Genomic DNA, 72,089 nt, shown 5'->3' with positions numbered 1-72,089 from the left:
TAAACCACCCCAAATCCATCTTGTGTGCCACCTCTGAGCACCCTAGAAGGTGGGAAGAGTGCAGGCTTTGGAGTTAGTTCTTATCCATCTCTATTAACCTACTAAGCCCAGCCTCCACTTCTCAGGAGGATCCAGTCAGAACACTTGTAAATGCTTGACAGATGAGTCACCCAGTGGCTCTGAAAATGATCCTGTTAGGTATTTTTAATTTTTTTCTTTAAATTTTGGCTTTATTTACATCCCACAATTTAACACATTTTCTGTTGTCCATGGAGAATTTCCATTTGGTTAATGGGTTATTTGGAGAAACATTAATGCATTTCCAAACTTTAAGCAATTTTCTAGTTATCTTTTTGTTCTTCACTTGTTTAGTTCAGTATTTTTTAATTCTTGAAAGGCTCTAATACAGTAATTTATCTCTCTAGAAATTCCAAAAATAATGAAACTTTGAGAAAAATATATGCTATTTGACAGTTATTTTCTGTATGATATGCTAGGATTTCACTCAGTAAGGAAACATGGAGCATAGTTTACAATAAAGCCAACACAGCAAAAGTGTAAAATGCTAAAATCACTTTTGTTCATTTAGCCTCATGCTTACAACTTGTTTACTTTTCTGTACGTATACTGTATACCAAAAAGAGTCTAAATACAAAGGGAGAAAACCCATGAAATTTCATTCAAAAAAACTTGGCCATACATGAGTTAAGCTATAGACAAGACATTTTTTTACAGAAAGAATGAGCAATGAGGGCAGAGTAGATATCTAGGTAGAATAAAGAGAGCAAGAAAAACATTTATATCATTTTTCAAATCCAAGGGTCTTTTATTTCTTACCACGATACAAACAAAAGAGAACAAATTGTTGAAAATTACCCTTCATTCAAGGTTCTTAGTTGGCAATTTTAGTTGGCAAGTTTATAGCTTTTTTTATTATAGATTTCCCCTTTGTAATGTAATTTTTTTCCGTTCCTTTGGCTTTAAGTAAATACTTGTTTCTCTAACAGTATATCATCATAGTCACAGACATTTTGAATGTAGACATTCTTCTTTCAAATACTTGGAAAATATAAGTACTTTTCATCTTGGAAATATGTAACGATGATGTAGAGGGGGTATTAAAGTAAACGTTAACTTGGGGAACAAAATAGACAAATAATAGCAGTTATGAAGAGGAATATAATTGAAAGTCTTTAAAAATATATAAAAGCTAAAAAAAAATGAAAAGCACATTTGCAAAGATACCACTTGGAGACAGATATTTTCATCTAAAAATAAAATTACTTTTAAAGTTTGTTTACATTTCTAAGTGACTCAGTTGTGGTGACTAAAATAAATTATTGGGAGCTCCCCTTCTGGGCTCAGTGTGTTAAGAACCCGACATAGTGTCCATGAGGATGTGGGTTTGATCCCTGGCATCGCTCAGTGGGTAGAGGATCCTACTTTGCCACAAGCTGAGGTGTAGGTCACAGATGCAGCTCGGATCTGGTGTTTCCGTGGCTATGGCATAGGCCGGCAGCTGCAGTTCTGATTCTACCTCTATCCTGGGAGTTTCCATATGCCCCAGGTTCAGCCTTACAATAAAAAAATTTTAAAAATTAAAAATAAATTATAATAAAAACAGTAAAACAAGCAAAACTTCAGTGTGTCCCAGTAGTATCACCTTGAGAATGAATGAAGGTGGGATGGGCAAAAACCTGGATTCTACTGGTAAATATAGTCACGAAGGCATTTGGCATTTCTGTGATAGCTGCCGTATGGGTCCCAGGGCTGAGTTCCTCATTCTCCAGTGTTAAATGGAACTTGGGACACCTGATTTCATGGAATGGATCATGGTGGAAGTGGTGTGGTCCTATAGCCAGCTTGGGGTGTTGGCCTCCCAATTCCCTACCTATCAATGTTGGGTGCTAAATATCTGGCTTAAAACTAACAAAAAACAGAACAGACCTGTTTTGCTTAAACACACTAGGCTTGACTTTAACATGTTCTGTAGCTGGTAACTGAATCCAATTTACAAAGGATGACAGATCAATAAATCAGATTAGCAGGAGAAAATGTGAATAATTATAAAGAATTTTTGAGGAAGAATTGTGGTTTATTTTCAGAAAATTTAGGATAAAATCAACAACCAGTTGCTTTTATGTTTTAGTGGACTTCTGCCTAATGCTGGGAAAATGAAGAAAATATTACTGTGTTTAGTTATTTAGGTCTATGCACTAGAGTGGAAGGTGGGATATTACTATGAATTTACAGAAATAAAAAGAATCATAAGAAAATAGCATAAAAAAGTGTATGCTGAAAAATTAGCTACCTTAGAATTAACAAATTCCTAGAAAGAACAAAATTCTGAAACTGATTAAAGAAGAGAAAATCTGAGTAGATCTATAGTAAATGAACAGATTGAATTCATAATCAAAAAAAGAGTCCAGGCCTAGATGGCTTCATTGGTGAGTTCTGCTAAATGTTTAATTCTTTTTTTTTAACATGTTTGCAAATGCTTCCAAAAAACAAAGCAAAACAAAAACATAAGAGGAGGAACATCTTCCCAATATATTCCATGAGGCCAGTGTTACCCTGACACTAAAATCAAAGACATCACAAGAAAAGAAAATTACAGACCAATATCCCTTATGAATACATTTGCAAAAATCTTCAAGAAAACACTAGCAAACTAAGTACAGCAGCATGTAAGGATTATTTACCTTTGCCTAAGTGAGATTTATTCCAGAAATACAAGATTGATTCAACATATGAAAATCAACCAATATAAAACTTCATATTAATTGAATAAAGGACCAGCCCACATGAACATCTCAATAGATGGTGTAGGAATAGAAGGGAACTTATCCAACAGGATAAAGACCATTATTGAAAAACCGACAATGAATACCATACTTTCTGGTGAAGTACTGAAAGCGTTTCCCCTAAATCAGGAACAAGACAAAATGTCCATTCTTAGTATTCTATTCAGCACTGTTCTATAGGTTCTAGCCAGGGCACTTAGGTAAGAAAAATAAATAAAAGGCATCTAGATTGGAAATGAAAGAGTAAAACTATTTATATTCACAGAAGACATGATTTTTTAGGTTAAAAAAATCTAGGAATCCACAAAAATCATTTCAAGCTAATAATTCAACAAGATGGCAGGATGCAAGATCAAAATACAAAAATCAGTTGAATTTCTATACAGCAGCGATGACCAATCAGAAAAAAATGAAAAAAATACCATTTATAATTACATAAAATAGGATAAAATACTCAGGAATAAATTTAGTAAAATGAGTATAAGACTAGTACACTGAAAACATTGTTGAAATAAAAAAAAAGCAGTAAATAAATGTAAAACCATCTTATTCTCACTAACCTGGAAGACTTAATACTGTTAAGACGGCAATAGTATCCAAATTGGTGTACATATTCAATGGAATCTTCATCAAAATTTCAACTACATTATTTGCAGATATGACAAATATACTAAAATTTATATAGAAATGCAAGAGATTCAGAATTACCACAACAATCTTGAAAAGAAAGGACAAAGTAGAAGTACTCATGCTTTTGGATATCAAAACTTATTACGAGGCTATATTGCTCAAGACAAAAAACAGGAGTTCATGTTGTGGCTCAGTGGTAATGAACCCAACTAGTATCCATGAGGACGCATGTTCAATCCCTTGCCTCTATCAGTGGGTTAATTATCCTGCCGTGCCCTAAGCTGTGGTGTAGGTTTCAGATGCGGCTCAGATTTGGCTTGGTTGTGGCTGTGACTGTGGCATAAGCCGGCAACTACAGCTCCCATTTGACCCCTAGCCTGGGAACTTCCATATGCTGCAGGTGAGGCCATAAAAAAAGACACACACACACAAAAGACAGTGTGGTATGGGCATAAAATTTAACATACATATATTGGAATAAAATTTAGGGTGTAGAAATAAATCTAAATATCCTGGTCAGTTGATTACTAGTAAATGTGCTTAATCAACCCAAAGGAAGGGAAATTTATCTTTTCAATAAAAGGCACAGGGACAACTGAATATCCACATGCAAACGAAGGAACTGGACCCCCACCTCAAAATGTATTGAAGATCTGAATGTGGGAACTAAAATTCTAAAACTCTTAGAAGGATACTTAGATGTAATTCTCTGTTACTTTGTATTAAGTTATTTTAGAAAAAATTATATCACATAAAACACAAGTAACCAAAAAAGTTAAGTATTTCAAATTTTTCAGTTCCCAGAAATAATCCTTTGGAATAAGTGAGTTCCCAGAAAAATACAGAAGTAGAATTCTGAAGGGAAGAAACTACTATCAGTGAATAAGTACTTTTATATGGACTATGGCTTTGTTGTATTTACATAAATGTTTTAATCCTCACAATAGCATGATATACTGTTTTATTATATTTATTTATTTACATATTATATTACTATAATTATATATTATAATTATTTGTATATTCAATTCACTATATTTACTTTATTCACAGTGAATATAAGAAAAAGGCCATATAGTAAGATGCAAGCAGGAGAATTTAACCAAAAAGTCCCAACTGGAAAAGTGTCAGTCTTAACTCGAAGATTGGATAATCATTCCTATGCATAAAACACAAAGGAAAAATATTTCAGAAAAATCATGAGACAGAATAATAGGAAAATAATAGAACTTGCTAGAAGACAAAAAAAAAAACCACATCAGGAGAAATTTTTAGGTCATAGAAACTCAATATCTTATAAATCAGCTTTTAGCTAAAAGTATTTAGTACTTTTAGAAAATACATTCAGTCATTTAAGGCATTTTTCCTTCCAGTTTATGTTCAGTTCTATCATTGGTTTATTCCTGATTGCTGTTCACCACCATCTCCAACATAGCCTCTTCCTCTGATTCCAAACCAGCTGATTTCTTTGTAGCACTGTATTACTCTCTCGCCCATTTTACCTGAAATTTTGTCTTCCTTCCTTACACCAATATAGACTATAAGTTCCCAGGGTGAGCATTTACATTGTGTTGCATGCCCAGTGTATTAACCACTGTAGGTACTTAATAAACACATATTAAATTAAATTAACGAGGACATAAAGGACACTGTTTTGCTAAAATAAGAAAAAAATCCCAACATTAAGCATGATCACAACATCAAGTACAATTGTAACTAAAATGTATTTGCATTCTAATACCAAATATAAATGGGTTTATCTATTTATTATCCTTTCCACTCTATCTTTCTAAACGTGAGGTAAAAAAGATTTATAATCTGAGAAAAAGTAGAACTTCAATTTCAGTGGAAAAATAAGAATATCCACTTTCCTGTTAGGTCTTAACTTTTATATTCTCAGTGATCTGTAAAAGTAAGGCAATCACCAGATTAAACAACTCAAAACTATTGGAGATTCCTCAAATCTTTCTTATTTTTTACTAAAAGAAAGGTTATAGTCTGCCTCTTTTATCTTTGGTTAATTAGGTGTCTGCTCTGTTCTTTTAAAAAATTATTTTCGTGGAAAAACTTAATTCTAAATGAATAAGCATTTAAATGAAACCTATAATAAAGTACAAATTTCCATAGCAGTGAAATATAAATAAATTAATATTTGCAGAAGGGGTTACCAGTGACTCAATGTTAAACTAAATTTCTTACCAACTTGGTAAAATGGAGACCATAGTGAGATTTAATTTTATTAATGTTTACATTTATTTAATTTTATTTAAAGCAAATAAATTAATATGGTATATTTTGCATTTCTGAGTTTTAGGTTTTAAACTTTTAACAACAATCTTATTGAATTGCTATATGCCCCAACCTCATTCTGTAAGTAAGAAAGCTGAGATTCAAAGGGATCAAATGACTGACCCATACCTAATCAGCAAATAAGTGGCAAAGTGCAATTTGAACCCAAGAATATGACCTTAGCTCATGTTATTTTACTATTTCACAGTTGACAAACTGGAAAAGGAGTGAGGATGGGGCACAGGGAAGTTATGGGTTGTCATGGACGTCCCTGCTCTCTGATTAAACTGCTTCTTCTTGAAAGTACCTGGGTGTTATCATCCCAGGATAAAGTCTTGGTGATGACGGGTGACTTAGCCAGGCTTCTCTCCACCCCTTTGTTCTGCCCACACGCCATGTTGGACAATAGCATCTACACTCTGACCCAGACTTTTTGTTCATCTTATATCCTAGCTTCCTACTCTGACTAGCATAAATGTTCCCTTAGCGGAAGATCTGAGACCTCTCACCAAAAATTTCAAGAATTTCATAATCAAGAGATACAAAATGTTAAAATTAAGAGAATTTATAAAGTTCTCAAAGCATTGACACAGTGTCAAGGTTTATGTACTTAATCTTTTTCTGCTACACAGACTTGCTGTGTTTAGTAGGGCTTTAATAAGTATCACATGCATTTTAGAACTGCTGCATTTCCTCTATGCCATGACTTAAATTGTTTATAAACATAGAATGAGAAAAAACTCATATGACCCTTGAGAGGAAAAAAGCGTACATATTGATTCAAATCAACAAATATTTTACCACTGTGAAGTACAAAGCACAGTGCTTTGTACATCATATGTACATGCGTGAGTGTGGGTATGTATGTATATACATATATATAGATATGTATATTATACATATTCCCTTGACAGAGCCTCAAAATAATATATAAATGCCACTTATACAATATTAAATATGAAATAAATAGCAATTTCCTAAGCCATTTGGCAAGGAAAATATTTAATACTTTTACTAGTATATGCAACTGGCTCTTGAGGATCTTTTGGATATTTCAAAAACAAGACAACTCAACATGTCTTAGAGAAGATTACCAGGGTCTTTTATCTCATCAAACAATACCTCCATCTACACTTACATTACATGGGAACCTGTAATTTACTTCCCATAGCTGATGTGTCAGCAAATGATGCCAAATGTTCAACCTGCTAAGCATCTCTTCAGTTTCTTTAATTCTTCCCATCTTGATTTTGATGTGTGTCTCTATTTAATAATGACTAGCTTCCCAGTAGATATTAAGCTCACTGATCAGGAACCATATCTCCTATGGCTCACCACTTTATTCTCAGCATATAACAAAACTTCTGATACAGAATATACCTTCAGTAAATGTGTTGAATAAATGAATAAGTGCATGGAAAATATCAAGGCATTAATAAGTCAGGGATCAGTTTTCATTCTGAACTCTAATCTGTCAGTAGCATAATCATTCAATGGTTTCTGAAAATTATGTCCTCCCAAAGACCTCCATAGAGAGGTTTAAGGCAGCTCTATCCATTCATTGGCTTATATTTTTTCAGTTGTAAGTGATAAATATAAGTGGTTTAAGTAAAATTGAATTTATTGATACATGTATTTAAGCATTCTAGCAGCTAATTTTCTTTAGTGGATCTTGATCCAAGTCTGATTTCTCTTTTTCTGTTTTCTGCCTCTCCTTCTTCAATGGAGGCCTTATTTACCTGTTTACTTACTTTATTTTCATTTTTAAAAGTTTTATTGAAGTATAGTTTATTTACAATGTCATGCCAATTTCTGCTAAACAGCAAAGGGACTCAGTCATATGTATATATACATTCAGTTTCTTATATTATCTTCCATCAAGGTCTATCCCGAGAGACTGGATCTACTTCCCTGTGCTATACAGTAGAATCTCATTTCTTTTTTTTTTAATTTATTTTTATTTTATTTTATTTTATTTTTTTAATTTTCCCACTGTACAGCAAGGGGGTCAGGTTATCCTTACATGTATACATTACAATTACATTTTTCCCCCACCCTTTCTTCTGTTGCAACATGAGTATCTAGACAAAGGTCTCAATGCTATTCAGCAGGATCTCCTTGTAAATCTATTCTAAGTTGTGTCTGATAAACCCAAGCTCCCAATCCCTCCCACTCCCTCCCTCTCCCATCAGGCAGCCACAAGTCTCTTCTCCAAGTCCATGATTTTCTTTTCTAAGGAGATGTTCATTTGTGCTGGATATTAGATTCCAGTTATGTGATATCATATGGTATTTGTCTTTGTATTTCTGGTTCATTTCACTCAGTATGAGATTCTCTAGTTCCATCCATGTTGCTGCAAATGGCATTATGTCATTCTTTTTTATGGCTGAGTAGTATTCCATTGTGTATATAGAATCTCATTTCTTATCCATCCAAAATGTAATAGTTTGGATCCACTAATCCCAAACTCCCTATTCATCCCACTATCTCCCCTCTCCCCCTGACAAGTCTGTTTTCTGACCGTGAGTCTGTTTCTGTTCTGTAGATAGGTTTATTTTTGCCTCATTTTAGATTCCACAGATAAGTGATGTCATATGGTATTTGTCTTTCTCTTTCTGACTAACATCACCTAGTATGAGAATCTCTAGTAGCATCCATGTTGCTGCAAATGAAATTCTTTTTTTATTGCTGAGTAATATTCCATTGTATATATGTACCACATCTTCTTAATCCCTTCATCTATCAGTGGACATTTAGGTTGTTTCCATGTCTTGGCTATTGTGAATTGGAGGCCTTACTCTTAAGTTCACCATATGGCTTATTCACAAGATGGCTGTAAGCACTTGTCTTGAGTCCAGCAAGAAAGTAAGGGCTTTTCTATTTCAAAGTTAGCAAAACTTACTGTCCTGTGGCAGACTCTCTTTGGCCAGAATTCTGGGCCATATACCCATTCCTAAACCTATCACTGTGTCTTACATTTCTGAAGTTGTGAGTAGAGACAGTTCTAGTCAAACACCATAGTCTAATGTGCGGAAAGGGTGATTTCCCAAAGGAAATTTTTACCATACAAGAGGACGAACGTTTTCAATATGGCAAGACCCACAAATAACAAATGCCCACTATATAGGGCTTTTATACCTTTCAATTATTACTCTCACCAGAAAAGAAATATACCGATTCTACAGAAATCTTATAGAAATAGTGTACTCAGATAAGAGAGAAAGAACAATAGCATACACCATACCTCTTTAGTGATAGAGGGGACAGGGATAGGGCAGAGTTATCAAAATGTGGAACATTTAGAACAGATCAAATAAACCAAAACCCCTAACCTACAGATGTGGACCTCAAAACAAGGTCGGGAAGACTCAGCATGAGACTAAGAGGGTAGAGCAATATGGCATAGCAGAGAATGTGTTTCTTGGATAGGGTTATTATTGACTGACTGAAAATTTAATGACTTGCTGAAAATTGTGCCATATTTATTTATATATTTATGGTTATTCAGATTCTGATATATAGAGTAGACAAAAACAGGTAAGCACCCCACCTACCCCTCACTTTGACAGAAATCTGTCTATATGTACATGTGCTATATGAGGATTCAAAAACTAACAAAATTGAAGTCAACAACAAAAGGCAGAGAATGACAAATTGCCAGAGACCTGTGTTACAGGCAAAAAGCCTTAGGAGCTGGGAGAGAAATGAATTCAGGCTGAGCTCTTCAGGGAGAAATGCCGAGAATAATAATTTGTCTTTATAGGAATATGACATAGGAAAAATAAAAATACATTTTTACTTACTTCCCTCACCTAGTAAATAGTTACATCTTGGAAGTGATTCAAACATGTATTTTTACTCTGTCTTTCTTTGTGACACAGGCATGTATTAATGAAATACCAGCGAAGAATAAGTACTTTATCTATAACCATGGAAACACAAAGCTTTAATCAATTCTTGGGCTATCTTCAGAGATATCATTTCTCCTACCCAATTTTGAAAGCCTCAGTGATATTCCATTCTCAGAGGACCTTGTTACCAGAAAAGTCAGAGCCCAAAGGAGAGAAACATCTTCCCTCTCTTCCCCAAAGTAGGGTGGTAAGGGAAAGAGAATTTCCAGAAGCTCAGCCACATCAAATTTTCAACTGAAAAAATGCTATCAGACAACCTCAATCTCATTTATTCACAAAAAATTTGTGCCACATCTAACACTTCCTAACTTCTGGCCTCCTCCTATATCCACTCCCATTATCTGTGCCTGATGACAAAGGGGCAACATTTCCTATCTAGTCATTCCCTTACAAATCCATATCAGTCCTCCTCCTCCTCACTATTTTATTCTGCTTTCTCATCATTTTTCCCATTATTAAAAACAGAGAAGCTGTTACATTTTTCATGAGAACACCTGTTAACTTACTGTTCTTTTTTGTGTTCACCTTTTCTGCTGATCTGAACTTCCCAGACCACCCATTTACTTTTTGGCATTGTTAGAAGATGTTATAAAACCATGCTGCCTCTGTTGACCCCTAACTTGTGAGACCTTACTTTAATTTGCCCACTTGCTCATTCAGTAACCCTGTCAATCATCTCTTACTGATGCATTCCCCATAGTTGACTGTTCTGCACTATTCTACACAAACTAACCCTCCAAGCACTATTTCCTACTTATAGTAGATGTCTTTCCCTTAAAACCGTCTTATTAGAATTTCTTCAGAATTCTCCCTCATCACTTCCAGGAACCTTTAATTGCACTATTTTCCCATCTAAAATATGCTTTCTTTCCCAGGTCATTAAAAACCTGGACTGGTCTAAATACATAAAATTTCAGCTATTGTTTCTTTACTGTCTCCTTGTCTACTTCAGGACCTTCTCAAAATTTCCATATTAATATTTATTTCTCTCCTTTCACACATCCCTTGCTGTCTAGTGTTGTCTTTTTGTATGCATATTCTGGCTTTTGAGAAATGATACACATCAAGATAGGATTCATGAGATAACACCTATTGCAGTGTCTTTTTCTTTTTTCTGGCCACACCCATGACATATGGAAGTTCCCAGGCCGGGGATCAAACCCACACCTCAGCAGTGACCTAGATCCTTAACCCACTGTGCCATAGCAGGAACTCCTATTTCAGCATCTTAAAGTTTGCACTTGATCATATTGCATTTTAAAACAGAAAGTATTTTTTATAGGTATAAATATTTTAGTTTTTGCACATTTTATAAACTCTTGCTTTATCACATTTGTTGAAAGTTTAGAAAATGGCTATTAGCAAAGTTATGAGTATGTACTTACAGTCAAGATGATCAGTTGCCTATTCCATGGACAGAATCAAAAATAACTAGAGCTAATTATCTTGAAAATGCAAATTTGGCTTGTAGAAGTCATTCAACAAATACATTTAAATGGATAGATAAAGGGATAGAGTAAACATGTGCATGGCTTCATCCTCACTAGGAAAAAGAATTCAACTGACATCATCGTAAGATGGCCAGGTTTGCCTGTGGGGGAAAGAACCAAACCAGGATGGTGTAGTCTAAATGAGGCACTGGTAGCTTGCCCCTTGAACACATCCTCCCTTTCTCTAAACTTACTAAGAGGACAGTATTCAGGACCGCTTTATTACTAGCCATGATCCTTCATGTTACTATCCTGCATATTACTAACCAAGATCTCTAATAATTTAAGAAGGAAATGAGCTCAAAGGGTAAATTAAAGAGACATCTAGTAAATAGATGGCATTGAAAGAAGCTAATAAACAATCTATATAGGAGCTCCTTGGTTGCTCATTGGGTTAAGGACCTGGCATTGTCACTGCTCTAGTGCAGGTTCAATCCTTGGCCCAGGAACTTCCACATGCCATGGGGAAGCCAAAGGAAAATCTATGTAGTCATGCAAAATACATGGAATGAGGAGATTAAGAATTTAAAATAACAAAGAGGAAATCAAAAGATACTTAGAGACAAATGACAATGAAGCTACAACAACCCAAAACCTATGGGACACAGGAAAAAGCAGTTCAAAGAGGGAAGTTTATAGCAATACAATCTTATCTCAGGAAAGAAGAAAAAGCTCAAATAAACAACATAACTTTTGCCTGAAAAAACTAGAGAAGGAAGAACAAAGTCCAAAATTAGCAGAAGGAAAGAAATCATAAAGATCAGAGCAGAAATAAATGAAATAGAGATAAAGGAAATAATAGAGAAGATCAATGAAACCAAAGCTGGTTCTTTGAAAAGATCAACAAAATTGATAAACCCTTAGCCAGACTCATCAAGAAAAAAAAGGGGGAAAAAAGAAAAAAAAAGGGAGAGGGCACAACATCAATAAAATTAGAAATGAAAAAGGAGAAATTACAACTGACTCCACAGAAATACAAAGGATCATAAGAGAATACTATAAGCAAATACATGCCAGTAAAATAGCCTAGAAGAAATGGACAGATTCTTACAAAGGTACAAGCTACCAAGACTGAACCAGGAAGAACTGAAAATATGAACATACCAATCACAAAAATTGAAAATGTGATTTAAAATCTCCCCCAAAAACCCAAAAGTCCAGGACGTGGTGGCTATACAGGCAAATTCTACCAAATATTTAGAGAAGAGTTAACATTTCTTTTGAAACTCTTTCAAAATCAGTGGGGGGAAGAACCTCCCAAACTCATTCTATGAGGCCACCATCACCCTGATACCAATACCAGACAAGGATACCACAAAAAAAGAAAATTACAAACTAGTATCACTAATGAACATAGATGCAAAAATCCTCAATACTAGCCAACGGAATCCAAATATACATTTAAAGGATTGTACACAAAGATCAAGTGGGATTTATCCCAGAGATACAAGGATATTTTCAATATCTGCAAATCAATCTGATGCACCACATTAACAAACTGAAAAATAAAAACCATATGATCATCTCAATAGATCCAGAAAAAGCTTTTGATAAAATTCAACACCTGTTTTTGATAAAAACTCTCCAGAGAGCGGGCATAGAGGGAACCTACCTCAGCGTAATAAAAACCATATATGAAAAACCCACCACTAATATCATTCTCAATGGTAAGAAATTGAAAACATTTCCACTAAAATCAAGAACAAGACAAGGATGTCCCCTTTCACCACTATTCAACATAGTTTTGGAAGTCCTAGCCATGGCAATCAGAGAAGAAAAAGAAAGAAACCGAATCCAAATTGGAAAAGAAGAAGTAAAACTATTACTGTTTGCAGATGGCATGATACTATACCTAGAAAACCCTAAAGACAGTACCAAAAAATCTTAGAACTTGTCAATGAATTTGGCAAAATTTCAGGACACACAATTAATACATAGAAATCAATTGCATTTCTATATAAAAACAATGAAAGAGCAAAAGGAGAAATTAGGGAAACTATTCCATTCACCATTACATCAAAAAAATATATAAAATATGTAGGAATAAATCTACCTAAAGAGACAAAAACCTATACTTTGAAAACTATAAGATGTTGATGAAAGGAATAAAAGATGACAAAAACATATAGAAAGATATACCATGCTCTTTGATTGGAAGACAATCTATGGAGTCAATGCAATCCCTATCAAATTACCAAGGACATTCTTCCTAGAACTAGAACAGAATATTTTAAAATTTGTATGGAAACACTAGACTATGAATAGTCAAAGCAATTTTGAAAAAGAAAAAAGGAAATGGAAGAATCAATTTTCCTGACTTCAGAAAATACTACAAACTACAGTTATCAAAACAAAATGCTAGTGGCATAAAACCAGAAATGTGTGTTAATGGAACAGTTTAGTAAATCTAGAAATAAACCCAAACACCTATGGTCAACTAGTCTATGACAAAGGAGGAAAGAACATACAGTAGAAGAAAGATAGTCTCTTCAATAAATGGTGCTGGGAAAACTGGAACGTACCCTGTAAAAGAATGAAATTAGAACACTGCCTAACACCATACAAAAAAAAAATAAACTCAAAATGGATTAAAGACCCAAATATAAGGCCAGATACTATAAAACTCCTGGAGAAAAACTTAGGCAGAACGCTCTTTGACATAAATCACGGCAACATTTTGTCCAATCCACCTCCTAGAATAATGACAATAAAGACACAAATAAACTGATGGGACCTAATTAAACCCAAAAGCTTTATGCATAGCAAACAAACAAACAAACAAAAAAAACACTAAAAAACTGAAAAGACAACCCACAGAATGGGAGAGAATCTTTGCCAATGATGCAACAGACAAGGGTCTAATCTCCAAAATATACAAACAACTCATACAACTCAACCGCAAAAAAAAACACAAACCACCCAATTGAAAAATGGGCAGAAGACCTAAGTAGACCTTTCTCCAAAGAAGACATATGAATGGCTAACAGGCATATGAAAAAAATGCTCAGCACAACTAATTATTAGAGAAATTCAAATAAAAAATATAATGATGTCACACCTCACACCAGTCAAAATGGCCATCATTAACAAGTCAACAAATAACAAATACTGGAGAGGGTATGGAGAACAGGGTACCCTCCTACACTGTTGGCATGAATGTAAATTTGTGCAACCACTATGGAAAACAGTATGGAGGTATCTCAGAAAACTAAATATAAAACTACCATATGACCCAGCAATCCCACTCCTGGGCATATGTCTGGACAAAACTTTCATTGAAAAGCATGTAGGCACCCTTGTGTTCATTGGAATGATATTCACAATAGCCAAGACCAGGAAATAACATAAATGTTCATTCACAGATGAATGGATTAAAAAGATGTGGTACATATACACAATGGAATACTACTCAGCCACAAAAAAGGCAAACTAATGCCATTTGTAGTTACATGAATGGATCTAGAAATTCTCATACTAAGTAAGCCATAAAGAGAAAGACAAATACCATATGATATCACTTATTTGTGGAATCTAAAATATGGCACAGATGATCCTATCAACAAAACAGAAACAGATCTTGGCCAAGGAGAGCAGACTTGTCATTCCCAGGGAGAGGGGAGAGGGAATGGGATGGATGGGCAGTTTGGGGTTTTTGATGCAAACTGTTATATTTGAAATGGATGGTCAATGGGGCCCTACTGTACAGTATGAGGAACTATGTGTGATTGGGTCACTTTGCTGTACAAGAGAGGCTGAAGAAACATTTTATTTATTTATTTATTTTTACCTTTCCTAGGGCCATTCCTGCAGCATATGGAGGTTCCCAGGCTAGGGGTCTAATTGGAGCTGTAGCTGCTGGTCTACACCACAGCCACAGCAATGTGGGATCTGAGCCATGTCTGCGACCTACACCACAGCTCACGGCAATGCCAGATTCTTAACTCACTGAGCAAGGCCAGGGATTGAACCCGAAACCTCATGGTTCCTACTCTGATTCGCTAACCACTGAGCCATGACGGGAACTCCTGCAGAAACGTTTTAAATCAACTATACTTTAATAAAAAATTGTATTTCATTAAAACTGGAAAAAAGAAAAATTCTAAACAACCACACTGATATCAGAGGGACAGAACATTATAGATTTAGATGTGTTGAGGGAAATGAACTTAAGTTTTATATCCAGCTAAACCATCATTTAAATATGATCACATGACTAACATATGTTCAGGAATACATGTACAAAATATTTTGTTTTCCCACCCCAAGCAATCTACCCTGAATGCCTCTGCTCCAGACGAAGCTCAAGGGCCTCCCTCAGTGTTTGAGTATGTTGGGGAATAAAGAACACTTGTTGATCAAAGAGAGGAAGGAATTAGTTCTGCGATTTGTATCCATGGCATCCTCCAAGAGGGGCAGCATGGGCTGGATTCGTACTTCTACTCGAGGTCCTAGTTCCTATTCAGAGCTCTTTCCACACAGCTCTCTCACTCTCAATATCTCAGTTTTTTTTTTCCCTTCTCCAGTTCCTCCTCCTCCTTCTCCTTCTCTTCCTTCTCCATCTTGTAGTCCCTTCAGACCTACGGATGGGAAGAGTAACTTGCTTTTAAGAGTTGGTACTGCACTAACCCCTCTGTTTTTCTGTACCTGTTCACTCCTTTGTAAATGACCCCATTTGCTAATCTTGACTAAAATTATTCAATTTGAATGTGCCATCTTTCTCCAAACAGCACTCTGAGTGATAAACATAGCCTTAAGAGGTTTGCCATACAAATGCACTTTAGAAAACATTTCTTAAGAAAGTTTTTCAGAGAGTCCTGTTAAATATATGGGGAATAAGGATGAGTAAATTATCTATTTTTAATTTCAGCAATCTATTTTTTAAATTTCCTAAGTTTTTATTAATACAATTGTTCTTCATAGCATGCTTTATTTTTGGTTTTATAAAAACAACATATTCTTAAATTTCTGCAATAATAGTAAGTAAATTTATTTCTAAGTTCTCTTTTGTTACCTTTAATTATATGATTATTCTAGTTTTCTATCTCTTTACCTTGATCTTTTTCCTTCATTTTCAGGCTTTTCTAAAAGGTCTATCAATCCTTTAAAAATGCAGACGTGAACTCCTCAAGAGCTCTGTGAATATGGGCTGATGGTGGCAAGTGGCTGGCTTTGATTTAAGGTGATTGGGTGTGGATGTGGTCATCACACTTGGACACTCTAGACTCCCAGAACACTTAAGTTTCTGTCAATATTCACACTAACTGCTGTCATTCTCTTTCAATTTATTGCAAGAGGAAATCTGTGCATGTGCCTGGAGAGAGGAAGTATTGTGGACTGAGGGGTAAATACTTTCTTGATAGGCCTTCTGCTGATGAGTGATGGAGAGGACTGGGGTGGTTAACTGTTCTGCAGACGCATCATCAATGAATTCTGCCATTTTTGCCCATTTCTTTCTCTCACTTTCTAATGTAGATAATATATAAAAAGACTCAGAATCCTGAGTCTCTCTAGGATTCTGCTGAAGAGAATAACAACTCTCTCCTGCTCTTTCGGTCTTCTCTTGGTGTATTCTAAACTCTGACTTCTAGTGGTTGTGTGTGTGTGTGTGTGTGTGTGTGTGTGTGTGTGTGTGTGTGATTATGATACTGAACCAGCCGTATTTTCCCAATGTGCAGTAAGCCAAACAATGAGGTGCTGAAGTTTGCTGCAGAGAAAGATTTTTTTTTTTTAAATGAGGCAGCCAAACAGGGAAACAAGAAAAAAAATCTCATATCTGCCTTCTGGAAGGTAAGGAGCTTGGGATATATATGGGATGAAGCTGAAGTGTGGAAAATGTGGGGAAAGGTGATTAGAAACAAGAGATAGGTGAGATAATGTTCTAGGCTGGTGCAACTAAGCTTCTTGCTTCTCCGTGGGGCATATGTTTGGAAATTGGCATAAAAGTGGAGTGTTTGTCCTCTGATGTCAAAAGATCGCTGAGGACACTTTTGCATGCCCAGCTGGAGGGTTGGTGATCCCAACTAGTCTTAACTGGCTGGAATTCAGACTAGACACAGCTGACTCCAAGTTCCTGGAAAACAACTCGGGCAAAATCCTGTGGTTTAGGGTACCTAACACTTGGAGGATGTGTATTTTTTTTTTAAAAAAGAAAACGATTAAAGTGAACTTGATCAGAGAAGGCAAGTTACAGTTTAGTATTTATTAAGCAAGTTGCAGTAATAGGTCTAACTGATGACTACCCTCGGTTTCAATATAATGTTCATAATCAACAGCCAGTTTTTTTTTCAAGAAATTTATTGAAAATTCACATCCACTGTGGCTACCCTGTCTTTTTCTTTATTATTGTGGGTTTATATACTTTGTTTTCTTTTATTATTATTCTGGTAAGCTCTTGGAAGAAAAAATATGTTTACATAGTCTAGTATATTAAACAAGAACTCATTCCTTTATTATTTTTTAAAGATTTTTTGCTATTTTAGGGCCAAGCACACAGCATATGGAGGTTCCCAATACAGGGGTGAAATTGGACCTATACCACAGCCACAGCAATGTGGGATCCAAGCTGTGTCTGCGACCTACATCACAGCTCACAGCAATGCTGGATCCTTAGCTAACTGAGCAAGGCCAGGGATTGAACCGACATCCTCTTGGATCCTAGTCAGATTTGTTAACTGCTGAGCCACAAAGGGAACTCCCTTAATTATTTTTAAACCACTCAGGTTGGTGAAGTTTAGAGAAAACTGTCACATTGAAATGCCAACTCACTATTGAGAAGAGATTGTAGGTTTCTTGGATGCTCTTTTTCCTTGAAATCTCCTCTTTTAAAAAATTTCCTTTGCCAATTCATTAAAAATTAATTAAAAATAGTTTCCTAATATCTATTGTCCTAGGTTTTCCTTAGTTAACACAGTTTTGTAACTAAAACAACAGCTAATGAATTTGGCATAGTGACCAGAAACCAAAGGAGTTGTCAGAACAGGAGTTATTTACTCATGTCATTTTATAATACTTATTGTTCAAAGAGGAGAATTTTAATGTTATTTTATCTCATTTCTTTCTGATTTTTTTCTTTTATATTTAAATCATAGTCTCAGCTCTGGAAAACAAAAATTTTGGTGAGCAAGAAGAAAATGAACTTGATATCTAAGCCAGTAAATCTGTGTATGTTTTTAAAACTTACATGTTCTTATGGTTTATTTTTAGCCTCATAGCATTGTAGTCAGAAAAATACTTGGTATAATTTAAGTTTTCTTCAATTTGCTAAAGCTTGATTTGAGGCCCAGGATGTGATCTATCGTGGAGAATGTTCCTTTGGCACTTGAGAAGAATTTGTACTCTGCTGATTTCAGATAGGATGTTCTATAAATATCAGTTGAGTCTATCTGGTCTAATGTGTCATTTAAGGCCTGTGTATATATGACAAGCCTACAGCTACCATCATTCTCAATGATGAGAAACTGAAAGCTTTCCTGCTAAAATTAGGAAAAATACAAGGTTGTCTACTCTCAGCCCTTTTATTCAACATAGTTTTGGAAGTCTTAGGACACAGAGAAGAAAAAGAAAGAAAAGGAATTCAAATTGGAAAAGAAAAGAAGTAAAACCATCACTGTTTGTGGATGATGATACTATGCATAGAAAATCCTAAATATGCTGCCAGAAAACTGCTATAGCTCATAAATGAATTAGGTAAAATTGCAGGGTAAAAAATTAAAACACAGAAATTTCTTGCGTTCCTGTACACTAACAACAAAAGATCAGAAAGAGAAATCAAGGACACAATCCTATTTACTATCAAGTCAAACATAATAAAATACCTAGGAATAAATCTACCTAAAGAGGCAAAAGACCTGTACTCTGAAAACTTTTAAGGCACTGATGAAGGAAATCAAAGATGATGCAACAGATGTAAAGATAGAGCATGCTCTTGAACTGGAAGAATCAACATTATCCAAATGACTACCTACCTAACGCAATCTACATATTCAGTGTAATCCTTACTAAATTTCCAATGGAATTTTTCACAGAACTAACTAGAACAAAAATTTTTTAATTAGCATGGAAACATGAAAGACCTTGAATAGCCAAAGAAATCTTGAGAAAGAAAAATGGAGCTGGAGAAATAAGGCTTCCTGACTACAGACTATACTGCAAAGTTACAATCACCATGGTACTGGCACAAGAACAGAAATATATATCAGTGGAAGAGGAATAAAAAAGTTATAGGATGAAATAATTTTTATGACTTTTTGCCTCTATTTTCTCATTTGCCAGCTAACTCTTTTCAGCTTCATCTGGTTCAGAATAGAAACAATTTTCCTGATCTTGAAATAGAAAGAGAGTGTCTAGGTCTGACACATAGTAGGCACTCCAAAAACATTCATTGAATCAGTTCACTGTCACTGAACAATACATTGCCAGTCTATACTTTTTAATAGATAGGTCTGTTTTTTTGTTCCAACATTTCAAGGACTCCTGTAGTCCCCATAAAATCTATAAATACCACATTTGCAAAATAGCTGAACTGCTTTTTACCCCTATGCATAGCAAAAACCTCTCAACATTGTATTTAAAGAGCCTGCTAGCCTTATAGATAATGAGATTAAATGGCTCCAGCTTGAATTTTAGAGCAATAAAGCAGAAAATATGTTAAGGCTACTTTGATGAGCTGAGAATGTAAAAATAACTTTTTATGGAGTGATAAAGAAAGGAATTTTATTTATTCATTCATTCATTCATTCATTCGTTTCAGGGCCACTCCTGTGGCATATGGAAGTTCCCAGGCTAGGGGTCTAATCAGAGCTACAGCTGCTGGCCTATACCACAGCTATAGCAATGTCAGATCTGATCTGAGCCAGGTCTGTGACCTACTACACAGCTCAGAGCAATGCCAGATCCTTAACCCACTGAGTAGGGGTGGGGATCAAACCCACATCCTCATGGATACTAGTTGGGTTCATTACCTCAGAGCCACAATGGGAACTCTGAAAGGAATTTTATTTTTACAGACTATATGGGGAGTAGAGAGAGTCCGGCTGACTATTAGGAGGAAATTCCTGGATGTGTAGTTTTCACATTTCATTAGCATTACTTCACCGGCCACACATGGCCATTGATATTCTTCAAAAATATAGATCATAAATATTTAGTAACTTATTTGGCCATTCTCCTATTGGTAGGCACTTAGGTTTTTTTCTATCTTTGACTTAGTGTTTCTATTAATAAATACAGGTACACATCATTTTTAAACATTTTATTAAATACATTTAAAGAAGGTCTTTTTGTAATGTTTTCTTTTGCTTTGAAAACTTCCTTTTTGCTATTGGAGATAAAGATGAACATTACATAATGATGAAATGGCCAATCAAAAAGACATAAGAATCCTCATGTACCTGCCTTAAAACAGATTAGCAAAAGCTGGCTGATATAAAAGAGGAAGTGGACAAATATAAAACCATAGAGGAAGACTTTAGCATACTTCTCACAGGAACTGATAGTCCAAACAGGAGGCCATAGATGTGAGCTAAGGAAGAGGTATTTGTGCAAGATTGATGATTGACAATGGAGGAATATGCCACCTGTTTGTACAGATGAACTGTATCCTCTAGACCTGCTCTAACTGATGATCTTGGATACACTGCTTCCATTATGAATTTGTTTACAGAACTGCCCCATCAGCGACTTGGTGGATGTGATGGTGCCCATCTCATTATAGACAATTTTGGTCACATAGTGGCTGAATGGTATGACCATCTGTCTCTCCCAGGGCCAGCAGTGTGCCTGGAGCTACATTTTGATGGTGAATAATTCTTTGCTGCAGATGACATGAACTTGCTCCAGAAATCCAGGGGTATGAGCAGAAACACTTTAATTTCAATTTGCAAAAGGTTCCACATGACATTTTTATTTAACACAGATACTTCTAATACTTCGTGGCTTTATGCGCATATGATTCAAGTGACAGAATTTCTTTTCTTTTTTTTCTTTCCTTTTTTTTTTTTTTAGGGCCACACCAGGGGCATTATGGAGGTTCCCAGGCTAGGGGTCTAATTGGAGCTGTAGCCACCGGCCTACGCCAAAGCCACAGCAACTCAGGATCTGAGCCGTGTCTGCGATCTACACCACAGCTCATGGCGACGCCAGCTCCTTAACCCACTGAGTGAGGCGAGGGACTGAACCTGCATCTTCATGGATACTAGTTAGGTTCGTTGACCACTGAGCCACAACCTAGGTCATATGGTCCAAAGGATGAGTCTGCTTTTATGTAATCTAGACCAGTTGCAGAGGCCTTCTCGCTATGGGATCCACTTGAAACTAGCTGTCTACCATTTTGCTAATAAATGGGTCAAAACAGTATTCTCTAGAAAATATAATGCTGTGAAACCCAGAGGTCTACCAACCATTGTACTTCTTTGTTAGTGGTAGGAGGTTCATAGTACAAAAAAACCCAGAAATTACTTTGAAAGTTACGTTCTGAAATTTCCCAGAAGATAACCCCTAAAAACTTCACCAATGTGGCAGCCTTTAAATCTTTTAAAGTTTTGTCTGTACTATTTCCCACCCTCTGGAGCACATATGATTATAAAATCATGGTCCTTGCCAATTTTTTTTCTGCTTATCAGCTCTAAGTAATATAATGTGATAAATACACTGTTGCATTTGGTATAACACCAAAATGATCTTCTGTAGAATATCCAGACTTTTCAATTCCCTTTGGACTATTGTGAAAAAGCAAATTAACATGATGTTGGTTAAAGCAGTGGAATGTATGTACACTATCATCTATCTCATGTGAATATAAACTGCTGCTGTTTCTCCTTTTAAGTGGGCATTGAAAACTGCTTTTGCCCAATCCACAGCTGCATAAAACGTACAGAGGCTGTGATAATCTGCATCGGTAAAGATAACATATCCAGCACAATAGCAGTGCTTGGAGTTATGATCTGAGTTTGTGTTAGTCTACTGCCACTCAATAAGATCCAACAAAATTTTGCAGGTCTGATTGGTGAATTAAATGAGGATGTGATGGGTACCTATGCTGCACCACTTAAATCTTTGAGAATGGCACTAATCTTTGATGTCCACTCTGGGGAAGCAATATTGTTTTTGATTTACTCTCTTGGCTGCTTGGGATGGTGAGGGGAGAGGCAGTTTCAAAAGCTTTCACTAAGCTTTTCCTACTATAGTAGATCTTATGCTACAAGTCAAGATACCAGTATATGGATTTGGCATTTTCGTGTTGCAAAATGAAATTCCCTTATGTGTTTTTTTTTAAATTGAGGTATAATTTTCATAATTAAACTCATCCCTTTAAAGTATACAAATTCAATAAATATTGACAAATTTATAAAGTCAAGTAACCATGACCAGAATCAAGGTATGGAACATTTCCATTATCCAGAAAAGTCCCTCATGCTCTTTGCACTCAAGTGCTTAAATTTAGCTAGCCCCTACAAACTACTTGCTTGTTTTCTACCCCTATAGTTTTGTCTTTTCTGGAATATCAGGTAACTGGAATCATAGAATATAGATTCTTTCCTGCCTTGTTTCTTTCACTTAGCATAACACTTTTGAAACTTATTCTTGTTGTTACATGCCCTCATAGTTAATTCCTTTTTATTGCTGGGTTATATTCATTGGATAGATTTACCAAAATTTGTTTTTTTCATTCACTGGTTGATAAATATCTGTGTTGTTTCTGGTTTAGGGTTATTTTGAAATAGTCTGCTATGAATATTCATGCACAGGTGTGTGTGTGTGTGTTTGATAGAATTCAGTTTATCAATTCTTTTTTTTAGGCTTCTATCTTTTAGTGCTTTATTAAAACTTTACCTCACCTAATCCAGGGTATAAGTATCTTCTTCTATATTTTATGTGAGAAATTTTATGGATTTAGCTCTTATATTTAAGTCTACAATGCATTATGAGTTAATTTTATGTAGTATAAAGATCAAAGTCCTATTTTTGGAATTTGGATATTTAATTGTTTTGGAACCACTTGTTTGGAAAATTTTCCTCTCTCTTTTTGAATTATATTGCCTCTGGTCTATATACAGGGCTTTTTTTGGCATAACTATCCATAATGAAACAAAATATCTAGAGGTCTGACCAGTGACACATATTTTTTCACTGATTTCAAAGACACTTTACCCAAATGCCAATCAAGGTTTTCTCTACTCCTCTTCAACCCTGTCTTGTGGATCCAAAGAGACTTTCTCAAATCTTACTCCAAGCACCAGATAAGGGGAAAGTAGGTTGAGTAAAATGAATGACAACTTAAGGCAGAGAAAATCCTTGGATGGAGGACAAAGAGGTTTGAGAGACTCAGGGGACTGTGAAGTCAGGGAAATTAGAAAGAAAAGCCATAATCAGGGCTCCTTTTGCAAATCCAAGGCAAATTCTCAATGGACTTCTAAATTATGTTACACTACTGTTTGAACTCATATTCAGACTGAGCTCAGACTTTCTTTGGCTAATAGTAGGCATTTCTCAGTAATGTACTGGATCAGATTTCTTGCCAAACTTTTATAATACAGCAAAAGAATTAAATGTTTAGAAGACAAAAAAAGCATGTTCTAACTATTTTTGTTTCTGAAACAACATTAATGCAGTGTGAGAAAAAGAAAAGAAAAGCTTTCACAGCCTTCCTGGAAATTTTATAGTAAATATTTAATTATAATCTAATATCTAAATATTTTAGATCAAGCTCTACAATATTAAAGAATTTTTAAAACTTCAATCTTAATAATTAAACAGTAATAGTGTTGATTTATCTGTTTTTCATTGTGGTTTGGAACATGTGTACATTAAATTTAAGAAGAGTCATATGGATATTTGCCAATTAAATAAGGTTAACCAAAGATCAGTAAATAAGATTCATTTTTAATGGCTTATTGATTTAAAGCAAACCATTGATTTGCTGCAGGGTAACTAGGGGAACAGGGAAACAGTATATATAAATAATCTATGATGAGTCTATTTCACCAAATAATATTTCCCTCCCTTGACTTTTTTAATTTTCCTGTCATATTAACATTTTCCCTAATAGCACACACTGCTTAATCTGTTTTTTTTTTCATCCATGCTTACATTAACACACACATAAAATTAAATGTCTGCATCTCGAAAGATCCCAATGGCCAGAGTTCTTTGGTTCCCAAACTCGAAAGCTGTCCAAATGAAATACCCTGAGAATTCTTGAGCGTCTCTTCCTTTCTAATACCTGACTGTAGGAATAAGGATTGGAAAACTATGCAGAAGAAACACTTTGTCTATAAGGCTGTGATGACTGGACTTTGAGAAGCTCAGATATTGAAGGGGAAGCAACAGGGCTCCGTGATGGGGCTACTGGATCTGTGACATTTGGGAGTAAGAAGAAAAGACTGCAAGGAGAGGGGTTGAGTTGAAGGAAGAATTAGGTAAGGAATATAAGTGAGGAACTCCACTGTTCTTCCAGACCCACCTCTCTTGGAGGTCAGTTTGGGGCACAGTAAAATTTCACAGGCTTGGAGTTGATTCTCTTTCTCATTAACTATACCCAAAGGACCTAAAAGTCCTTTTACATAACAAAACTTCTTTTATGCCAACTAGTGAAAATAAAAGGTTTAAAAATACAGATATTTGCTATAGTTAGACTGGTCTAAATAAATTAGAGTCAACTTAAGCTGAGGATCCCAGAAATATTCTTCTTCTGATCAGAGAAACCAGTTACAAAATAGGCAGGAGTGAACAGTTGAATAGGGTTGAGGAAAAGTTTCGGAAAGGAAAAGGAAACAATAAGGGGGGGCTGCTGAGACATGAGGAACTATAAGAATGCTAGAGAACTTGGGATGCTTTGGAGTATGAAGTGCTTCCCTGCTCCTATCTCATTTTGTTTTGGCAGGGAACTTCGTGAAGATAAGAAGTACCATTCAGTTTACCAAGGAAGGAATAGGGGCTTAAAGAGGTTATGTGACTTGCCAGTCATCACAACAGTAAAAGGTAAAGCTATGAGAAGCTGAAACCCAGCCATCTGACTCTAAATCTCAGCCATATGTCATTTTGTAGCCTCTCCATTGCCTTTGACTTTGCAATTATTGGATAGACCTCATTCGCAAAAGATTTTATCACCAAGCTTCAGTGGTACGATAAAAATTACATTATAGTGTTCAATTATTAAACTTATTCAAGAAAAAAGATACAATTGTTAAGCTACTTTCTTATCCAATTTAGCAATAAATAGAAAGCCACATTACACTGACTACATAAGGGGAAAACTGTTAAGCAAGAACATTTATTTCTGTACAAGATTTTTAAAAATCCACTTTCATAATCTACAAGGATGGTATACTCTTTTCAAAATTGAGTTTTCATGTGCAGTGTAAGATTTTTATGGAAACATGAGTTAAGATTCCTTCTTTTCATCATTCTAAAATAAAACATGAGTATTTGACCTTTGCTCAAAATAATTTTCTCTTCAGATTAAGCTATGAAGGGCAATGATTATGAATACATTGTTATAATTAAGGCCCACTGCCTAAAGCAGAATTCTCAGAAAATTCAGAATTAAAAAGGGCAAGATGTCTTTTGAGATACTTTTTCTCCTCGGGTTGTTCACAGAACTTGACTTCAATGCTGCCATCACTGAATGCGTCTCCTTTGGTCTCCTGTATTATGTCTTCTTTCCGGGAAAATTTCGCTTTCTTCTGCATCATGGTAATTCCTGAATTTCCATGCCTTCGTGCTGGGGATGAAGTTTCTTTTACTACGCAATAACAAACTGCAGATAAAAAATTCTTTTTGAAGTTTTCATTCATAAATGCATAAACAATTGGATTACAAATGGAATTGGAAAATCCAATTATTTGCACTATAGCAAAAATCATCTTGATTGTAACATCAGTATATTCCTTTTCAAAATTACCTGAAATAAAAAGTAATACTTTAGAATGGATTTTTTAAAAATCAATATAAAGTAACATTTCTGTTTATCTCTGTCCTTACTAGATACCTACAATTGTGTAAGTGGTTAAAGGTGTATAAAATTCAAAAGACCATTTTGGGAAGAACCATCAGATGTCTGCAGAAAAACCACTTTTGTGATGAATTCTCATTCTTAGAGAAGCTAGTCTTGTAAACACAGCCCAGTGCCCAGTACATATAAGGGTTTACTGCATTTCAACTTGATTTCAAACTTTATGTAAAGTGGAAGCAGCAGTTACCCTTCAGATGTCTGCTTGTGTTAGAAAAACACAATCATCTGAGAACCATGTTCAGGGTTGTATTATCAGAAAGAATACATTAAGGGTCTGGCTGAAGTCCTAGGTATTATTAAATTCATATAGTTCAAGTGAGGGTTCTAAATAGAAAACACTCACAGGATGTCACACCTCTCCCAATGTTTAAATGGCTTAAGGAGAACAGAAGTCATGACATGGAAGAAGAATCTCAAAAGCTTTTCTTTATCTTTTGTAATTAGTAAAGCTTTGGTCATATTCATACATGATTATCTAACACATAACAATCTGGTAATCTTAAAACATGAAAGAAACCTAATAAATGTTTGATATTTGATTACCCAAGTGAATGGCAACACATTTCAATGATTCCTTGTCCATTCTAGCAGGAAATGAACTAGAACTTCCATTTAAATGAGAAAGACAAGCACTTACTATATTCAATCATCATGTGAATCACGTGGAAAGGTGCCCAACATACGGCAAAGAGAGCCACCACTGTCACCATCATAATGACAGCTCGCTTCTTCTTCCTGGACTCATAAGGATACACTGTGTTAGTCAACTTCTCCCTGGCAGATGTGTCAAGTTGGTTGCAAAGCAGTTAAAGTTCAAGTCCAGACTTCTCAATGATACTTTTTCAAATGTTAATGAAGCTCAGGATGGGTTAAATGTGAACTGTTTATCATCTTTTTCCATTGCTATTACCCTCATCCCTATATTTCTCGTTTTATAAAGGTCCTTTAGATATGTGCTCGTGATGGGTCTAGCACTATGTTAGATGCTTGGCATAGATTATGTTATCAATCTTCCCAATAAGGCATTTGACAGATGCAGAAACTGAGGTACAGAGAAAGGTAACTTGCAAAGTTAGATGGCTAGTAGAGGATTTAAACTATAAAGGCTAGTTTGGATTTAAATTTAGGAAGTCTAACTTCAGTGCTTAGCTCTTATTCCTTTTATATTGAAGAGGACTCACGCCTGTGATAGAAAAATATGGGAAGCCCTCAGAATAGAATTAAAATATAATCCTCCATTATATAACTAAATAATATGATTAACCAGGGATTCAAATGAGTTTTCTCCTTTAGTCCTGTAAAGGAGATCTATACATTTTCAATGTTATAATGAGTTACATTCATTATTTGTTATCTCAACATGGTAACCCTTTCTTTTGAGGAAGTGAGAGATCTAAATCAGCAAGAAGTCCCAAGGTGCTAAACAGTTCAACACTGTACACTGAGAGGGAGGAGTTCTTTATAGAAACTGGACACTAGAGGTCGCTGCACACTTGAAAAAAATGATGAATTTCATCAAATCACTAGACTTGGTATAAGATTTTGTGTTTTTTTAATAGCCATTCAGTGTAGACTATAAAATAAACAGTATGGCCCACAAGTATCATAGCAATAAATTATATTTTTAAATTTCTATTAATCAATATGATCAGAAAGTAAAGAAGAAAATATATCAGTAATAGTAACTTTAAATAAACATACTCTCATTACCAAAGGATTTTCATACATATCTTATTTTTTTCAGCATCATCCTTGGATGGGAGGAAGTAAGAATGGATATTATTATGCTTCCTGAAACACGTGAGGAAAGTAGGACCTTGGGAGTAAGAAGACATCCACATCATGTGGCTGGTGAGTCACAGAGAGAGGGGAGCATTACAGCAATTCCTACTGTATCATGTTGACATGAAGATGAAAATATAACAATTTTCAAGATTTCAGGTAAGGTTCTTTCTGTAACAGTGACTTCCCCTTTTATTCAGGAGCTGGTGATCTCACTCTTTCTTATTATCACACTTAAAACTCAAAAGTTTAATATCAGGAGTTCCCATCATGGCTCAGTGGTAACAAACCTGACTAGTATCCATGAGGATGCAGGTTTGATCCCTGGCCTTACTCAGTGGGTTAAGGATCCAGCATTGTCATGAGCTGTGGTGTAGGTCACAGACATGGCTTGGATCTGGCGTTGCTGTGGGTGTGATGTAGGCCAATGACTATAGCTCCGATTTGACCCCTAGCCTGGGGGTCTCCATATACCATGGGTGCGGCCCTAAAAAAAAAAAGACAAAAAAACTTTAAAGTCAGCCTATGTCTCTTATGATCAGTGATGTTGAGCATTTTCTCAGGTGTTTGCTGGCCATCTGTATATCTTCCTTGGAGAACAGTCTATTCAGGTCTTTTGCCAATTTTTCCATTGATTGATTGGCTTTTTTGCTGTTGAGTTGTAGAAGTTGTTTATATATTCTAGAGATTAAGCCCTTGTCGGTTGCATCATTTGAAACTATTTTCTCCCATTCTGTAAGTTGTCTTTTTGTTTTCTTTTTGGTTTCCTTTGCTGTGCAAAAGCTTTTCAGTTTGATGAGGTCCCATGGGTTTATTTTTGCTCTAATTTCTATTGCTTTGGGAGACTGACCTGAGAAAATATTCATGATGTTGATGTCAGGGAGTGTTTTGCCTGTGTTTTCTTCTAGGAGTTTGATGGTGTCTTGTCTTATATTTAAGTCTTTGAGCCATTTTGAGTTTATTTTTGTGCATGGTGTGAGGGTGTGTTCTAGTTTCATTGCTTTGCATGCAGCTGTCCAGGTTTCCCAGCAATGCTTGCTGAATAGACTTTCTTTTTCCCATTTTATGTTCTTGCCTCCCTTGTCAAAGATTACTTGACCATAGGTGTCAGGGTTTATTTCCGGGTTCTCTATTCTGTTCCATTGGTCTGTCTGTCTGTTTTGCTACTAGTACCACACTGTTTTGATGACTGTGGCTTTGTAATATTTCTTGACATGTGGGAGAGTGATGCCTATACACAATGGAATACTACTCAGCCATAAAAAGAATGACGTAATGCCATTTTCAGCAACTTGGATGGAACTAGAGAATCTTGTACTGAGTGAAATGAGCCAGAAAGACAAAGACAAATACCATATGATATCACTTATAACTGGAATCTAATATCCAGCACAAATGAACATCTCCACAGAAAAGAAAATCATGGACTTGGAAAATAGACTTGTGGCTGTCTGATGGGAGAGGAAGGGAGTGGGAGGGATCGGGAGCTTGGGGTTATTAGACGCAACTTAGAATAGATTTACAAGGAGATCCTGCTGAATAGCATTGAGAACTATGTCTAGATACTCATATTGCAACAGAACAAAGGGTGGGGAAAAAATGTAATGTATATAACTTGATCCCTTTGCTGTACAGTGGGAAAATAATAATAATAACAATAAAACAACAACAACAACAAAAAAAAGTCAGCCCATGTGCTAAATGTGAATTACAAATAACACTTTGACCAAATTACCCAGGAATTTTGCGATCTCCGGCAACTGTCCCTTTCAGCACAGCTAATTAAAAATATTTTAAACACAGATGAGTTTTCCATTAAACAGACCTGGCTATTTTTGACATTTCTTTTCCATGAATAGTTCGAAGCACTGAGCCATCTCCCACTCTTTTCTTTATCCAAAGTTCATAGCCAATCTTGCTGTATAGGATAAGCATCACCATAAGCGGTAGGAGGAAGAGAATGACAAGGATGAAGGTGGTATAGATTTTCTGGTGCACAGGGCTGGTCCACTCTTCCAAGCAGCAGACATGTTCTTTTTCATATAAGAAGTCATACTTAATCTTTAAAATAGGTATAAATCAGTTAGAAGAGCCAGAGTCAGCATACAAAGAACAGAAAGCAGCCAAGTACTATGGTCATGCAGCATTTTTCAAATCCTTACATATTTACTATGGGCACATATTTCAAATGAGATAGAATTTTGATTGCTCTTTTGTTGTGAAGTGTGATTTTTCCATGTAATTATTTAAATTCATAAGAGTTTCATATTTTCTTTTCTCTTTTAAATGGAATTGAGGTCCATAGCCTGTTCACTTTTCTCCTCAACTTTTTACATGATAGTCGTAAGTTTTCAATTGGGAGAAAGAACATTACAATGACCAAAGTATGTATTAAAAAAAAATTGTACTAGTATGCCAGCTAGCTTACTGTTAACTTATTTTGCTCCCTCAGTTGTTGAAAAGAAGTATTTTAACAAGGCATCAAACTTCTTCCAATTGTATAAGCACTGAAAGTCTGTAATTTGTGACTGCTTTTTCAAATTGCAATGATCAGGTTCCTTGCAAAGATTTTAGAGAGGTAACTGGCAGCTTTCAGATTCTGAGATGAATGAGAAGTTGGAATTTAGACAATTACCAATGTACATATATTCAGATCCAATTATAAGCTTTTGAGGTATATATTTTACAGAAAGACAATTTCTATTTATTAATACTATTTCTGACAGACTGATCTGATGAGCTCAAACATTAAAAATAGAAATAATAATAAAAATTCTAGTAATGGACAAATTAAACATTTAAAGAATCTTCAAAAGTCATTTATATGGATAATAGGAATTAAAGTTAGAGAGTTTATTGAAACTATTGTCATTTGAGTCACTCTGGAGCTTTCCAGATGAAGAATACTTAGGTCTTAAGACATATTTCTGCCTCCATTCCCAGTAGATTTTATTACCAATCTTCAAAGTCAACTGAGTGAGGGAGAAAATATTTCTGGTATAGTTATCAAAAGTATGCAAATTCAAGTTCTGATCTAGGTGTTATTTTTGAAATACAACTAGGAATGGACAAACTTGCTGAGAGATCATTTTAAAATCCAAATTCCCTTGGAAGAGGATATTCAGGTGAAACTCATTCTGATTCTATGTAGGCAGGGCCCACAGGGTCAACAACCAGGAGCCAAGCATTGACACATTCTAAAGCACAGGCTAGACTGGTGGTCTCTGAACAGGTGCTTGTTCCCCTGGGGACAAGCAAAGACCTTATGAAGGTGCTCTCATATGGTTTCATGGGAACCAATTTCTGATCTTTTTCCAAACATACACTTCTCTGAAATCCCATTGCCTAACAGAATACTTGGGGTTGAAGTCCCATGATGGGTCTACGTTCCCAGTTGCTTTCATAATCACCCTTCCTTCAATTTTCACAATTCCTATCTCTCATCCAGCCCCAATCTCACTCTGGGCCACCAATGCAAGACATGATTCAAACTACTGATGTCAGTGAAGCCACAGTGATCAAGGTACCATAAATTGTGCTTTTCCCTATATTAAATGTATTTCTATTCAGAGGAAAGTGTGGCATTAGAAAAAAGGTATTATGACAGGTGATGAGATATTGTAAATTCCCATTTTTCCATACAGTGAAGGGACAAAAGGGATGACAACTTCAACTTAACTACCTCATTGCTTCCATAATTCCTGGGAGAAAGCCCAGTGAGAGCAAAGCAAAGAGAACATCACTGGTAATGGTGAAGTCGGTGGTGCTTCATTTCATCCAGCTGAGTAATTAAGGCTTCATGCATGCTCGCACTCACACTAATAGAATTTAAGAGTGAGAAGGTGGCTGCTGGGAATGCATATTAATACATTTATTTTATTTGAAAAACCAAGTCATACTTTTTCTTGATGGAAAGCAAATCTGACTTGGCTGATCTGTCTGAGAGGACTGTCTTTGCCAATTAGATTTTATCCATTTTCTACAAATAAATGAGTTACATATTTAAAATATTTTTAGCACATATGATAAGATTATTTCATTAAAAACTGGACAAGACTTCCTGCTGTGACACAGTAGCTTAAGGATCTGGCATTGTCTCTGAGGCGAAGTGGGTTTAATCCTCGGCCCAGGGCAGTGGGTTAAAGGATCCAGCATTGCTTTAGCTGTTGGTGTAGGTTGCAGCTATGGCTTGGATTCAATCCCTTGCCAGGGAACTTCCATATGCCTGGGGTGCAACCAAAAAAAAAAAAAAAAAAAGAACAAACCCTATGTTCTATAGGTCAGAAATGGAATGGACTCTACAATGAGAACTGGGTTGGGTCATTTATAAAAGTATTGATTTCCTGTTGGAGGTGAAGCTGGCCATGCACAGTTGTGTGTGGAAGCTGAAAGGTCTTTAAGAGTAGCTGCCTAGGGAAAGGAGTAGCAGTTGGAAGTCTCAGTGGTGGTATTTGTGAGAAACTCTTAAGTACAAAAAATCAATCATGGGGAAACAGTAATATGCAGAAGGTATCCCTACCGGAGGAAAACCGTCCCTTCTCCCCATCCAGGGAGCCAGAGAGAGCCGACTGAAGTGGGAGGGGCAGGGAGGAAAGATGGAAGGTAAGAAAGCAGAGAAGGGGATCATATCCTTTCTCCAAACTGTAGGATTCTCAGTCTAAAGATGGCTCCAACTGAGGGAGGGCCGTCATTTTAAATTGTTTGAGAGTAAGGACTTACGTAATTGTGACACTGACCTGGACATTTTAACACGTGAACTAAAACTATTCCATGACTAGTCACTATTCTTTTGACTGAAAGTGACCAGAGGAATTTTACTTTCTGAGTGACCAGAAGAGTTAAAGGGCCCACTCCAGGCTTCATCCACCACATTTCCTCAGAAGACTGGGAACCCCTCAGATGGCCTTTTTAGAGGTGGTGAGGGATAGAAAAAACTGCCTTCTGTCTTACTTGTGGAGTCCAGCTCATTCAATATACCAGTTACATCAAACATCAAGCCATTTTTTTAAATGTACCCCTGCCTGAGGGCTCATTTGATATCCTTGCCAGTGGACACTGAGTGTCCAGTAAAGTTTCACATTTGCCTAGGTCAATTTTAAAAGGTACAAAAGACACATTGTTTTAAAATTTTTCTTAAAGGGTCTGTGAGCAACCCCCTAGTGTCCTTGAAGACTACTGTCTGCACTAGATCTCGCAGGCAGGATGCATTAAAGTACACCAGTGGAGAGACCAGGTCACCCAAAACGTCACGGTGCTTCCTTTTCAGTGAACCATCTGACCAAGGCATGTGGGAAGCAGAGAGTTTGGATAAGATGATCCTCTTACATGTTCCAGTTCCAGTTTCAATTTGTCAATGAATAGGAGGCAGGTGAGAAAGGGCTTATGAAGGTGGGTCAACCAGTCCACAGATAATTGGTTATACATTTTTTAAGTCACTTAAAAATAAAAGAAAAATATAGAGCAACCATTGAACTCTTAAAACGACACTGAAAAACACTAGAAAAGATATGCTCAGCTGGCAGGAAAATGTAAAATGTGACCGTGGCACATTTTATTTTAAGCATTAAACTCTTAACAATATAAGCTTAAGGAAAAGCTAGGTAAAGCAGAGGGAAAAACATGTTAAAACTAATTATTTTACTCCACTTGAAAAACCTCTCGTGAAAAAATCGAGATCATACAGATTTGCTACAATGCTCTTTCAGGAAGGAAAATGGTTATAATTAAGAGGGGTGGGAAAAGCTTCCAACCCCAGCCCCAAATCTACCTCAAGTCGTTGCACGTGCCACATGGGAGATCCTATGATGACTGCCACCAACCAGACCACACCTGCAAAAATGTTAAAACCATCAGAATATAATCCTGCAAAGCAAAAGCATCTGTGCTTAACTCTTAATTCTCTGGCCAAAAAGACTCCTTATGTTCTCTTCTAGTCCAATCATCATTTTATTATAGCATGTCCAATCATTTCTCCAATATTTAGTAGAAATGCTGGAGGAATTGAGTCTAGTTGGCTAGTGCCTTGCCAGTCCTCTTGAACCCACTGCCTGCTCAGGGGTAGGAGAGCTAGGGTTCAATGAAACATAACTAGTATAATCTGTGAGAACTTCTGGGCAAGAAAGTTTAGTGGGTCTCTGTTGGCTGGTGTGAAGGGGTGAGGCAGTCTCAGTGAGAAGGAGGCACTGGATGTGATAGACATGGCTGGTTCCCTGTGTAACAGAGCTAGGAGGATACGTCAGGCGGCACTCCTTGAAAGCCTCCTGGGATGATGAATCCTCTTGTTCTAAAAAGCATTTCTGCCTTTCATGACTTTTTTGAGTAGGAACTGCCTTGGCTGACCATTATCAGCTTTGAGATGTCAAAACTCTCTCTCCTTCTCTTTCCTTTTTTAAATAACTTCTCTCCCCCATCTATTCCTTTACTAACCCTCCTTCCACAACCACATGTTGTTTTCAGATATTCTGATGGTAGAAGGATGTCAATTATTTAAAAGCTAAGAGGTCTCTGAATTCTTTGTAAGGAGGATGTGACATAAGATTGAAAATAGCTAACTAAAACTAACATTTTTTCCCCTATTGGCTTCTCTATTCAGTTCAAAATATTTTGAGTTTGGTGTTGCAAAGCCTTCAGAAGTCTTTCTGTAAGCTTGCTAAACTCTTATAGCAGAAACAAATGTTTACTCATTCTGCTCAAGTTGGGTATTGTAAAAACTGCTCTTTGATTATTACAACAATTGTTCATAAACCTCTGCTTATTTAGCTCTAATATATTCAAATCACCGAGAAGCATATTCAGGCTTTAAATGGCTTAATTATAATTATCCAATAGAGAAATCTTCCATTTTACTGTGCTAGACTTTAGGACATTGTTTTAGGTTTATATATATCACAAGGTGTACATGCATCATGAATTGCTGATTCAGAAAAGGCTGCTACAAGCTGAGGATTCAGAATTAGGATGTTGAAAGAATCCATCCTTGTCAGGTATCTCTAGCACTCAGCACTCAGTGTTCTCATGGGCCCTGCAGCCTTCTGCTATTGTGTACACACTACCTGGGGCAGCTCTAGGCAGATGCTCTTTTCTACTTTTCTAAACACACCTTTCCTTCTCCCTATTAAAATCTGCCTGCCTTCACAACAGCATCTTAGCTTAGAGGCTTCTTACCTCAGGATGACAGCTGACTAATCTAATGCATATGGCGATGCCACTGATAGATGATCTTTGGCTGAAAGTAGAGCTTACAAAATTAAGATGCAACTCAAGAAGTAAATGAAAGGAGAGATTTTCAGTGTTGAGGTGGGCCTAAAGGAGAGAGGGGGAAGGGTAGCAGTAAATATGGAGAGGACTGAAACCCTTGGAATTACATCCCAATGCCTACAAACCAGATAACAGGTTACTCCTTTAGTTTATAAACATGGTTCGTGTTGAAGACATCCTCTGTTCTGTAATGAAAAAGAGCATTAATACTGCCAGTGGCACATCCTCACCTAGCATTGTGAAAGCCCTTCGGTTGGTGTATTGCCACTTCATTTTAAAAGGATGCACGAGTCCCTGGTGCCTCTCCACAGCAATGCATGTCATTGTGAGGATTTCTGTCACAATAGCAGTGGACTGGACAAATGGCACCATCTTGCAAATGAAGGCACCTGCAGCAAGGAAACAGGACAAGTTACACACTAAAATGAATAAAAGGTTTATCTGTCTCTTTGTCATTATCACAGTTAATTAGCTCTGAGCCTCTTTTCAAAAGTTTTATGACTGTAATTACACTGCTAACACAAGATAATTGAGAAAGGTTGCATTGGCTGATATTTTCTCTCCCTAAGTGGATTCAAAGTACCTAAATTATATGTAATTAAGCATAGTAGGACAATGAGAGGCCAAGTATCTGGTCATTGATGATAGGCAGAAAACAAAAATTACTGTAACCCTTGTTTGAGAAAAGACAAAGTCGATGATAACTAGTCTTTTAGGTTCTAAACCGGAGAGTAGTCTTTGATTCTTTCTTCCCCATCAAATCGTAACAAAGGAATAATTTTCATCAAAGCCTCCCAGATTTCTCATTTCATCTTTTATTCTCCCTTGACTTTCTGACCAAGATTTGATATCCAGATCATACCATGACACTCTTAATTGGCTTCACTTTCTCTAATGCATTGGTCTCAAACGGGTGGCCCCTGAGCCAGATTTGGCCTGCAAGCATACTTTGTTAGATTTTCATAATATTTATAAAAATATATGAATGCATTGCCCATATTTCAAAATGTTTATACCATCTGTCTGGCCCCTTCACCACTGGTATTCGTGAGCCCTGGTCTGACATCTCTGCTCTTGAATCCATCTTGTTCATTGCTACCAAATTAATAATTCTGAACTATCAGAGAATCATAAGCTCAGGGAATATAAAAAGGTGGAAGAGACCTCAGAAGTCATGTAGTCCCAGTTCTTGCCCAAAGCAGAAATCCTCTTTCCACCTCCTCTGCTTAACTACAGAGGAGCCCTCCTTGCTGGCACATTCCTACCTCAGCCCTTTACATGGCTTTTCTTGGAATATTCTTCCCCAGGAGAACTTCCTCAGACTCTTCAGTGAAGTCTTCGCTCACTTGTCACCTTCTCAATGAGGCTGACCTACTCAAACAACCCTATCGTAACTGTAGCCTGTTCCACTCCCTTGCCATCTCCTCTCATTCCTCATCTCTTATTCTACTCTGTTCTCATGACTCTTTCACATCCCAACATGCTTTAAAACTTACTGATTTGTTTGTTTTGTTGTTTACTGAAATTTTCTCCACCACAGTAGAATGTAAACACTCTAAGAGCAAGGATTTTCGTCTGCTTTCTCACGGATATATTCCAAGCATTTAGAAGGTCACACAGCAAGCTTTCTACCAAGAGTCATTGAGTTGAAGAGGATGAGTGACTATGAGGCTCTTAATCCCATAAAGATGACTGTATTTAACTTTGGAGAGTCTCTCATTGGAAAAACTGCTTTTTAATAATTCTACCCACTTCTTCTAATTTTGCTTTCTGAGAGTTTTAGAACTAATCAACTATATTTTCCAAACAGCAATTTTTCAAATATTTAAAAGAAGCTTTCATGTCACTTCTAAGTCTTTTTTAGTTACTTCAATAGTTTGATATGCTTTCCAGATCATTTGACGTACTTACCAGATCTTTCAACTGCCTGGTCACCCTTGCATGAGACTTTCTCCATTTCATGACTACATGGTTCTGAAGGGATTCGCCATGCTCAGGATGAGGTCTGGCTAAAGTTAAAAAAAAGGGAGTTCCTATCGTGGTGCAGTGGAAATGAATCCGACTAGGAACCATGAGGTTGCAGGTTCAATCCCTGGCCTTGCTTAGTAGGTTAAGGATCTGGTGTTGCTGAGAGCTGTGGTGTAGGTGGCAGACGCGGCTCAGATCTGATGTGCTGCAGCTGTGGCATATGCAGGCAGCTGTAGCTCCGATTCGACCCCTAGCCTGGAAATCTCCTTGTGATGTGGGTGTGGGCCTGAAAAACAAACTAAAAAACAAACAAATGAACGAAAGCAAAACTGTAGGACTGTATTGCCTCCCTGGATCTAAAAATTCTCTTCTGTGAGTATATCTGAAATTTACATCAGCCTTTTGTGCTAGAATTTTCATTTTTTTTTGTCTTTTGTCTTTTGTTGTTGTTGCTATTTCTTGGGCCGCTCCCGCGGCATATGGAGGTTCCCAGGCTGGGGTTGAATCGGAGCTGTAGCCACCGGCCTACGCCAGAGCCACAGCAACGTGGGATCCGAGCCGCGTCTGCAACCTACACCACAGCTCACGGCAACGCCGGATCGTTAACCCACTGAGCAAGGCCAGGGACCGAACCCTCAACCTCATGGTTCCTAGTCGGATTCGTTAACCACTGCGCCATGACGGGAACTCCCTTGTGCTAGAATTTTCAAATGGTTTATTTCTATTGAACTTGAAATCTATGTGAAATTAGTTGGGTCCATTTGATAGAAAATTTCTGTTAACTCGAGATTCCCCTACTTCTCTTTCTGTGTCTTTGAGAAAAGCATGTATTTAAATATAGCTCAAGATACGCCATTTCGGTCCTTTTTTTGAAGCTCCAAATGGGAAACTAAGAGCCAGTCCCACCTGCTTCCAACCTATTTTTCAGTGTCCCAAATTCCAACCCTGTTCAAAGTTAAGGCCCTTCCCTGTCTAGCAAGATAATTTAGATGCTAAGTGCAGGAATTTACTTTCAATGCTAGTGTATTTCACTGTTTGCATACTGATCATACTGTGAATGAATTAGCTTACACCTCAAATACTGTTTGGGATGTGATACTTGAGTAAATGAATATGTGAATAAATTATTCATCTGGATATTTCTCCTATTTTTTTTTGAAAATTTGATCTGAATTTCTTTGATTATTTGAGCCAAATTGTTTATTAAAAATTAAAAGGTCAAAGTTAAAGAAACTTTCTGTGAAATGGACATGGACCCATTATCAACATATTTAAGGGCATGAGCCCAGGTCGCCTGACTCCAGTTCTTCGTACTACATCACCCCCACTTATCTGCACACACCCATGCTACATGGCAGTTTTCTTGTCTACATGCTCATAAATCATCTGTTTAATAATCCACTTGAGAAATTTGCACCGACTGTAGTTCTATAATTTGTCCCCTTACCCTTTTTATTAATCTAGATAGCATTTGCCCAACTCATTACTTCTGACATTTCTCCAACCAAGATTCTAAGGAATGACTGACAGTGTTTTCTTGATCACATCTTTAAGTTTCTTCAATATGGTGGCATGTAATTTATCTATGCTGAAGATTTGTGTTCTTTTAAAGATAGGTAGATGCTCTTTTGCTTTCTACTCATTTATATTGGATCTTTATTTTCATTATTTTACCCTTTTAAATTTGAAGATCACTTTTCAAGGCCTAGAAGCTGGAAACAAAATAGGCATTGAAGAGCTTTGTCTTTTCTCTGCCCTTCATTAAATTTCTATCAATAACTTTCCCTTTTTCAACTCCTTGTTCTGGTGATGAATCTCTCTGATGACTCTACAGTCAGCTTGTTCTACACATTAGCTTTCCCATGTGAATTGAATAGGTCTTGGTAATTTTGTAAGAATGTGTCCCTTGCTCTCCATATCCATGACATTTCTCCCTACGAATGGCAATTTTAAACTGGGATACTAATCCTAGAATTCCCTACACAGGGCACTGTTGTCTTGGGATTTCCTTCCCATTCTTTCTTATGGGATTATCTGATTTTAATGTAAGAGTTGTGTTCCTTAGAGCCTGACTGGAATGGTTATTTCTAATATTTTGATTGTTTAGCATCCACCTTCATTTCCTAATAGCAACACAATTTCCTGTGGTTCATGAACTCTCCTCTATGTGGGCAGGTTAGGTAAGAGGTCCTAGTAGGAAAGACAGGGCAGAAAAAGGATGGATTCTCATAAAGAACTCATCAGCTCCAGATGTACCAAATTTACCTCAATTCTTTTAATCTCTTGAAAGAGCGCAATGAAGATGGGAGGGGATTTGAGATGGCACGGTCCCATGCTCACCAGATCATGAATGTTTAGTTACTGTTTAGTTACTGCTACTGACCTCTAAGCACTCTTAATCCCTGCCAGTTATATGTCCACTCATTCAGCTTCACACTGATCCTGTGAGCCCCCAACATCCTTCCAGTATGGTCCCTTCTCTTAAGCTTCTTAGCTATCTACTTTTGCTTTTAACCAAGTGAACTTAGGTGAATACTACTCTTTCTCTGAAAGGCATATTTCCTAAAATGTAGAGTACTCTCTGGTCAATGTTCCTTCTGGTTTTTTTTTTTTTTTTTTGATTATGTGTTTTTAATTCTGAATCCAAATATTACTATTACAATTTGCCTCCATTGCTGCTTCCATTTCTACTACATTGGACCCTTGCATAGGAAATTACAATACTTATCCTTTGCCTACTGTATTAGGAACAAATACCTTCGTTAAATATTTATTGCCTTATGTTTCCAATCTTAACTTATTCATGCAACTTTATTTTCCAAAACAAGATCTCTTTACTTTGGACATGAATGGCATCTACTCCCCTCTCTGCCCATGCCCATCCTCACCTCCTACCACATTCAGTACAGATCTCAAAGGTTCCAGTAGAAACAAGACCTCATTATTTCTAAAAATGATGCCTGGGAAAATAATTTAGCTAGTATTTGTTTTCACCCTCATGTAAGAGTGACTTTAAAAAGGAACCAGGGAGTTCCCGTTGTGGCACAGTGGTTAACGAATCCGACTAGGAACCATGAGGTTGAGGGTTCGGTCCCTGGCCTTGCTCAGTGGGTTAAACGATCCAGTGTTGCTGTGAGCTGCGGTGTAGGTTGCAGACGCGGCTCGGATCCCACATTGCTGTGGCTCTGGCGTAGGCCGGTGGCTACAGCTCTGATTCGACCCCTAGCCTGGGAACCTCCATATGCTGCGGGAGCGGCCCAAGAAATAGCAAAAAAAAAAGGAACTGGGAGTTCCCATCATGGCACAGTGGAACCATGACTGGGTTCCTATCCTGTACAACGGAAATTTCCACAATACTGTAAATCATCTACACTCTAAAAAAAGATGAGTTCTAAAACCCCAAAGTGGACTGGAATATCCTGACAATTTAAACTACACAGACTGAAGAGGAGAACCTTAGATGCCAAATATTTTAAAACAGAAATGTGGCCCATCTCTCCTAGAATTTCAGCCCTTCTGATAACTACAGTTGACCCTTGAACAATGTTGGGTTAGGGCCACCAATTGGGGCACAGTCAAAAATCTGAGTATAACATTCATAGTCAGCCTTCCATATCCAAGGTTCTGCATCCAAGGATTCAATCAACCTTGGATCATGTGGTGCTATAGTATTTACTATTGAAAAAATTTGCATATAAGTGAACACTTACAGTTCAAACCTGTGTTGTTCAAGGGTCAACTGTATTCCTATTTAGCATAAGATCTTTACAAAGCACTCTAGTAATTATCCTATGACTTATGAACTTTCTGACAATGCTGCATTTGTGTAGCAGAAAAGAGGGAAGACCTTAGTCCAGGGAAAGGAAAGCCTGGCTCCAGGCAAAGAGGAAGGCTAAGAGGAGGCAGAAAGAGACTTAACTCCTGCAGAGTGGAGGAATAGAGAGAAGAGTCTTACAGCTGCCAGGTGCAAAGAAGAGGACTCTATAGAGAGATTGCAGTAGGAAACTGACAGCAAAGAAGATGAGCCATTTTTTCTCCAGAATTCTTATTAGACTTAGCGAAGGAGATAGGAACCGCCCAGCTGGCTCCAAGAGAAGGCATGTCAACTTGGGCTACTATAACAACATATCACAAGTGGGGTGACTTATAAACAACAGATTTATTTCTCACAGTTCTGGAAGTTGGAAGCCCAAGGTGCCAGCATGTTTGGGTAAGGATCTTCTTCTGGGTTTAAGACTTCTCACTGTATCCTTACTTGGTAGAAAGGGTTCAAGAGCTCTCTGGGGCCTCTTTTATAAGAATACAAACACCATTCATGAGGGCTCCAAGCTCCTGACAGCTTCATTTTTTCTTTCTTTTTATCCATTGACAATTTTATAACTATAGATTCATAAGCAGTTGTAAGAAATAATACAGAGATCCCTTATACACATTGCCCAGTTTCCCCCAACAGTAACATTTTGCAAAACTATAGTAAAATATCATAACAATGATAATGGCATTAATATAATCCACTGATTTTACTCAGATTTTCCAATTTTACTTGTACTCATTTCTCTGTGTGTTTCCATAGATTTTATTAATAGATTCACATATATGCCATCACAGTCAAGATATGGAAGAGTTTCAACACCACAAAGGCCCTGTTGTCCTTTTATAGCCACACTCATGCCTTCCTGCCTCTGCCCCTCCCTGCCCCTAACTACTGACAACCACTAGTCTATTTTCCATTTGTAAAGTGTTCTCTTTTTGGAATAAACCTACCTAAAGAGACAACAGATCTATACCTTGAAAAATATAGGATGCTGATGAAAGAAATCAAAGAAGATGCAAACAAATGGAAAAATATACCATGCTCTTGGATTGAAAGAATCAATATTATCAAAATGACTATATTGCCCAAGGCAATCTATGGAGTCAATGCAATCCCTGTCAAATTACCAAGGACATTCTTCACAGAACTGGAGCAGAATATTTTAAAATTTGTATGGAAACACAAGAGACCCTGAATAGCCAAAGCAAAATTGAAAAAGAAAAACAGAACTGGAAGTATCAAGCTCTATGTCTTCACACATTATTAGAAAGGTACATTTATCAAAACGGTATGGTACTGGCACAAAAACAGAAATACAGATCAATGGAACAGGATAGAAAGTCCAAAAATGAACCTAAACACCTATGGTCAACCAGTCTATGACAAAGGAGGCAAGAACATACAGTGGAAGGAAGATAGTCTCTTCAATAAATGGTGCTGGGAAAACTGGAAAGCTACCTGTAAAAGAATGAAATTAGAGTACTATCTAACACCTTACACAAAAATAAACTCAAAATGGATTAAAGACCTAAATGTTAGGCCATATACTATAAAGCTCCTAGAGAAAAACATAGGCAGAATGCTCTTTGACATAAATCACAGCAACATCTTGTTCAATCCATCTCCTAGAATAATGACAATAAAGACACACAAAAAACCAATGGGACATAATTAAACTCAAAGTCTTTTTGCATATCAAAGGAAACCACTATAAAAAATGAAAAGACAACCCACAGAATGAGAGAAAATATTTGCAAATGATGTAACAGACAAGGGTCTAATCTCCAAAATATACAAACAATGCATACAATTCAATGACAAGAAAAAAACAACCCAATTGAAAAAAAGGGTAGAAGAACTAAATAGACATTTTTCCAAAGAAGACATACAGATTGCCAACAGACACATGAAAAAATGCTCAACATCACTAATTATTAGAGAAATGTAAATCAAAACTATAATGACGTACCACCTCACACCAGTCAGAATGGCCATCATTAACAAGTCAACAAATAACAAATGCTGGAGAGGGTGTACAGAAAAGGGTACCTCCTTCACTGTTGATGGGAATGTAAATTGGTACAACCACGATGGAAAACAATATGGACGTATTTCAGAAAACTAAACATAGAACTACCGTATGACCCAGCAATCCCATTCCTGAGCATATGTCTGGACAAAACTTTCATTGAAAAAAATACATGCATCTTATGTTCATCGGAGCACTATTCACAACAATGAAGAAATGGAAACAACTTAAATGTCCATTGAAAAATGAATGGATTAATAAGATGTGTGGTACATATATACAATGAAATAGTATTCAGCCACAAAAAGACAAACGAATGCCATTTGAAGCAACACAGATGGAAGTAGAGATTCTCATACTAAGTGAAGTAAGCCATAAAGAAAAAGAAAAATACCATGTGCTATTTATTTGTGGAATCTAAAATGTGGCACAGATGATCCTATCTACAAAACAGAAACAGATCATGGCCAAGGAGAGCAGACCTGTGGTTTTCTAGGGGGTGGGAGGAGGGAATGGGATGGAAGGGAAGTTTGGGGTTTGGAGATACAAACTGTTATATTTGGAATGGATGGTCAGTGGGGCCCTTCTGTACAGCACAGGCAACTGTGTGTGATTGGGTCACTTTGCTGTATAATAGAAATTGAAGAAACACTGTAAATCAACTATACTTTAATAAAAAATGTTCCCTTAAAATGTTATATAAATTAAATAATATAGTAAATAACTTTGGGGACTGAATTTTTTTGTTTTTGTTTTTTGTCTTTTCTAGGGCCACTCCTGAGGCATATAGATGTTCCAGGCTAGGGGTCTAATTGGAGCTGTAGCCACCAGCCTAGACCAGAGCCACAGCAACTCGGGATCCAAGCCACATCTGCAACCTACACCACAGCTCATGGCAATGCCGGATCCTTAACCCACAAGCAAGGCCAGGGACTGAACCTGCAACCTCATGGTTCCTAGTCGGATTCATTAACCACTGAGCCACGAAGGGAACTCCTGAATTTTTTTCTTATAGCACTATCTCCTAGACACTCATCCAAGTTGTTGCAATTATCGATAGTTTCTTCCTTTGTATTGCTGACTAATATGTCACAGTATGTACATACCACAGTTTGTTTAATCATTTATCCACTGGAGACCATCTAGGCTATTCTAGTTTTTGACTATTACAAAAGAAGCAGTTACGAATATTCATGTACAAGTCTGGGGGTGAACACAACTTTTCATTTTTTGTTTCTGGGATAAATACCCAGCAATGGAATTTCCTGGTTGCATGGTAATTACATGTTTTGTTTTTTTAAAAAATTGCCAAATTATTTTCCAGAGTGGCTGTTTCATTTTACATTCCTGCTGGCAAAGTAAAAGTGATCCAATTTCTCCACATCCTTATCAACATTTAATGTTGTCACTATTTTTCATTTTAGCCATTCTGATAGATGAGTAGTAATACCTCATTTTCAATTTTAATTTCCCTGATTTCTAATAATGCTATAGATCTTTTCATGTATTCAACTGCCATCTGTATTTCATCTTTGATGAAATTTATCTTCATGTGTTTTGTCCATTTTCTAATTGGATTGTTTGTCTTTTCACTGCTGAGTTTTGAGAGTTCTTTATATATTCTAAATACTAGGTTTTTTTTTTTTGTCAGATATGTGCTTTAGAAATATTTTCTCCCTGTCTGTAGCTTGTCTTTTCATCTCTCCACATGGGCTTTCACAAAGCAAGCATTTAATTTCAATGAGGTCCAGTTTATCAATTTTTCCTTTTATGCATTGAACTTTTGGTGTTAGTGGTATTTGTAGATTTAAACTATTTTCTACAGAATGGATAAAAAAACAAGGTGCTAATGTATAGCACAGGGAATTATATTTTATATAATAAACCATAATGAAAAGGAATATTAAAAGAATATATGTAGGTATAACTGAATCACTTTGCTGTACATCAGAAACATTGTAAATCAACTATAATTCAATAAAAAATGAATTAAAAATAATTCTATATATTCTGTGCTCAGCCCTGATAATTTTCCCATTCTAAGTAGTGTGGCATTTTTCATTTCAATTTATGCATGTTACTTGTTAATATAGAAATGAGTGAGTTTTGTTTGTTGACCTTGTTGAATTCATTTATTCCGGATTTTGTAGATTCCTTGGGATTTTCCATGCAGAAAATAGTGTCATCTGCAAATAGAGATCATTTTATTTTTCCTTTTCAAACTGCATGTATTTTATTTCTTTGCTCCCTTGCAGCGACTTGAACTTCAAGTACTATGTTACATGAGAATGGTTAAGAGCCAACATCTTTGTTCTGCTCCCAATCCTAGAAAAAAAAGCACTTAGTCTTTCCCCATTAAGTATGATATTAGCTATAGGTTTTTGTACATGTTATTTACCAGGTTGAGAAGTATTTCTTTATGACTAACTTGCTAAGAATTTTCATCATAAATGAGCATTGGATTTTGTGTGTCAATTGCTATGACCATATTAATTTTATTCTTTAGCTTGTAGATATGTGGATTACACTGATTTTTTAATGTTAAGCCAGCCTTACTTATCTGGGATAAATCCTTCTTGACCATGTACATAATCCTTTTTAATACACTGTTGGGTTCTGTCTGCTAATATATTGAGGATTTTTATGTCTAACTTCATGAGAGACATTGGTCTGCAGTTTTCTTTTTACTATACTGTCCTTGTCTGGTTTATTTATCAGAGTAATAAAGGCCTTGTAAAGTGGCTTAAGAAATGTTCCCTCCTCTTCTGTTTTCTGGAATACTTTGTATAAAAGTAGTTTTAATTCTTTTTTAAATGTCTTAGGAGAATTCTCCAGTGAAACTATCTGGGCTGAGAGATTTCTTTTTTGGAAACTTTTCAGTTACAAATCAAATTTGTCTCTTCCTTTTATTTTTAAGTCAAAGAATTATGAGAAAATGGTCCAAAATAATAAGGGCTACAATAGAAAGAATGGGTCTCTACCCACCCTTGGTTATCTCCTATTCTACTGCCCAACACCTACTTTTTTTGTTTATTAAAATATAGTTGAGGAGTTCCCATCGTGGCATGGTGGTTAATGAATCCGACTAGGAACCATGAGGTTTTGGGTTCAATCCCTCGCCTTGCTCAGTGGGTTAAGGATCCGGCGTTGCTGTGAGCTGTACTGTGGGTCACAGAGGCAGCTCAGATCCCGCGTTGCTGTGGCTCTGGTGTAGGTCGGCGGCCACAGCGCCGATTCGACCCCTAGCCTGGGAACCTCCATATGCCACGGGAGCGGCCCAAGGCAAAAAGAAAATAAATAAATAAATAAATAAATAAATAAATAAATAAATAAATAAAATAAAATATAGTTAATTTACAATGTTTCTTCAATTTCTGTTGTACAACAAAGTGACCCAATCACACACAGTTCTCTGTGCTATACAGTAGGGCCCCATAGTCCATCCTTCCAGATATAACAGTGTGCATCCAAAAACACCTATTTGTTTTTAATTCTTCTGCCAGGTACCTTCACATCTCTAAACAAATTCTTGATTTACTGATTTTAGGTTGTTTGTATTGATTTTCTTCCAGGATAGAAGGGCGTTTAGTTCACTTTTGTCACTCCTACTTCTGCGTCTCCCCACCACTTTTTATTTTCTTATAGTTATAAATTTTCTTGAATAATAACTTTGAAAAGGTTTGGGGAGATGTGTTTCCTAAATTCTTGCATGTGTTTTCCTGTACCTTTGACTCCTAAAGTAATATTCTTAACCCCCTATTCACTGGTCTATAAGTTTCCAACAGTTTATCTTGACCCTTATTTTGCAAGATGGTGATACCTTACCTGCTCACCTCACCTCCTTCCTCCTTTTTCCTTCTTCTTTTCTTCCTTCCAGTTTCTACCAGGTATATCTTTATATTTACTTTATCAAGACTGATAAGTTTTCATTACATTTTCATTATAAAAGATTAAGACTACAAACAGAATTTTCATTACTATGACTATTAAACATTATAACTATAAAGGTGATCAATATATATGTTCTAAGTACATTTCTCGTTCTTTGATTTTGTAGTCACGATCCCCAGGCTAGGGGTCAAATCGGAGCTGCAGTTGCCGGCCTATGCCACAGCCACAGCAATGCCAGATCCACTGAGTGAGTCCAGGGATTCAACCTGCAACCTCACTGTTCCTAGTCCGATTCGTTTCCACTATGCCATGCAGGACGCCTGAGCCATGACTCTTTTGTAGAGTATTTTCATTTATTTAACTTTGCCTGGAGTTTTAGGTTGAATCTCTTTTTTTCTAGTTTAAAGAAGAAACATATACTTTCTTTAATATAGTATAGCAGTTTATAATATGAGCTCTGGAATTAGACCACCTGGGTTTGGATCTTGGGTTAATCACTAGTTCACCATGTGACTAAAAATCACCTTACTTCAATGTATCTTGAGTTCTCTTAATATGTAGATAATGAAACATTACTAGTCTCAAAGTACTCTTAGATGATTAAATGAAATAATACAGACTGTGGTTAGGACAGGGCCTAACACTATGTGAAAATGCATTCATGAGTATTGGCTACATTTACTGCTGCCACCATAATTATCATCAACACCATCATTTTTACTATTACATATCAATACTTGTAGTCAATTCTGGTATTTGTCTTTTAAGACCATCTTCTAGAAGACTACTGATTTACAATTTTGATGACATCTATTTATTTATTTATTTTTATTTATTTAAGATTGCTCTATAGCCATCATCTTGAAATTTACTTGGAATAGATTCCTTCTCCTCTGTTCCTTTTATTCATGGCTTCTTGTTCCTTGCATTCTACCCTAGTTTTACATCAATCTTTTTCAAGGAAATTCTTCAAAATAATGTTTAAAGCAAGATAAGTTCTTGTTTATCTGAAAGTGGCTATAATTTGACTTTAAATTCAGTATCATCTTCCTTTGGAATCTTGAAGACCTTGCTTTATTGACCTCTAGCATCCACTTTCTGTGCTAATGTGCCCATATTTTTAGACTGATTTTTGCTCCTTTATGAGTATCTTGGTTTACAATTTGGAAGCTTTTATTGATCTCTTTGGAATTCTGAAATATTATGGGGATATAAGTTGAAGCATGCATCATTTTTTACTCTTTCATCCTGTGTGTCTGTTTTAACTCAATGAATTTTATTTTATTTATAGTTGTACAATAATTATCACAACCCAGTTTTATAGCATTTTCATCCCAAACCCCCAGCCCATCCCTCCCCCTCAACCTATCTCCTTTGGTAATCATATGTTTTTCAAAGTCTGCAAAGAAGATGATTGTATCCTTTTTTTTTTTAGATTCCACATATAAGTGATAGCATATGAAGTTTGTGTCTCACTGTCTGACTAACTTTACTTGGCATGATAATTTCTAGGTCAATCCATATTGCTGCAAATGCCATTATTTCATTCCTTTGTGTATAAGTACCACATCTTCTTTATCCATTCCTCTGTTGATGGACATTTAGGTTGCTTCCATGTCTTGGCTATTGTATATAGTGCTGCAGTGAATACTGGAGTACCTGTATCTTTCAAATCATGATTTTCTCTGGATAGATATCTGGGAGTGGGATTGCTGGATCAAATGGTAATTCTGTTTTAGTTTTTTGAGTAATCTCCATATTGTTTTCCACAGTTATTGCACCAATGTACATTCCCACCAACAGTGTAAGGGGATTCCTTTTCTCCACATCCTCTCCAGCATTTATTGTTTGTAGACTTTTTGATGATGGCCATTCTGGTTGGTGTAAGATGGTACCTCATAGTAGTTTTGATTTGAATTTCTCCAATAATTAGTAATGTTGAACATCTTTTTGTGTGCTTTTTGGCCATCTATATGTCTTCTTTGGAGAACTGTCTGTTTAGATCTTCTGACCATTTTTTGATGGGGTTGTTTGTTTTTTTGGTATTGAGCTGCAGGAGACATATATTTTGGAGATTAATATGTATTTTGGAGATTAATCCTTTGTCAGTTGCTTCATTTGCAAATATTCTCTCCCATTCTGTTGGCACATCTCTGTACCTCTTATGAACACATCTCTTCCATTGTTTGTGCTTGCATGTTTGGCATCCCTTATGATTCATCCAAAAGCATGCATTCCTCGGCCAATCTCCTGGTGCCAATTACTAATACACTGATGTGGTATATGTACACAATGGAATACTACTCAGCCATAAAAAGAATAAAATAATTCCATTTTCAGCAACATGAATGGAACTAGAGACTCTCATACTAAGTGAAGTAAGTCAGAATGAGAAAGAAAAATACCGTATGATATCACTTATAGCTGGAATCTAATATATGGCACAAATGAATCTTTTCACAGAAAAGAAGCTCATGGAGTTGGAAAATAGACTTGTAGTTATCAAGGGGGAGGGGGAGGGAGTAGGATGGACTGGAAGCTTGGGTTGAATAGATGCAAACTATTGCATTTGGAGTGGATAAGCAATGAGATCTTATAGCACAGGGAACTATATCTAGTCACTGGTGATGGAATATGATGGAGGATAATGTGAGAAGAAGAATGTATATGTGTGTGTGTGTGTGTGTGTAAGTGATTGGGTCACTTTGCTGTACAACAGAAATTGACAGAACACTGTACACCAACTATAATGGAAAGAATAAAAAATCATTAAAAAAAAAAAAAGAATGGGGCCACATGAAATACTTCTGGCTTCTCTGTGTGCATGGGCTGGAGTTGTCTTCAGAAAGCCTTTGATTTAGGATGAATGAGCCTCCACTAAGGGCCTTACAAATTGTAAAACCCTGAGGTTTTTCCTTGTGGGAACAAGCTGATACTAATTCTGTAGTTCTACTCAGAGTGCTTCCTTCAATTACTTTATAAGAAGACACTGCTGGGTGTATATTTATGCCAGAAAACAAGTTCACCAAAGTGAAATTATGTCTCTTCTGATATTTTTCTTATTTTCATTATTCTAATAGCTACAAATAGTATTTTAGAAAAGTAACCAAATTGACTTTTTACTTTCCACTAATGGCTATAATTAGACTTTCAATAATAGAATAAAATAAACCCAAGTTAAACATTGGGGTAATAAAGCAGAAAGCAGAAACAATATGGTTTAATTATGCTAAAATGTTAAAATAATTCACCGTCAAATAGTAAAAAAGGGATTTTTTTTCTTTTTTCTTTGTATACAGAGAAAGAAATGGAAAAGGTTAGATTAAGCGTTAGAAGAAAATTCTGGACTGTGAAGGTTATCAGGCAACAACATTGCTTACAAACGTAAGGGGTTGAGGAAGGTTTGGGAAGATATTTCAGTCTATCACACTGATTTTTCATTCCATATTATATCTTCTCATTCATGCATGCATTTGTGCATTCATGCATGGGTCATGGGCCATACACTACTGAAGGCTTTTTGAATATAGACTAAGATAAAACATAAAGACTCCCAGCTGTTCTTCATGACAGGCAAGACATCAGGCATTAAACAATTTCTGACAAATAAACATAATTACAAAGATGTAATTCAAGAAATTCTGTTTGAATACAGACGGTTAAAGGTTAAAAAACAAAGGTAAATGCTGGATTAAATTTGATCAAGAAAAAGACATGCATATACATGCATGAACGTAATGGTGGTGAGTAAAACCTAGAAGGTTGCCTACGGCTTATCACCTACATTACAAAGGATACAAGCAGTGATGTGCTGGTAAATGTTAACAACCAGCTCTCCAGAAAAAAGAAAGGCTTCTGACTTGTTAATTTTCCTAGAGTAAATACTCTACCCATGGCTAATCCCAAACTACCAACATGATATTCAATGAGTATGGAGCTGGGAATAGATGGATACAGTTGGTTCTCATGAGCTGGTACCAAATAACCCTAGCACACTATTGGATATCTAATTATGTTCAAAGAAATGGTAACTAAAAAGAAATGCTAATTGATACAGGCTTTATAGTTTCTTTTTATTTCTGTTTCCTTCTTCTCTGCTCTTTCTCTCTGTGTAAATGAATCATTATTCCTGAACAGACTAATTTTAAAAGGAACCTTGTGTGTTTTATAGATGACTTTGTGTGATAGTTACTTTTATGTGTCAAACTGAGTGGACCATGGGGTGCACAGGTGTCTGGTTAAATATTTATGGGTGTGTGTATGTGTGAGGCTGTTTCCAGAGGAGATCAGTATTTGAATTGCTGAACTGAGTAAAGCAGATTGTCCTTCCCAGTGTGTGTGTGTGTGTGTGTTGGGGTGGCATCACCTAATCTGTTGAGAGCCTGAATAGAACAAAAAGGTGGAAGAAGGTTGAATTTGCTCTCTGCCTGACTGAGCTGAGAAATCAAGGTTTTCCTTCCTTCAAGACCCCTGGTTCTCGGGCCTTCAGACCCAGACTGGTATCTACAAGACTGGCTCTCTGGCTCTCAGGCCTTTGAACTCCTGCTTTCCTGGGTCTCCAGCTTGCAGACAACAGATTGTAGGACTTCTCAGCTTCCATAATTGTGTGAGCCAATTCCTCATGATAAATCACACACACAGGTTCTGTTTTTTGGGAGACCCCTGATCAATACGGTTATCTTTCACATCTTTGTAGCAATGGACCATGATCATGGCACTTGTGAGTTCTGATGGATTTAATCTGCTTATGGTAAACTGTACTTGCTCTAACTCAACTCCCTTTATAGTAGCAGTTTTGACCACAACCCATAATAGGAAATACCTTTACATTATACACACACAGAATTTAAGTTCACCCCTGTATCTTAAGTTTGGCTCTCATTGACTTCTATAGTGCTGCAACATCACAAAAGTCTATCTCTGCTCTCCCCTGCTCTCTACTTTTGTCCTTGTTTATGCTTTATTCCTGCTAGAAGTGTCCTTGGTCCTGTTTTAGCCACAATGATGATGTTCAAAGTTTCACTGAAAAGGATGCATGCACCTGTATATTCATTGCAGCACTATTCACAATAGCCAAGACATGGAAACAACCTAAATGCCCATTGACAGATGAAGGGGTTAAGAAGATGTGGTATATGTACACAATGGAATACTACTCAGCCATAAAAAGAATAGAATAATGCTATTTGCAGCAACATGGATGGAACTAGAGACTCTCATATTAAGTAAGTCAGAATGAGAAAAACAAATACCATATGATATCACTTCTATCTAGAATCTAATGTAAGGGACAAATGAAACTTTTCACAGAAAAGAAATTCATGGACTTGGAGAATAGACTTGTGGTTGCCAAGGGGCAGTGGGAGGAAGTAGAAATCTGGGATAAATAGATTCAAACTATTGCATTTGGAGTGGATAAGCAATGAAGATCCTATAGCACAGGGAACTATATCCAGTCACTTATGATGTAACATGATGGAGGATAATGTGAGAAAAAGATGTAGGTCATTTTGCTGTACAGTAGAAATTGATAGAATAATGTAAATCAACTACATTGGAAAAAATAAAAATCATAAAATTTTAAAGAAGACTATCTTCCACTACAGTAACATTTTTAACATTTACCATGTTCTAGGTACTATCCTAATAAGCAGTAACTACATAAACTCATAATTTTTCATAGCAGCAAGACCATAAAGTATGTATTGTTAGGACCTCCATCTGTAAAAAGAAATGAGAAATAAAGCAATTTGCCCAAGGTTGTTCCTAAATCCCATAAGCAATGGAGCACACAGTATGGCTCCAGAGTCTATACTCTCAGCCATTATGAAAAATGACCCCCAAACCACAGGTGTTCCATAACTAGTGTGGAGAACACGCCTTACAAAAGAAAGGTATTTAGGGTATGCAATGGTTTGGAAACATCAATCCTTTTTTAAAAAAATTATTCTACTACTTGCCAAATTAGTACAACCATCCTCTACCTGTCTACATATTTAAACTTGGAAGACAGCTTATTATCGCTGTTTTCCTTCTTTTCTACATCTCATCTCTGTGTCTTTCACATTTTCCTGCTTAGTCCCAACTCCATTTTTCTAAAGGCCATTTTTCAAATCTTGTTGGTATTTTTCTAAAATCCCATTTATTTGAGTAGGGGGGCTTCTATGCTACAATTTAGTAATCTCTTCACTTAACACAGTCCAAAAATTAAAATATATTTCCTGGAAAGAGTGTACCATATATTTTTTTCAGAAACAACTCTGATTTTACTGTAGCAATAAAAACAGGCAGGTGGTTCTAGGCAAAAAAATAAATAAATAAAAGAAAACCATATGTAAGTTAGCCATTCTTCCACTCAGCTACCACTTACATATTTTGGCATAATCTCATCTAAACAATTGGCCTTTCTCACAGTTTCAGTCACACCCACACATCCTAAGATGGATAAAAACTTACTGCTTTTTAAAAAAACTAACCACAGGTAAATCAATCTTTCAATTATTTGTGGCTTAGAAATTGCATCATCAATTCCTTCAGTTTAATAACCCAGGTCTGAAAGTTGGTTGAAACAAAGGATTGCGATTTTGTAGCAATGGACCACGACCATGGCACTTGTGGGTTCTGATGGATTTAATCTGCTTATGGTAAACTGTACTTGCTCTAACTCGACTCCCTTTATAGTAGTGGTTTTGACCACAACCCATAATAGGAAATACCTTTACATTATACACACACATAATTTAAAAATATGTTTTACTGTATGTGTATACACACAACTATAAGTTTTACTCTATAAATGCTCTTTGAAATTCCCTAAATTCTCTATTCTAATATATTTTTTAAAATTGTTAATCCTGACTCATCAAATTACTTATGACCCATTAATAGGTTACAATTTCTAGTTTGAAATTTGCAGCCTCAGAACAGTGATCCCTCTGCTTCAGAATAAAGTTCAAAGTCCTTAACATAGCACTGGAAGCTTCTTCACAGTTTCTTTCCCTTTTCTCTCCAGCTTCATCTCTTACCACTTCCCCTTTGAATGCTAAACCCCAGGCATACAAAACTACTCACATTTTCCAGGAAACCTGCTGTCTTTCTTCAAGATCTTTACACAATATACACTGTGTACTGTTCACTCCTGTATCTTAAGTTTGGCATAGTGACTAGCATGCACTAGGCATTCAATAAAAATTAATTGAATGAGTAAATGAATGAAGAAATTGTTATCCTAGTCTATTCAAAGAATAGACTTTGATAATAATATCCCATAGATTTCATTCTAAAAAATGCAGGCATAGGCTAAAGAAAGAAGAAAAAGCACCAAATAACCTAGAGATTTATTTATATAATGATTTTTATTTTTTTCCACTATAGCTGTTTTACAGTGTTCTGTCAATTTTCTACTGTACAGCATGGTGACCCAGTTACACATACATGTATACATTCCTTTTTCTTACATTATCATGCTCCATTGTAAGTGACCTGACATAGTTCCCAGTGTTACACAGAGGATCTCATTGCTAACCTAGAGATTTATTAAGGAAAATTGTAATTTCTGAAAACCAGAGTAAACAATTTCATAAAAGTTATTTACTTTGAGGAAATTTTCACCCATTTAATTTGGTACAGCTGGATTTGGGTCATCGACAATAAGGCAGACAAGTGAAGTTAATTGTGCATTAAATTTCATGCCCTTTTTGATGTGTGAAATGATGACCTGGAAAAATAAGCTCTAGTGGAGTAAGTCCTGGTTACTGTAATCACTGCCTCTGTAGTATAACAGATAATAAAAGAGAAATATTTAGTCTGCCTATTTGCTAAGGCAAAATGCTCAGTGGTGGCTAATTTCCATTGGTCAAAATAATCTATCCTCAAAGTGCACACTACAATGGTGCATTAGAGACCAATGGATCTCTATCTTGTGAATTTGGACTATGTGAGGAATTTTGTTAAAATGCAGATTTTGATTCAGCAGGTATGGAATGGGACTGAGACTGCATCTCTAACAAGGTTCCAGGTGATGCTGCTAGTCCATGGCCCAGACACTAAGTAGCAAGAAAATTACACACAATATTGAAGACTTTCTATTTTGCTCCTAGTAATCATTATTTCCTGACTCATATATTGTTGTTACCAAGCTAACTAGGCCACAAGTGGGTCCTGTGACCACTGGACCTAATGACTTTTTATTGCTGGAGGAACTATTTTAGCAAATCAGCAGCCTCTCCTTTCACAGTGAGCTCCTTTCCCCCTTTCAAATGAAAAGGAACTAGTCCTGTTCATCCCAGAATAAGATTTCTTATAGTTCCTAATGAAGCAGCTAATTTTTATTTATCTCTTTACATCAGGAACACCAGTTGCCTTCACTACTCATATATTGCCACTCTCTAGAACTGAAACGTGATTAAAACACGTGTAAAAGCCATTCAGAACCCAAAGAGGTCTTTATATCATTTTGGTTCATATTCCTCTTACTTAATAATTTTTTTTCTGTTATATTTCCTTCTGGTTTTAATGGAAGATAATCAAATCCCATTCTTATATAGTCAGCTTCCCATCTGTCAGTAATACCTATAAGTCAAGAGTTTCTGATAATAATAGAAAAAATGGGAGTTTTCCAGTTCTCTCACTTTAAAAAAAAACATTTTTTTTTGCTATATACCTTTTCCCAGGAAAAGGAAAAAAGGAGGACACATGTATAGAATTGCTTTAACTAAAAGATAGTCTTTCTCTGGTGTATTTACTATGACAAAGACCATTTAAAATGAAGTCTGTCAAGGAAAAAAGGCAAATCCAATGTAGATAACTAATCAAAGTTCATACTTATTTGACATAAAATTCCAATCAGAGTTACTGAAATAACTTTGCAAATTATCACAAATAACAGTTCTTCCCTAAACTTGAGAGTTCCACAGATAAATTTAAAAGAAACAAATTAGTTAATTAACCTCTCTGGATTCCACACAAGCCTAGAGTATTTTGAAGTCTTCATGAATTTCCCAAAGAAGCCCAAATTATATTCTACTTCATATGCCAACCCTGCTACCCTAAGACCCTGTCCTTTTTTTCCAAGTCTGTTAAAGGAGAGGCCCTATGTGGGTCACATGACCCCACCTCTTCCCCCATAGCCCTTTGCTGACTAGACCGTATTGGGCCCAAAGTCCAAGCCAGTCAGATTCCTCCTTTTCGGACTGAGACCTAGGAAACAGAATTAGGATACAGTGGTGAGATGAAGCCAGAGGATATATAGAAAAGATATGGGCAAGAATGGGGGCCACAAGAGTTATCACAAAAGAGAAAACCTAAAGACAAACAAATACAACAGGATAAGATTCATTAATGTATGAGTTTTCCTAGCTTTTTTTCTCCTCCACCTTTCGTTCCTTAATTAAGGGAAATGTTTGCCGGTTCTTTCCCTCTAGGGGACATTTTATTAACCATATTGTGAGGAATAAGTGGGGGTAGATATCAAGATGGGATATTTGCATGAATAAGACAGATTTAAGGAGAGAGAGAGGAAAGGGGAGAAGGAAAGGGAGAGAAGGAAAGAGGAAGAGAAAGAATAGAGAAAAAGAACAAGAATAGAGGGATTAGTGAAGAATCAAAAAAGACAGCAAGAATGTCCACATGATAACTGAAGCATATGTTCATAATCAAGGGAGGTTCTTTTGGGGAGTGTGGCACAAAGGAGTTGAGGGATCTAGAAGTCCTGCATTACAAGAGAGGGCATGAGTCAGTGGGAGTGCTTTGTATTAATACCAGCATATCAACATTGTGTCTACAGTCCAGGGAGTCCTGAAAAGGTACATGAAGCTTGCTAGGAGAGAAGAATTTTGTGGGATGTTACTAAATGTGATAGAATAGATTTGAATGTAATGGAAGAAAGGGATTTTGAGAAACAATCTTGTGAGAAGTGTGTTGAAACCTTTTTAAATTTCTTTGAGACATATAAGTAAAAATTAAAATTATTTCACTTTTGGTTTAGCCACTGGATTAATTTGTTTGAATTTGACCCTGGATCTAGCCTGGGTCACCTGGAACGCTAGGATTTATTCAGGCTACCAAGCATAAAGCAGAAGGCAGAAGATATAAGAGAGCTTAAAGACAGAATAAACCAAAAGATTAAACATTTTGGGAGTAAAAAGTGATCAGACTAAAACAGCAGGCCTTTCTGCTGCTGGAGAAAAGCAGGGTCATATTCATGGCCGAACCCTTGAGATTCATGAATTTTTCACACTGAGCTCCACGCAGCTGCTGTTTTGGGTCCCACTTCAGTTTCCATGAGACCCACCTGTCACTGTCCTTAAATTAAAACTAGAAGTCTTTTTCCTTTGTTGCTACAAAATAACCTTGCCAAAACTCGTTACTTAAATTGAATCTTTGTTCTTTGCAACCAAAAAAACAAAAACAAAAATATATACAAAAGACAAATGCAGTTTCATTCTTCTGCTCATCACAAAAATAAATTCAACTGATTCCTCAAAAGCCTCAAACACCTGTATAATGACAGATGATAATCTGAGAATGACAGATGATAATCATTAATTCACTCAAAAAAATATTCATTAAGAACCTCCTGTGTGCTATTGAGAATTTTCTATTGCTGAGAAACAAACTAGGAGCTAGATAATCAAGAGAGATTAATTATTTGGCCTTATGGAGCTTATATTCTAGTGAAGGACACCAAACATAGATTAATAAATTGTCTTAAAAGTGATATAAAATTTAGCTGTTATTTCCTAATCACCAAAAATCTAATTTGAATAATGTGTTGGCTGAATTTACCAGCTGTTTTAGCATCTTTCAAACACAGTGTGAAGATCTACATTTTAAAGTTAATGATTTTTCTTATAACGTAAAATTTTAACAGGATCTACATCTTACCCAGAGTGTTATTTCATTAATCCTCACTTACTTTGCTTTATGAACTAGATCAGTGCTAATTTCTAAGCTTCCATCACTCTGCTCTCAAAAAAAAGTAAGACTATTCTATTAAGATACATTACCACTATTTCTTCCTCAGAGGCAATCCCTGTTTGGATTAGCTTTATATTGATATTTAGACCAGAATTTGATCCAATAAAACTTCTCCTCATAAAAATAAATCCTTCATTTTTTGTGGATATTGCAGTAAAGGAAAAATTTTAGAAAAGTCAAGCATGTCGTTTCATCTGTAGCATAGCCTGACAGTTACTTCTATACCTGAGTCATTATGGATTCTGTGACTATATGTGCGTGTTAGGGGTCCAAGCGTTGGTGGACTGGTGGGCAGAGCTACTGAAAGTCAATTTGCAGGAGTCCCTTTTCATGAAGGTTTCCACAGAAAAGATCATAGCAAATTTATCATTTCAGAAATTTGTTCTTTGGGTCCCAAACCAGTATTTGAAGTCTAGGGATCAAACTGTGTAGGCAAACACTGTACACAAATGGGGCAGAAGTAGGTGATGAAGCATAATGTATTACAGAAAGAGAAACTGTCTCTTTCCAGTATAGCCACTGTGCTAAAACCCCAATGCTGAAGCAGATGCCTTCAAATCCTGGCACCATCAATTCCTTTTAATATGAGTTTGGGCAATTTACTTAATATGATAGATGACAGATTGATTTTTTTTAAGGCTATAGATTTCTCCTATTACTGTCTGCAATTCCATGCCCCCAGTCTTTGCAATGTGACTTCTCTCATCAAGTGGAAGAATCTATATTTCCTCATTCTTTGAATGTGGGCCGGTGATGTGACTTGCTTTATCACAGAAATGACATTTGTGCAATTTCCAATCCTGGGTCTTGAGGGGTTTTGAAGCTTCTGCTCTCATTCTTTTGGAATGCGGTGCCTTCACATAAGGAACTCTGGACTATCCTGTTGAATAAGGAAACCACGTGGGACACAGATGACCTGTCCCTGCTGATGTATCTAAAACAATGAACCTTCATCAGGCCACCAGAGGGATGTAGTCTCATGAGTGACTTCAGGTGAGACAAGCAAAAAACTGCCCAGTTGAGTCAAGCCAAAGTTGCTGACGCCCTGAATCAGGAGCAAATAATATAGTGATTTCTTAATTCACCAGTTTTGAGTAATCTGTTAGGCAGAATGGAGAACTGATACATCAGTATGATCTCTTTGCACCTCCACTGTCTCCTCTGGAAAATGGGGTAATAATATACTTGTCACAAAGAAAGCTCTATATTGATATTCACTTCACTAGTATTATTCCCATTTCTCTACAGATCTAAGTGCTACTCTAGCACACAGAATTGCCCATAACCCAGCAAATCTCTGCCAGCAGTATGGGAAGGTCAAAGGTCAGCACTCATGAAACTGATGTCATTGCTTCATAGTGACCATGACTCTGGTAGTCAAATTAAGGTGCCCTGATGCGCCTTTTCACACCATGTGCTGCAGCATGGGTGTCCACAAGGTAACTTTCAGCATAGATTCATAGTCAGGGAAATTCAGTTGGGGTGGGATGGGGAGAGTGGTACAAAGGAGTTGGGGAACCTTGAGGTCCCACATTACAAGAGCAAAAAATGAGTCAGTGGGATAACTTTGTACTGATGCTGGTACAGCAACACTGTGCCTACAGTTGAGAGAGATACACAAGCCTTGCAAGGAATTACAAGATCTGTATCCACCACAACACATTTTTTATCACTTAATTCTCCTCTAGGAATGTATTATTGCTTTGAAATAAAAGAAATCAAGCACTCTTTTTTATTTTCTGAATACAAATGATTAGTTTTTAAATTTTTTATAGTTTGCATAGGTAAGTGAGTATTTTATGGTAATTATTCAAGATTTTAGTAACAAAAATAAGCTATCCATGGACATGATTATTTGTAGTTGTTTTGTATAAATGCATATGATATGCATTTGAGATATCACTAACATTGTACTTACAGGATTTTTAAACTCTGTCTTCCTTATTGGCTACAAATCTATTCTATACACAAATATACCTAACATTTAAAAAAAATGTGTCGAGGTAACTTTGCTTTATATCATTATGTGTACGACATTATATTTTGACTTTATACACTACAGCATGCTCATCACCCAAAGCTTAATTTCTACCCATCACCACACAGTGGACCCTCTTTACCCATTTCATCCTCCCCCTTTCCCTTTGGTAACCAATACTCTGTCTTCTGTATCTACATGTTTGTTTCATTTAATATGATGTGTTCATTTAAATATAATAATTTGCAGTTGTGAACAGCAATCTGCTTTCTTTCACTGGATACCCATTAAGAGCCAGGTCCTTTACACAGGGAGTCATTCATTGTCACAGCAACCCTGTAAGGTAGGCATAGGTTTTCCCAAACTTACAGATGAGGAAACTAAAGCAAGGGGAAATTAAATACTTGTCCTGATACGAAACACTGTGTTTGCTAACTATAATATCTGCAGATATCGCAATTTCATAAGGGAAAGGTGGTTTTTTTTAATAATATTAATGCTTCTTCATACATGTATTGAAAGGGGATTTCAAATTTTATAGGTGAAAATATATAATTACTAGCTGATTCATACTGAAATCCAGTGAATAATCATAAGAACTGGATATACATTAATATTTTTGTTAAAATACAACATGATGTAAAATTTGCATCTTTGTTGTAGTTTCTGGGGCTGCACTGACAATTGGGGGGCAGCATCATCCATTATTAACTTCTTTGGTCTGGTAATAGGGACAGATAGAATGCAAGAAAATGTAACATAAGCTGGTTAATACAAGAAACGATAAATAGTGGAACAGAATTGGAACAAAGACTGTGTGACTCTAAAGTAGATGCTCGTTTTTACCTCACCAAATTCTCTCTTCTATTTCTTTCAGAATATGAGAATGCGTTATCTTTTTAGGAGCGTTCTATTAGTCCCTGCAATCTTTCTGGTATGAAAGGTAATGCATTTCTCAGAAACCCAGCCACAGGAAGAATAGATTTAGTTTTGCATACAGAGATAAAACCAATAAACACTAACTTGAGTACTTCAGGATCAATCATTAGAAATCCTTAGTTTTGAGACAGGAAAGGAAGCAAGAAGTTCAGCTTGTGCTGAATCCTTTTCAGATACACAGACTGAAAAGAAACTGCCTGGATGAAGTTCCCAGACCCCCTTCATTGGCCTTTTAATAATTCCTCACCTGAAGGAGAAGGCATTTCTCCAGCACTAGGGGAAAGCTGCTACATGGAAGTTGGTCTCTCAAGGGGCATGTAAGTGTGATGGGAGCAGGAGAGGGAGAGGCCAACACCCATCCCAGACCGGGAGAGATAAACAGAAGAGGCTATTCAAAAGTCTGGTTGAGCTTGGTCCTGAAAAACCTAGTCCAGAGCTTATGCCTTTGAGAGGACATCCAAGAAGTCAAATCCAGGGGCATATTTTGGGGAACTTACAGTTTCTATTACTTGGACTCAGTCCATTAGATATATGTAGGTGAATCTATTAAGCATGTTTATCTGCCTTGCATGCCTTCCTTCAGGAGAACATCCTGTCAAGAATCAAATATTCCTAAGCAGCATGGTGGTGGCTAAAAGGGCCATAACTACTCCTTTTGCAGCTGTTACACTGGCTTGTCACCATTCAAAAATTCTGTCTGTAAGGACACAATGAACAGACACAAAGAGTGAACCGGATCAACATGGTGTAAGCTCCCTGTGTCTCCAGCCCCACAAGAAGACACCAAACCTGAAGGGCCAGGTGACCAATGGCATGGGCAGTGGGTGCTCTGAAGAGGAGGAGCACCCTACTCCCCCTTAGAGTGTGGCCAAACAATTTTACAGAAATAGGCAAAAGCCTATAGCTGGACCTTTATGATGGGAAGTCCTGTGTTACACTGAAACACAGTTTCAGTTGATGGATGGATGTCAGTCCATCAGTCTCCCATGAGACAGGGAAAGAAATTACTTCATGGGGCTACTCACCAGGCTTTCTCCCCCTCTTCCAGGAGGTTTCACCAGGCATTCTGCCAAAACTCAGGTCATATGACCTGTGTCTTTGTCTCTGTGTCCCATGTGACGACATGCAAGGTTGCCAGGTACCATGGTAGTGCTGTCCTTGCGTCTCCCCATAGTGATTCTACTTGACTAAGTCATTCAAACGAGGGTGACCCTAGCCCACAGTCCCCCTACTTCTCCACCGGTATGGGTATAGGACTGTTACCTGAGCAGAGGATTTCATGGCTTGGGCTATGATGATCAGTTTCATGAGTAAGAGGACAGTGTCAAGCTGTCTTGAATTCTCCAGAGTACTTTGCAAGTAACAGGAAGGATCCTCTCTCACCTCTCTCACTTCATGACATAGGGAAGATTTTTTTTTTCAACTTTGGGGGGAACATTTTTATTGTGGTAAAATATATGCAACATAAAGTTTGCAAGTTAAACCATTTTAAGTATAGCATCCAGTGGCATTAAATACTTCACAAAATTGTGTAACCATCACTACTATTTCCAAAATATTTTCATCACCCCAAACAGAAACTTGTACCTATTAAGCAATAACTCCTTATATCCCTTTCCCTTCAGCCCCTAGTAATGTCTAATCTACTTTCCATCTCTATGAATCTGCCTATCCTAGATAGGTGAATATAAATGGAATCATAAAGTTTATCTTTTTGTGTCCTGCTTATTTCACTATATATATATGTATATAATTGTTTATCCATTCATCTGTGGATTGATGCTTGAGGTGAGGGAAGGAGATTTAAAAGAAATGTTAAGCTCATAACTCCAAGGACCATCTTTCATATTCCTGACAAAAGACAGCCCACAAATGAAATCACAATATAAAAAGAAGTGAAGATGGGCACAGAGGGAGAATGGCAAAGCCCTGGAGCCATTGTTGGAGGGCCTAGATCCAGCTATGCCTGAAGCAAGTCCTAATCATGGAGCTTTTCAGTTCCATGAGTCAGACTATTCCTCAGTTTTCTTAAAGTTAGACCCTTTTGCTTGCAAACAGGAATCGTAATAACCTAACTACCGGTGAAAGAACATGCTGAGATCTCTTCCAGAAGAGAAAATTAAAAGAAGAATCTTTTTATTCTCCTACGTGCACAATGGAATTTTTCAAACTTTCTCTCTGTTAAATATTTTCCTGGCCTTATTTTAACTGTACAATGCTGTTGTCCTAAGTAAAGAGAATCTTTTATATAAATCACATGCTATTACTGCCAAACACCACCTCCCAAGAAAATCTAGTGATTTTCTTAACCCCTGGCATCTTTTTTCTCAAAGTGTGTACATAATTGATTCTAGAAAGATTACCCAGAGGCTGACCCCATACATTTTTTTTTTTAATTTTACCACCAAACTGATGTTGCCATTGGGCCTCCCTTTGATTTTATTTCCTTTTTTTTATAGTTTAATGAAACTATTCTTCTTTAATAGCTTTCATCATTCCTGTTAAAAGATTTTTTAAAGCCCCATAATACTGTTGATTTCACATTAATTTTACCATAATTAGGTTTCCCCTGGGACTCTGAGGTTTCTAAAAATGTTACAGAAAAGGGAAAATTATTATAACAAGTGCAAGTGATGTTTACTAACCACTAATCAAATAATAAAATTGATCTAAAGAAGTTCCAGTCTAATCCCTCTGCTCTGAACTGACCCAAAGAGTTAGGATCTTTTCACCAAATAAAGTATCAGAAACTTCTTTTAATAACCCATTTCACAATTTTTCAGCTCAAAATCTCTAAAAACTCACCTAAATTTGTCATGCTGTGCATGGAGAACACTCTTTCTTTCCCTCTCTTACTCTCTCCAGTCCTTCCTATCAGTAAAATTTGTTTTTCAAATTAAATCTTATGCAAAACCCTACCAGTTAAAAAGCGAGAAGGGAGTTGTTCCGATGAACAACTTTGGAGCTTTGCCTCATCAGTCACATGTCCTCACCCACCCACACCAGCTACTATGGCTCAGGGTAAAACAGACTGAAAACCTTGTTGTGGAGGGTGCTAATACAGAATCAGAATTCTGTTCTCCAGATGAGAGAATAATTCTTCTAATCACTCTTTTTATACCTTAGATCCCCAATTTTTCATTTTTGACTTCTTTTCAAATCCGTCTTGAAAGACTCCGAAAAGGTTAAGGGCTTTGGTAAAGATGTAATTGGCTGCATACAATGAAAGAATTGCCTCAGAGTTCTATGTTGGACTTCATTTTATGCAATCTACTTCTGCATTTTGCAAGCATTCTGACTCCAATTGCTATTAAAAATATCATAGCTATATTACACTGGTACATGTGACAGGCACTATGGTATTTAAGCACTTTACACACATTATCTCTTTTAACCTTCATAATAACCCAAGTCTTGGGGCTGTCAGCATTTACACTACATCGATGGTTCTCAATCTTGGTTACAAATTGTAATCTTTTCCATTAGGAAATTAAAAAAAATCTGATCCCAGGCATCACATTCAGGCCAATTAAATCTGAATCTCTAGGGCTAGGAACCAGGCATCATTTTCAAAACTCCCCAGGTGATTCTGAGTTTTGCCAAGATTAAGAACCAGTGCTCTAAGAGGAATTCTCATATCAGCTGATGAGAAAATTAATTTTTACTTCTTATTACCCAAGCTAGTATTCGTTAAATGTATATGTGGATATGCATGTCTCCCACTGACATTGCTACTACTTAGTGTGTTTTTACAACTCATTTTTGGGGAGAGCTTTTACTCAATTTGCCAGCCACCCTTAGAAGATTCTTTTCACTGCCCACAGCAGGGCTGTAGAGAAAGCCACAGAGCTCTGTGTATACCTGGGGAGACGATGCTTTCCCCTGGCTCTGAGTATACCCACGGTAGGGTGAAAGTGGGCACCAAGACCTGCAGGCTTCTAGCAAAGCCATTACTCTACCCCTTCTCCAAACATGCCCCATCCTACCTCATTAATGCTGAGAGCCATAACGGAGGCTGGAATTAGAATTAATTTTCCACCCCTTCAGGGAGATTTTCAGAATTAATCCCCCTTTGCCTCAAATTCCTATTTATCTCAGTCACTGTTTTCTTAGACTATTTCTTGCCCCTGTTCCCAATTCAAGTTCATCCTAATCTGACTCAACCTCCCCACCTGCCAACTGTTTCACTGTGCTTTTTCCACTGTGCACTCTGGAACTCTAGCATCGACAAAATCCTCTGCATTTCCCACATTTTTCTTTGAATGTTTCCTTCTCTTTCTTGCTCTAACTGAAACATGGTTATTCCACAAGGACACAGCTTTCTTAACTCCTCTTAACTCCTACAATATTGTAGTATGCAGAGAAGATACCTAGGAAATGCTGAATACAAGAATGAATATAGTGTTACTAATAATAGTTTTGGCCCTGGGCAGAGGGACAAAATAGGGAGAGAGAATGTTGGAGGCTGATATGGTATCCATGTATAAATGCCTAGTCTTTAGATCAGGTGAGAGATTATGGTTTAAGATAAATGATAAGATGTTTATTTCAGGATTGTCAGCAAAGAAATGAGAGTCGTGGCTATAGCCTCAATGCAGAAATGAATGACAAGAGAAAAGAAACTGTATATATAGGCTTCAATGGACACATACTCAAAAAATAAGGGTAAGTGAGAACTATTAAAAGGCAGAGCATGAAGAAAGAGACAGAAACATAAGGAAAACAAAGAAAGAAGGAAAAGAGAAGTTTATGGAAAACTAGAGAAGAGAGCAAAGTGTTCTGGAGAATTACTCGGAAGCAAAATCTATTACACCGAATTTAGCTGGAAAAAAATAGAACATGTTCACTCAGTGAATGTGGTGGAACATGTAGATATTGTAAAGGCAAAAATAAAAGGAGGAGGAAGAAAGAGACAAAATGAAGAACAGGCTACAGATAAGGATAGATAAATTCTATGGCCCCAGGATAACAATGGCAAGTTCACTGCCGAAGTCTGACCAAATAGATCATAGAGCAGCACAGAGAAAGAATTTCCAAAGTCTGACTTTTAATTGCTATGGCAACATAACCCCATCCTCATATTAGTGATAAAAGTCATAAGCAAAAGCTATTTTTATTCTTGAAGGAAGGTAAGCTCCACTCATGCTAGTTCCATGTTGGAAGAAGTTCTGTGGGTTAGTGTGGGAATGAGCCAACTGGTAATTCAAAGACAGCTGACATTAGGATGGTAATATAATATGAAGGCATGATGTATATTATATATAAAGGGATTGTGCTGGGCAACGCTTAGATGCTGAGGATCGGTTGTATATCCTTCTGACTTGAGCATAATTCATGTAAATAAGTGTTCATGAATACATTTTGTCTCACCTACATTCATTTTTTTTTTTTTAATTTTTAAAATTTGCTTTCTGGAGCCGTACCCAAGGCATATGGCAGTTCCCAGGCTAGGGGGTGAATTGGCGCCACAGCCACAGCAAAGCCAGATCCAAGCCATGTCTGTGACTTACACCACAGTTCATGGCAGTGCCGGATCACTAACCCACTGAGCGAGGCCAGGGATCAAACCCACATCCTCACAGATACTAGTCAGATTTGTTTCTGCTGAGCCACGATAGGAACTCCCTAACCTGCATTCATGGTGCCATCACTGTACAAAAGGAAACTCAGTTATCTTTGCTCAGTGATGCTCTGGGTTTTTTTTTTAAAGGCCTAATTTGTACCCAATTTCCATGGTACAAATATTCCTGCCATTACTGATTTCAAGCCAGGAGCATGATGTCCGTCAACAGAAAGCTGGGTAGAGATGTACACGATGGGCTCTCTAAGTGAGCGCACCTGCTCTAAAGAATCAGATGTAACTAGTCTGGACTGGGGCTGGCATAGCTCATTTTAAAAAGCCCTTCAGGAGATTCTCTCTGCATCCAGGTTTGAGAAACATTACCTAAAAGTGGTGCCTCTCAAACTTTCATGTGTATAAGAATCACTTGTGGGAGTTCCCGTCGTGGCGCAGTGGTTAACGAATCCGACTAGGAACCATGAGGTTACAGGTTCAATCCCTGGCCTTGCTCAATGGGTTAAAGAACCAGCGTTGCCGTGAGCTGTGGTGTAGGTTGCAGACGCGGCTAGGATCCAGCGTTGCTGTGGCTCTGGCGTAGGCTGGCGGCTACAGCTCTGATTAGACCCCTAGCCTGGGAACCTCCATATGCTGCGGGAGCAGCCCAAAGAAATAGCAAAAAGCCAAAAAGCCAAAAAAAAAAAAAAAAAAAAAGAATCACTTGTGGATCTCATCAAAATATAGGCTCTGACTCAACAGGTACTGATAGACCCTAGTAAGGGAGATGAGTGGATTAAAAAAAGAAAAACAAAGTCATTCCCAGCCCAACCATGGTCAGAAACGTCTGAGTGACTTTGTAGAGAAATCACAAACTGGAGGTCCATAGTGTGTGGCCAAACCCACAGAGAGGTTTTCTTTCAGTCAAGTGCATTTGATTGTATTGTTTTCTTTTTCTGCTGCACCCTGGGCCAGGGATTGAATCCAAGCTGCAGCTGCAATTTACACGACAAACTTTGGCAACTCCAGATCCTTAACCTACTGCACCATGTGGAAACTCCAACTGCATTTTATTTTTAAAATGCGAATTAAATGCCAAAATCATAAAAACCTATATTCCAAGCTTCTCTGAAATGCCTTCCCACAAAGTATTCTTGGACTACATCATTTTCTTTGTTTACTCCACACTTTGGGGTGACCCCCATTCCTAGAACACACTCCAACCTCCTTCCTTTGCTGGAAACAGTCTGAATTATCCTCAAGACCCCTGCTTTGAGGAAGCCTTCCTGACTTTTCCATGCTCCAGGCAGAGTGAATCCTCTCCTAGCAAATCCTATTTTTGTTCAATGTGGGTTATTTCCTATTCTCTGAGCCCCACAAAACCACATATGGGCTTTATTCATTTTTGTATTCCCAAGGTAGAATACTTTGTCTTTATTGGAGATTCTCAATTGCTTCATGAAATAATAAATTGTGAACTGATTTTCAACTCTTATATTACATTCTCTTGAACTCTCTTTTGCCAATTCATCAAGGGAGTTTTGCAATTATTACTCTTTCCTATAAAGTACAAGTTAATTCTCTTTGTACCACTATCTCTAGCAGCCCTGTAAGCTCTCCCATCTCCCCTCAACTTTAATTTTGGTGTTTCTTTCTCAATTTATAAGAGTACTTATTCTATAAATCTGGCCTGCGATGAATGCAGGCCATCTCCAATTAAACATTCCTTAATGGAATTAATACCTTACATTTTCATGGAATGATTAATTTTTTTCAAAGCACTTTTACTAATACACTTTATCCTCACACTAATCCTGATATATATATATATCAGGGTATATATATATATATATATCCTTTTTCAGCATGTAGAAGTCAACACGGTGTATATATATATATATATATAGAAGCATGTAGAAGTCAACAGGGTGTATATATATATATATATATATATATATATATCCTTTTTCAGCATGTAGAAGTCAACACGAAATGTCCACCATGAGCTAGGAAAATAGAAAGTTCAAGAAAAACCTTTTCAGTGCTTGTGTAAGTCCTCAGGAGGGAAGGTCTACCCTAGGCATCAATCTCCAGTGATAAAGGCTAAAGATCTGCCTTATTCCACTTCCACATTTCTAGAATCCTTAACATTTAATTGAAAAACTGAAGTTCCAGACATGTTGAATTAGCCTGTATTAATGCCAAAGTAGTAATCCAGGTTTTTTGATTCCCAGTATAAGAACCCCCTTTGCTTAATTATGTTCATTTTTACAAACAGCACTATAATCATCCAGCAATACAAACATGCTTCATAAATCTGTCTTCACAAACACCTAGAAATGAAAACTCCTTTGCCTTTTTTTCAAAAAAACAAGTTTATGTGATGATCAAAAGTTTTTCCATTAATTCTGTGGATTCAGTTGCACTGGGCAACTTTTAAATGCCCAAGGGTGATGATTTCATCAGAGTGCATAAAAAAGTCAATAATCCCAAGTTATCACAGCATTCTAAATCAACTATACTTCAATAAAACTTTAAAAAATGGAAAAAAAAGGTTTATGAGCCTTAAAGTCAATAATCCATAAGTCAGTTTACAACTTTCTGCATTATGTGTCACTTCCAAGCCAATGCTATGTATACTAATATTTAGTGCATTTGGGGAAATATTTAGATGAGATGGGAATCAAAAATTTTAGCATGCTGATCTACTAACAATAAACCCAGTGTAAATTAATGAAAAAAAGCAATACCAGGCACTTAAATTGAAAATCTCAAATAGATAATGGTAGAATGAAAGAAAAGTTTGCCATGAGAATAAAGGGAATTAGCCAAGGGGTGGAGACAGCAGGGCCTGAAGGCAAAATGATTCATTTCTCTCACATTCTCTCTATATTTCTAACCACTTTCTAAGAATTTTATGGTGACAAGAATACACCCACCCAAGAAAAGGCAGGTACAACCAATGCTTCCTCCCCAAGGTACTCCACAAGCACTGGTGAGAGTAAAACCCACTACTACTTATGAATTACATATACACTCTCTAGTTATATCTCTTTGGAAAGACTGGATCATTTGGGGAAATGCAGTGCACACACTGCTCCCAACTGTGGCTCCTAATGTTTCTCTGCCATTTCTGCTCCCCATCTAAGAAAGGAGAAGTTGATCTCTCCTCCTTTATCAGTCAGAAGGACATGTATTTTCTGTGTTCCTTCTCTTTGAGTGACTCTGTAAATGCATTTTTAAAAAAGGACTCAATTTTTTTTCCTACAAATGTATTATACTTGTTTTAAAATTTTAAGTCCATATATACTTGGACTAAAAACACCTGTCTGGAAGCTAACTATGGAGTGAGCTGGAGGTTGGAGGAATGACGGGTTGTTGAGGCTTTATTATTTGTAATATTTTATCTTTTATTTAGAAAAATAGGGGAAAATCCTAGTAATTATGGAACAGGATGCTGAAATAACTGGAGAGCAGTGGTGCGACTTCCCTCCCCACTGCCCTGAGCCTCTCCTAAGCGTTTCCCTAACTTGAGTCTCTAAGCGACAAGGAGAAAATTGCTGAAAAGGAATCAAAAGCAGAAGAACAAAACAAAACAAAACAAAACTTATCTCCAAGTGAGCAGTGAGCACAGGTAAGGAAGTTAAGAAAGAACACTGGATTCATTTGGTAGAGTGAAAACTATTAAGAAGGTCGGAAGAGTAGAGTGTGTGTTGAGGGAGCAGGGATAAAAGGCTGGGAATTAGGGAAGAAACAGAGGGCGCAAACTCACCCCCCAACCACTTGTCTGAGATGTTCTGGAGCATAGTCACCGGGATGCAGAAGAAGGTGATGAGCAGATCGCTGACTGCCAAGGAACAGATGAAGATGTTGGTGACGGTGCGCATGGCCTTGCTGCGGATCACCACATAGACCACCAGTGCATTGCCAAAGAGTGCCAGGACAAAGATGAGCACGCCGGTGAGCACAAAGGCCAGCTTAGCGTTCCAGGGCAGCTCTGGGATGTAGACCAGCGGCCGCAGTCCATACAACGCGATGAACTGCTCCCGCGTCAGGTTGTGGTCTCGAAGCAGCTTGGAGAACTGCTCCGGGGTGATGTTGAGCGACTGCATGCCGCGAGCGCTCTGAGCGCCATCCACCGCGCGGGATGCGGACACCCGCGCCGCCCGGCGCTGGCTGCTGGAGGACCCGCCCAGGGGCTGCCTCCTCACCCTGAAGGCCAGGACAGCCTCTGCTCCGGACTTGGGCGCGCGAGAGGGCTCCCGCCAGCACCTCTGGAGGTTGGGGAGAAGGAAAGCAGTGCAGGGCTCTAACCCAAAATCAAGAGGCGGGAAGCCAAACGTGGGAGACTCGTTGACCAAAAATGTTCACGGTTCAAAATTCTTTTGCTCTGCGTTGTGGCCGTCGGGAATGCCAGAGCGACAGTCCCCGCGCCTCTAGCTCCCCGCCCTCTCGCTGCCCAGCCTTCTGGCCAAGAGGTGAAGACAGCGCGCCCGCTCCAGGAGCGACAGAGCCTGGAGCTGGGCAGTGAGCCACTCACTCCTGGCTTCAGTGGCACGAACCCCGCCTCCTTAGCCTTTGGGCGAGGGAAACTCCTCCCAAGCTTTCCATTTTCTGTAGCTCAGCTCCTTTCTCGTGCCCCAACCCACGCTTCTGTGTAAAACGGAGTATTGGGGATTTCCACAGTCTCAGGATTTCTCCTCTTGGGAAGTAACGTGGGCCACAGCTAGTCATGGCAAAATGAGTTTCATTTAAAATTATTTTTCTGTATTAAAAAAAAAATTACAGCACACAGGAAATTATACAGATAGTACAGGGTGGTCCTGTGTTTCTGCAGCCGATTACATCTTACTTAACTGTGAGGCAGTGCAAAACCAGAAATTTAATATTGGTGCAATGTGTATGTGTAGGTCTGTGTCATTTTATACCAAGTGTATATTCATGTAACCATAATAAAGATAGAAAACTCTTCTATCACCACAAAGATATCCTTCTAGCTACTCTACAGTCACACTCAGCCCCTAAACTCACCACTTCTAATGCCTGCCAGTCACTAATCTATTCTATTCTCCATCTCTATATTTTGACAGGTTGTATAAACAGAATCATGCAGTATGTAACCTTTTGATACTGATTTTTTTACCTCTCACTATGATGCCCTTCAGATTCATCCACGTTGTCAGATATATCAGTAGTTCCTTTTATTGCTGAGGATATACCACAGTTTAACTGGTCATACATAGTAAGATATTTTGGCTGTTTACATTTTGGGGCTATTACAAAAAAAGCTGTAGGAAGAAGCAGGCACAAATTTTTGTGTGAATATGTTTTCATTTCTCTGGGAAATGCCAAAAAGTTTGGTTGAGTCTATGGTTTGTATATTTAGGTTTTTAAGAAATTGCCAAACTACTTTTCAGAGTGGCTATACCATTTTGTATTTCCACCAGCACTATATTAAAGATTCAGTTTCTCCACATCCTTGCCAGCATTTGGCATTGTCAGTATTTTTTGTTTTGTCACTGTGTTCTAATAAGTACACAGTGATAGCTCATTGAGTCTTAATTTTTATTTCCCTAATAGCTAATGATGTTGAATATCTTCTTATGTGATTATTTACCATCTCAGTATCTTCTTGAGTGAAATGTCTTTTCATATATTTTACCCATTTTCTTTCTTTATTTAATGATTTTTATTTTTTCCATCATAGCTGGGTTACAGTGTTCTGTTAATTTTCTACTATACAGCAGGGTTACCCAGTCAAACATA

At 37.0% G+C, this 72,089-nt stretch overlaps 1 protein-coding gene across 1 annotated transcript; it reads right to left on the bottom strand.

The window, feature by feature from the left end:
- Positions 1-25,445: 25,445 nt before the first annotated feature.
- Positions 25,446-70,869, bottom strand: QRFPR (pyroglutamylated RFamide peptide receptor). The gene is made up of 6 exons (XM_047799504.1): positions 70,096-70,869; positions 35,404-35,562; positions 33,684-33,745; positions 29,742-29,977; positions 26,772-26,869; positions 25,446-26,023 (listed from the first exon to the last, which is right to left on the bottom strand). The coding sequence occupies exons 1-6, from the start codon at positions 70,433-70,435 to the stop codon at positions 25,623-25,625; spliced, it is 1,296 nt and encodes a 431-aa protein (XP_047655460.1). The 5' UTR covers positions 70,436-70,869; the 3' UTR covers positions 25,446-25,622.
- Between the last annotated feature and the right edge of the window lie 1,220 nt (positions 70,870-72,089).

This window comes from Phacochoerus africanus, chromosome 10 (genome assembly GCF_016906955.1).
Source record: "Phacochoerus africanus isolate WHEZ1 chromosome 10, ROS_Pafr_v1, whole genome shotgun sequence".
NCBI lineage: Eukaryota > Metazoa > Chordata > Mammalia > Artiodactyla > Suidae > Phacochoerus > Phacochoerus africanus.
The sequence above is the reverse complement of the archived record's forward strand: the minus strand, read 5'-3'. Positions and strand labels throughout refer to the sequence as shown.

Excerpts from the sequence above, each read along its gene's own strand:
- QRFPR (XM_047799504.1), bottom strand. The coding sequence starts at position 70,435 with ATGCAGTCGCTCAACATCACCCCGGAGCAGTTCTCCAAGCTGCTTCGA. Across the intron at positions 35,563-70,095 it reads CTCAGACAAGTGGTTGGGGG|GTGCCTTCATTTGCAAGATG; the intron begins GTGAGTTTGCGC and ends TCCTTGCTGCAG. Across the intron at positions 26,024-26,771 it reads TCACATGATGATTGAATATA|GTAATTTTGAAAAGGAATAT; the intron begins GTAAGTGCTTGT and ends TTTTTATTTCAG.